This window comes from Perognathus longimembris, chromosome 13 (genome assembly GCF_023159225.1).
Source record: "Perognathus longimembris pacificus isolate PPM17 chromosome 13, ASM2315922v1, whole genome shotgun sequence".
Taxonomy (NCBI): Eukaryota; Metazoa; Chordata; class Mammalia; order Rodentia; family Heteromyidae; genus Perognathus; species Perognathus longimembris.
The window spans coordinates 13221281-13293036 of record NC_063173.1 but is presented as its reverse complement, the minus strand read 5'-3'; the positions used below and the strand labels follow the sequence as shown (position 1 = coordinate 13293036).

Here is a 71756-nt window from a genome sequence, read left to right as displayed (position 1 = left end):
TGGTTATTCCTGCCTGGGCTAACTTTGAACCACCATCCTCTGATCTCAGATCTCTGCCTTCTGTGTATCTAGGATTACAGGCATGAGCCATCATGCCTGTAATCACCAGCACCAGGCCATCACTTTTTTCTTATTGCAGGTAATATCTAGGGCTTTAACTCCTGGGCCTTAAAGTAGAAAACCATAACGGGATGCCCATTTGGGGTGGGTAATAGAATGAATAAACGAGTCTGTCGCAGACCTTTTGCTGTTTTAGTTTGTTTATCAGATAGGTTTGGGTTGGAAGCTAACTTTGTGTGGGCTGGCCTCCAGTGATTTCTCTGTCTCCATCTCCTGAGTGACTGGAAAGACAGGCGTGCCTCACTAGGTCCTGCCAATGCAATGTATACAACTTGATGTGCTTGGTACAAATCCACACTCTTAAACTTTCATCACGGTTAATGCAATAAATGTATCCATTTCCTCCTGATCCTTTTGTGTTTTCCTTTTACATCTCTTGACAAATTATTGTTAATCATCTGACCAGTGGCATTTAAAGAGTTGTCCATTCCCCTACTATCTAATTCCCCTACTATCTTAGAGAAGGCTCTGGGAGACTCTGGGGAGAGACAGGGGAGCTTAGTCTGTCCTAGAACCCCCTGTGAAAGGAAAGGACAGAGCCGCAGGATGGGATTGAGGCATTCGGAACTGAATTCTTTTGCTGTAAATAGGGAGTGACTTTCTCAATTCACATCATCTCTTGGGACTCACATGGCAATTGCATCAGATAATTTCTAAATTCTTGTGACATTCCAAATGTTCTCTGGACACTGTGCCTACACTCTGAGGCTGACCGGGCTGGGATCCCTCTGGCCACCGCCCTCAGGCCCGTAGGAGAGCCAGCCCCTTGCCCTGGAGCCACACCTGCTGTTTGCCCAAACATAGCATTTCTCAACCTGATCTCCCATCCCCTGTGCCTGCCAAGTATAGCTCTTTCCACAGCTCTTGGCTCCCAGACACTGGGAATTTTCCACCATAGGAGATATTCACAGGCCCAATAGAAAGAGCAGCTGTCCTATGACTCATTCAGTCCATTCTCTCTCTGTGGGGCTGGTTTCCCTTATCTGTTTTCTAGGGATGGTTATCGCATCTACTTTCCAGTGCTTTTGTGAGAATCATGCTCAACGATCCCTGGATACATTATCACAGCACTTAGTAAAGAGTGTGAAGTCAGGAAACACGTGTCAGATCACAGGCTAAGTAAACATCTCGGCCTCACAAGGTCCAGCAAGGGGCCAGGAGTGTATATGAAGCAAGCCACACAGATCTTTTGTTTTCTTTTTTCTTTAATTCTCTTTTCTCTTTCTTTTCCTTGAGACAGAAGCCACCTATCACTAGAGGCACAAGGCTAGCCCTGAATTCTCAATCTTCTGACTCAGCCTTGAGGCCAGTATGTGCTCCCTCTTACTTTCTCTCTCTCTCTCTCTCTCTCTCTCTGTCTCTCTTTTTTTTTTTTTTTTTTTTTTTGGCCAGTCCTGGGCCTTGGACTCAGGGCCTGAGCACTGTCCCTGGCTTCTTCCCGCTCAAGGCTAGCACTCTGCCACTTGAGCCACAGCGCCGCTTCTGGCCGTTTTCTGTATATGTGGTGCTGGGGAATCGAACCCAGGGCCTCGTGTATTGTATCCGAGGCAGGCACTCTTGCCACTAGGCTATATCCCCAGCCCTCTCTCTGTCTCTTGCGTGCGCACACACACACACACACACACACACACACACACACACACACACACACAGATCATTACAAGGACTAAATTTAGGGAACAAGAAAAGCAAGATAAATCCAGTAGATGATGCAAATAAGATTCCAGTGAGACTGAAATGGTACAGAAATAACTAACACAACTGCACATCGAAGGCAGAAGGATAAAAGAGGACCAGTACCTAAAATCATCTCAATAAAATGTGCATTTCAGAAGGTGGTAAACACAGGAGCCATGGTAACTGCTAGTTCTTCACACAAGCAGACCGGAGTCCTGGGAGAGTCTTTGTTTTTCTGTCCAGTTATCTGGAAGGGCTTTCTGGACGAGTCTTTCTGGGTGCTCCAGGAGCTGAGTCACCTCACAGAGGTGGCCCCAGGCAGCTGTGAGAGGCCTCTGAAATGGAGATTCTCAGGCAAGTGGCACTGTACGACAAGTATCTTTCCCAGTGAAACAAGTCTCCAGGGACTGAGGACCATAAAAACACTGCCCTGTTCCCAGCCATGTTTATATTGGCCTGAACAGTGGAGGGCACTCGTTTAGGTAGCCAATTCCCCTCGAAAGCTCCAGTCCAAGGTTGCCTGTTGAATAGGACAGCTCCCCTCCCCCCCCACAACCTCATCTATAACACCCTCATCTCTGAGCTGTGCATCATTGACCAATCCAAGTCTGGATTGGTAACAAATAAGACAGGAGCACAAATGTGCTTGTTTCTGTTTGTAGAAATTTCCCTGGGCTTCTGTGATCCTTTGCTGTTTCTGTGATTCATTTTCCCTTCTGAAGATCAGATAAACTTATATACAAGATAAAAGGTCCAGAAAACGAAAACAAAAAAATAAAAACTAGAAATAACTGCAAATGGTACATAATAAAAACCTTTTGTTTCCAATTCTTGGGGTTCATTGTGATGTGCTTCATTATATATGGTCTTATGCATAGCAGGACAAAGGATGAACTAATATAACAATGATACTCACTAGACACCATGTTAGAAATAAACTTTACAACCTGGAGGACAGGGGAGTGCTGAGGGGAAAGGTAGAGAAAATGAGGGTGGGGGTGTAACACTGTTCAAAAAGAAATGTAATCATTATCTTACTTAGGTAACAGTAATCCCCCTGTTCATCACCTTTACAATAAATAATTTACATAAAAGAAATTTCCCTGGGCTTTCTTTATTATTGGAAGAAAAGATTTACACCCAATATATACTTATAGTTGTATTTTACCAGTATCACATCCTTGGGATTCTTTCTAACAATAATCATTGATCCTCTAAGCTGATGCTAAACTCCATGCCCAGGATCCACTGTTTAATGGTATTCAGTAATAAATAGTCAAAAATCAATATTTCACACCCTGAAATACAAAGTAAACAATAATGGACTCTATAGCTGATAGTAGATATTAAATTTAATGATATTCAGCTCTCTGTGACCCATAGATCTGCGGGGTATAGAAGTCACACAGGAGAGAGAAAGCAGTTCTGTGTTGAGGTGAAGGAATGATTCATGGCAGGTAATACTGAAGCCAGACGCAGACAGACAACTCAGACAGATTATGCTGAAGCCAGAGCAGAGGGGGAAGCCAACAGAAAATGCAGAGGGATGCATTGAGGCATGAAACTTTTGGCTTTTGGCTGATTCATTGGAGATACAAATCTCAGGGGAAAAGAGAAGTAATATTTCCTCCTGTACTGTATTCATTAAGGCTTTTCCCATAGGGACTTAGCTCCCAACACTTTCAGGTGGCTTATTCAGTGGGTTCCCATGAGATCCCAATATCATGCATCGAAAGAGAAATCACAGGTGGAAAGGTGCAAGGTGCAGAAGACAGGGTCACAGTGAGACTCTCTCCACTTGTGCCTACTTACGACAACCAGAACCGACAGAACTATTAAATGCAGTAATGACTGAAATGAGAAATGTTGCAGGGATTTTAAGTGGTTTACAATCCTATTAAGAGCTAAGGCTGAAAAGAAACATCATTTTTCTAGCTACGGAATTTTAATTGGCAAAAATTATATGTCTTATTGGTGTAAACCTTGATGTTGAGATATGAATTGATTGCCAAAATTAAACTAATTAACATATCTATCATGTCACACAGTTGCCATTTGGGGAGTGAAAATATTCAAGACCTACTGTCTTCACAAATTTCAAGTATACAGTACACTATAACTATTGTCATCATACTGTATGTAAGCTCTGCAGAATTTATTATTCCACACAAGTGAAACGTTACACTCTTTGAACAGCTTTCCTGTTCTCACAACTTCTGGTCCCTGGCAATGATGGCTCTGCTCTCAGTGTTACTGAGCAAGGGCTGACTGCACAATATGCATAAAAGCAATACAGTGGAACTGTATTTTACAAAAGGAAAGAACTTTATTATAGAAGAAGACAGGGGGTGTGCTCAAATTCATCTTCCCTTAAGCCAGTAGCAAAAGGATTTAAGCAATCCTCAGTTTAGGGAAACAAGGGATGGCTGATTGGGAGTCTTCATGGAACAGTTTGTACACAGCACAGCCGTCTGCGCAATACTTGTGGAAAATGCTGATCCATCCACCAGCATTCCTAACATCTTCTGGTACCAGTCCTAGGGCTTGAACTCAGGGTCTGGGCACTACCACTGAGCTTCTTTTGCCGAAAGCTAGAACTCTACCACTTGAGCCACAGCCCCACTTTCAGCTTTTTGTGAGATAAATGTCTCACAGACATTCATGCCCAGGCTGGCTTTGAACCATGATCCTCAGATCTCAGACCCCTGCTTGCTCATCCCTCTAATTCAGATCCACAAGGTTCTATTCTTGTCTCTATTCTTTTGGTTCTACCAAAACCTTGGTGAGGTAGCAGGGTGCTGTACCTCAGTCCTAAAAAAAACAGTTTTAATCACTTTTCTTTTGTCAGTCACCTTGCTTGAACTCTGGGCCTGGGTGCTGTCCCTGAGCTCTTCAGCTCAAGGCTAGCACTCTACCACTGGAGCCACAGCACCACTTCTGGTCTTCTGGTGGTTAATTGGAGATAAGAGTCTCACAGACTTTCCTGCCCCAGCTGGCTTTGCCCTTGATCCTCAGATCTCAGCCTCCATAGTAGCTAGGATTACAGGCATGAGCCACCAGCACCCAGCTGAACCACCTTTACAAACAAGGAAGTTACCATTCTATGGTTTCATTTTATCTGCTAAGAATATTCACTATTTGTCTTTCTATGTCTGGTTCACTTCACTTACAGTAATATTCTCTGTTTATGCACATACATGATACATTTCTCTTACCCATTTATCTGTTGATGGGCACCTAGGTTGGTACTATCTCTTGGCTCCTGTGAATAATTATGCAGAGAATATTTGTATACAGGTAACTCCACAGATAACTCTGCAGATGTTGATTTTAATTCTTTCGGAATTAGGACCATGTGGTCATTCTATTTTTAACTTTTTGAGGAAACTCCATGCTGTTTACAGCAATGACGGTACTGTCTCACCAACACATGCTATATTTTTGTAACACAATTCCAACAAACATGAAGGATTGTGTCATTGTAATTTGTTTTGCATTTCTCTATTCATTAAAGATATTGAGCATCTTTTCCTGCACCTGTTGACTATTTGTATATCTTATCGAACATCATTTTTCTCCTACTTTCCCACCCTCCCCCACCCAGCATCAATGTCTTTTATTTTTTCTATATAATTGCTCTGGCTGTACTTCCAGTATTCTGAGTAGCAGAAATGTTGAGATATGTTCTTGTCTTTTCTATTGTAACAAGGGAAATACGTTCGGCTTTTCTCCATTGAGCACAACACTAATATGGGCTTATCCTGAGTGGTCTACATTATGCAGGTGTACCTCCCATCTACACCTTCAGTGTCCTTATTTGAATATTGTGTTGTCAGATTTGCGAGGTGCTACCACAAAGGGTACTAAGTGAAGAGCACAGAAATCTCTTGAATTAGAGATGTATGAGGACCCAAACCATCTCAATAGAATAAACTTTATTTTACAGTAAAATTGAAGACTTTCAGATACCACAATATGACACTGAGATTATTTTTTGTTTTTGCTGTGATTGGCAGAATAGTAAAACTGGTGGAAATGACGTTGGAAATGGAGTTGATAATGAAGCTAGACACATGGTCACAATCTGTCTGGAAGGGTATGGACATCGGAATAGAAATGGTTAAGATAGCAGGTGTTTGGGCAGGAGCTAGAGAATGCCCACTTGAGGACCTCCATTTTCAGTGTGATGTCAAAAGAAACACCAAATTCATTACTGAGCATAAAGGGAAAAGTTGCTCAAAATGGAATGGTTATCTAAAAAACTGGAAAAAAATTGTGAAGTCACGCTAAGGTCTCAAATCCTCAATATAAATTTTAACGTTTCATTGAATTTTCTCTAAGTTTATTTATCTTCTCAAAAAAGACCATCAAAAAAAAAACCAAAGTGAAAATGTGTCTCATGTGCCCACAGGAAGTAGTCTTAGATGAATAACCATTGCCCCCATTTGATTTCAGAAAGACCTATTTCTGAGGTTCTCAAAGACATTAGATAGAATGGAGAGAGAGCTGATACATGGAGAAAAACAGAGAGAATAATATGAATCCAGGTCTGACTGCCTTATAAAACATGGATTGTACGTGAACATTTATTTCCATTGCCCAAATCCTCTGTTTTGATCCTGCTTGACCTGACAGTCCTAGGCTAGGTATGTGAGAGGAATCAGTTCTAGCCACAGTCTAGGAATTCAATCTTCCAGGTCTGTATCTATCCCAGAATGAGAATGGAACACTCAGCACAGTGAGTAAAACGATGTAGAATTCACTGTGCATGAGTACCGAAGATACATTTTTATATGATTAGGTTGACTGTAATTTCAAAACTTATCTAAAGGGTTTTGTTTTCTAAAAATCAAGATTAAGTGATGGGTTGTATGCTGTTCATGCCAACCTTTTGACCACCTAACAAACTACATCTTAGCTGGAGACTGATGGCTCACACCTGTAATCTTACCTACTTAGGAAGCTGAAATCAGAGGATTGCAATTCAAAGCCTGCTGAGGCAGAAAGTCTCCATGGGACTCATATCTCCAATTAACCACTCAAAAAGTGGAAGTGGCACTATGGCTTACATGGTGAAGTGCTAGCCTTGAGCAAAAAGAGCTCAGGGACAGCACTTAGGCCCTGAGTTCAAGCCCCATAACTGACCAAACAAAAAAGGGGGAAAAAAGGCCTAATCTTTACAAAGTCAAAATTCATTTATCAACCAAATTATATGAAACCAAATTATAGGCATTCAAAAATTAATTGACTGTGCAAGAAAAAAAGAGGCATTGATTTTGAACTGAAATGGAAACCAAGGTCTGGAAATGTGGTTGTCTATAATGTATGTGTGGTTATTGTTGCATATAAAAACAGTTTGGGATAGCTTTTACTTACAGAGAGTATTTTTTAAATTACCTTTACATAGTGTACAAAGGAACTGCCATTTAACAAAGAAACCATTTATGAATATAATGCATCTGGATCAATTTAACCCCTTTCAACATTCTCACCTATCCTTCCCCTACCCATTCCTTCCCTTACTCTTCTTAATTTTGTATGATACACATTGGATTCTTGACTACAATCTCCCCCCACTCTTCATTCACCTACTCCTTTCCCCTTGACCCCACAAATGCTTTTAGATAAAAACACAGGCACAACTGCCAAGTCTGTCCAGCAGATATGACACCAACAGAAAAATAATTACTCAAGACAAATCAAGTCAAGATAGCCCAGAATGAGACAGGAAAGGCTCTGCCACTCTTGAACCAGCCTCTGCCTCTATTTATTAAGTAGGCATTGGTTTTATGATGTACATATAGCTAAATAAGACAGGCAAGTATTTGAGCCACTTAACCATTACTCATGGTTAGCTGATGAACTAAATATCAATGTCCTATTTCTCCCCTTGGGTCTGTTCTTTATCTACATGATGCAAACAGAGCATTTAGCACTCAAATATTCATCACATTCATATTCCCCAGACCTTTGCCTGGGTTACAGACATCCCACAGGTACATAGCAGCTTCCTGCTGATGGTTTACATTCACAACTCTTTGCATTCACATTCCCTCAGGCGGGCTCCTCTACTGTGGAGAAGGAGGGAATGGTAGTGGAAGGGGCATTGCAAATGGAAGAATCAGTATTCTACTTACCTGGGAGACCAGGTATTTAAGTATGACTGGAGTATGAATCATACAGGGTGAAACAGGAGTAGAGGGTGGAAATCACAGAATTAAAGAAAGGCATGAGACTGATACATTATGCAATCTATGACAAGCAGCAGAGTTTACTTCAAAGGTCAATAAACATTTGATTTCTGTAGATTGACAATTGTTTTCCCAGTGTCTTCATATGCATAAATAAGGAAATCTACCTCACTATGTTGTGTCAGAGCTAAGGGAAGTGTATTTAAGCAATTATTACAGTATGTACTACCTACAAGATATGAACACTTGAAATAAAATCATTGTTCATAGAAACCTGACCGAAGCCAAGTGCTGGTGGTATGCCTGTAATTCTAGCTACTCAATAGGCTGAGATCTAAGGACTGCAATTCAAACTAGTCTGAGCAGGAATATCTATGAGACTCTTATCTCCAATTAACAAGCAAAAAAGTCAGAAGTGAAGATGTAGCTCAAATGCTCAAGCACTACTCTTGAGCAAAAAGCTCAGGGACAGTGCCCAGGCACTGAGTTCAAGCCTTAGGACCAGAACCAGAAAAAGAAAGAAAAAGGAAAACGACTGAATTACTAGTATATATCATATATAGATTATAAATACAAATGTCATATACAATATAATAGAATGCCATGATATCACAACAGAATCAGAAACCTCTTATCTACCTTTCAACATTAGAAAAAAAGAAAGTTGAAATTCACTTTCTCTGCCTCATGCTGTTAGTGTTACTTCCAAGTTTATGAGATGTAGGAAGAAAACCTAAGGGTTTCCTCAGGTGAAGGTATCCCAGAACCTCCAGTCCCAGAGCCAGAAACAAAGTGCATTCAAATGGCATACTGAGCTCCAGCTCCAGGCACTGAGGGACCACAACAGGAATGGGCCAATGTTAAATGGTGTTGTAGGAAGATTAAGATGACTGAGATATCTTGAGAAGCCTGTAGTGGATCGAAAGAGAAGAGAGGTGGTAGTATGAGTTGACAGCAAGGGTAACACACAACTGGCTTCCTCAAGAAACTGAAAGAAATGATTAGCCAGACCCCAATGGTACAAGCCTGTCATCACAGCTATAGGAGGGGCTGAGATCAGCAGGAGCACAGTTCCAAGGTAACCCAAGCAAAAAAGTGTGCAAACTGCTATCACCACAGAAAAAAAGGCTAGGTGTAGTGATGTGCAACTGTCATTTCAGCTCTGGGGAGAAGCATAAATAGCGGGAGCAGTCCCAGCTGGCCTAGGCAAAGAAAGGAGAGCCTAGCCCAAAAACGACCAGAGCAAAAGGGCTGGAGGCATGGCTCAACCGGTAGAGTGCGGGCCAGTAGAGATCTGAAGCCCTGAGTTCAAACTCCAGTACTCTTCCCATCAAAAGAAAGAAAGAGGGGCTGGGGATATGGCCTAGTGGCAAGAGTGCCTGCCTCATATACATGAGGCCCTGGGTTCGATTCCCCAGCACCACATATACAGAAAATGGCCAGAAGTGGCGCTGTGGCTCAAGTGGCAGAGTGCTAGCCTTGAGCAAAAGGAAGCCAGGGATAGTGCTCAGGCCCTGAGTCCAAGGCCCAAGACTGGCCAAAAAAAAAAGAAAGAAAGAAAGAAAATGATGAGATTGTGGGCCACTTTATTTAGGGATTGGAGGATGGGAAGGAGAGTGCACAGGGAAGGCACATGGCTTGGGGAAAGTGAATGAATCAGAAGAGATCCAGCAGCCTTCCCCCTACATATATCATCACAAGAACCTATAAGGGTTTCTGGGTGTCCTCAACAGATTTCTTTTAAGTTGGATAAGGTTAAATTAAATACTTGAATTTTCTTGTCGACATGGTAAAAAAAAATACATTCTTTAGAAATTTAGTCAAACCTTTCTGGGAAATGTCTTCTGTGATAGAGCAATGGCCCATAAAGCAAATCTGTATCAAATCACCCCAAGTGTATAATTCATTACTGTCTGGGTTAAAGCCTCCTTCCTTGCCCCTCCAAACCAGCTCTCTATCCTACTATTTGAAGGCTAGAGAATATAACTCTTTTACTTCCTTTTCCTTCATGTGTTTATAGACTTGGCTATTCCTTCTCTTCTTTATTCATTAAAACAAGCAAATATTGACCGAGAATTTGCTCTATGCCAAACATTGCACTATGTAAGAGTTCTGTGTTAGCAAACAAAACCATATGTGCTTCCAGATTCATGGATCTTGTGGTCTAATGAGAGAAAGAGAAAGTTACCAAGGGAAGGAAGTTACCATAAAATTTTTAAAAATCAATTGAGCAGTATAGAAACTACAAATGTGTGATGGAGAATAATGGACGGGATGTGTGGCTTGGACATCTATTTGGTAAGGGTCATCCAAATGATCATTAGGCATCTTATCATTAAATAACATCACTATATCAGGGTGCTGGTGTCTCACTCCTATAATCCTAGCCTCTCAGGAGGCTGAAATACAAAGACTGTGGTTCAAAGCCAGGCAGGAAAATCCATGGGATTCATCTCCAATTAGCCACCAGAAAACCAGAAGTGGAGCTATGGCTCAAATTGGTAGACTGCTAGCTAGCCTTAAGCAGAAAAGTTCAGGAACAGCACCCAGACTCTGAGTTCAAACACTATGATAGACAAATAAAATCACTGAAATCATTAAAAATTCTCTAAAAGATGATTAAGATCTAAAAGGATGAGAAGCTATCCATGTGAAAAGCAATTGGACAAAGCAGAGAACCCTCAAACTGAAGGAGGGACTTGATCTACTGAAGAAGTTGAAGTCACATCAGCATGGGCAAAGAATCCTGAGCAAGAGAAAACTCGGGGTACAATAAGAATAGAGAACTAGGCAGGTGCTCCATCACTGGAGTACATAAGCCTTATCACAAAGATTTTAAGATAACACACACCGCTGAAGGATCATAGAAGAGACAAAATGTAAATAAGTCATTTCCCCTGATCCTGTTTCATCCTCCTCAAAGCAAGGACTCCAAGGCAGGAATAGCAATTTTCCAGGTCTACATTTTAGAATACCTATGAGAATTACTGTATCATATGTGGTGAAAGATTTTGAGGAATACAGTGCATTCGACAACAATAGTAGCAAGACTGGTATTTGCGACACTTTGCAATTCAGACTTACTTTTCATACATTTTGCTCATGGTAAGAGAGGAGTGGGGTTATAATCAGACAAACTCCAGGACTACAATATATTAGCTGCTCAGCAGAGGCTGGCCACTTGTTCTTAACTCTTGACATTCAGTTTCCTATCTGTGCAATGACAGGGATAACGCAGCCTTGCCCGTGATTGTGAATATGAAGAAATGTAACCCAATATTCTACAGCATAAATCACAGAACTTACCACTTAACAAAAGTATGCCATAGAAAAGAATCAAAGATAACCAGATGACCTGAGGATTCATTGACTTCAGAAAGGGCAAAGCCATGATGGAGGCACACCGCGACTGCGCACTCTGACTCTTCAGAGGGCTGGGTGAACAGGCTTATCATTCCTTGTTTCTGTCTGCTTATCTGATTCAATTGTCCTCACCTGTTTCCCTCTAGACACATGGAAATTCCATATCCTCAATTTGGGCAAAAAAGCAGACATTGGCTAGAGGAAATTTGAAATACAATAGATGCTGAGTAAAAATAAGACACTGTTGTAACCTCATAGGATTCTGTTAGACACAACAAACACTGAAAGTCCTTGTCCTATGCTAATTCACTGAGAAGACCATCAGGCTTATTAAAAAGGTACAGCACGTATTTGTAAGTATATGAAACCCACTAACACATTAAGTATATGTCCGAAATTAATGTATAAATATATGTTACATACATTTTCTGAAATTAAGTTGCAGTTTTATTGAGGGAAGAAAATGTTTCTTTTGTTCCAGAAGCTCACACTCTTATGCCAGGAATAAAGTATATAAAAACACAACCAGAGGGGCTGGGGATATAGCCTAGTGGCAAGAGTGCCTGCCTCAGATACACGAGGCCCTAGGTTCGATTCCCCAGCACCACATATACAGAAAACGGCCAGAAGCGGCGCTGTGACTCAAGTGGCAGAGTGCTAGCCTTGAGCGGGAAGAAGGCAGGGACAGTGCTCAGGCCCTGAGTCCAAGGCCCACGACTGGCCAAAAAAAAAAAAAAAACACAACCAGAATATAACATAATAAAAAACATAATAAATCTCTGTGCAGAGATTTCTAGAAAGTGAAAAATCAGTAGTTGATAGAACTTGGATGGGAAGATTGGAAACCTCCACAAAGGAAAGGGTAATTTTTGGTTCATCTTGAGAAACTTAAGCAGTTTCCTAGGTTAAGTAGAAGTTGGACAAGAAGATTATAGAAATATGCAACTACCTGAAAAGAAGGTTCCACATTGTAAAGAAGTAAGTGTGTTTCATGCTCCCCTTTACAATGATAGGTCCAGAACACAGCCTGTCTTTCCAAAGTTTTCTCCTAAAAGAAATAGCCACATCGTTCCTTCATCCCAGTCCTTACTCCTGACCCCTTCAGCGAATCCCAATAAGTCTTCATGAGGTAAATCACCAGAAATCTGCTCTAGAGGTCTGGAGATACTTGCTATAGCTTTGTCACTCTTTCATCTCTGATATTTAGTACCTGTTGAGAAACATAAGGAAGGAGTAAGAGGAGGTGGTGACAGTCTGTGTATTTACTTCCACACAATGGTTCAGTGATTTGGGATCCAAGCCATTCTCACTGTCATAGACTTGGAGTCCCTTCATAAGCGGCATGCTCATGCATGAAAGGCCACAGTGAAACCCCTTTGAACCATCAACATATACTATAGGCGAATGAATGCCAGGAACATAAAATAGATCATTCAGGCCGGGGGTATATATGGGAGAGGATGAATAGACAGGCTGAAAGAAGAGTGAGCATGGTCAAAACACTTGGTGTACATGTACAAAAGTGGGACGATGAAGCTTGGGGAGATGTAATTGGGGTCGGGCTGAGGATGAGGGAGAGTGGTGGAGGGGGTGAGTCTGATCAAAGCTCATTGCATGCATATATGCACCCATCAAAAGGACACTCTCTTGTACAACTAGTTTATGCTAGTAAAAATATAGGAAGAAAAACTATTTAAGGGCTAAGAAAAATAACAAAGAAAGCGTAGGATAATGGCTGAATCCCTAAGCGGGGTAGGGAGATGGTTAAATGGGTCAGTTTGATTCATCTGTTTATTATCCATCTATGTATGCCTCCAAGATTATTCCAAATACAGGGTAGACACAAACACTTTTCATTTGTCCATACAGAAGCATGCACACTCTGGTGAATAAATTCCAAATGCTAACAATGTTTTCTTGACTCTTTTCAGGTGACCTTTTCACTGGAGATTTTGTATCTTTATGTCTTGTGTGTTTTCAGCATGCCTGAGTTTTTGTGATCATATATTACTTGCTAATAAGAAAAAATTTTGTCTTCTCCCTCTCATTCTCTTTCAGTCCCAATTATCAAGGCACTTCCGGACAACGAAATGACTGTCCCTATATTCAAAGTGACCATAGCCTGCACTAATCCCAGTTCATGCTCCTACTTCTTTTGGTCACTTACTCACCTGGGCCTAGCCAGTTGTTCAGATCATTCATTTTCCTGGAGTACAGTTCAAATTTGAATGTGCTGCCTCAGTACTATCTCTTCCAGGTCTGTCTCTGTGCCATTAGTTCTGGCCAGAAAACTCTGCTTGGCTACATGTCATGTGCTGTTTGCTGTGCTGTTCACCTCTTATACTCCCTCATCTGCCTCACTTTGGGTCTATTAGGACCTTTGTCATTAGTGATCTCAGTCTCTGCCCAGTCTGTTTCTCCTGTATTCCTACAGTATCCAACCCACATCTAGAAGTGTGGTTGATACCTGGCCTGTAAGTCTCCCTCATGGGCCTTTGGGCCATCTCTAGGCTAAACATAGCTATAAAGGATGCATGCAGACATTATGACTCTGCCCGTGGTGTTGTGACACAATCATCAATATTACAAGCTTCCCCACTTACGTGTGGGGAATGTGTGGTATCTGTTATGTGCTGTGTACTTTCTTGCATCATCTTTCTTTTAGCCTTGCTTCTTGGCCAGCTACCTAGGCTAACTTAGCCTTATGCTTCCTCTTGCTCTTGGCTCTCTGGTCTGTGATAACAAGTATTGCTTTCATGCCACAGACGTTCTTAGCTGCTTTTCTTCCTTTAGTGTTTCCTGTATCCCAGGGACCCCATTGCTAATCACCCACAAACAAGCCTGTTTGGGAACTCTTCACATGTCTTTCTGGACCAGGATAATAAACATGGCTATTGGCATTAAAGCCACACACATTATTAATGGGAAATTCTCTGATACAACACAAGTTGACTAGAAGGACAGGATTAAATACTTCATTTAGAAAAGTCAAGACTCTGAAAATTACTATACTATTGGTATCGCTAGCTATCCTTCCCCACAATACAGAATTAAATGTGAGATGTCCTACTTTTTTATTTTTGACCTTATGTGAATCTTTCCCCAGAGAACATCAGTTTCCCCATTGGAACAATGAGAATACTACAAATATCTTGCCGAAGTCAAGAGTTGATAAGAAAATTAAATAAAGGGAATAAAGGGGAGGGGAAATCCATGGACTGTGAAAATTCTCATAACAAGGTATGTCATTTTTTTATTACTGTAAGCAAATTTAGCCTTTTCAAAGCTTAACTTTCAATATTTTCTGTTAAGGCAAAACAATTATTTCTTCTTTATAAAAGTTGTCTTGAGGAAGAAAATTTGGGTATAACTTCTTTCCTTAGATCCAAGAGTGATTTGGAAGTTTGAAGCAGAAGTCATAGTTTTAAACCAGATTATCTGATTTTATTGTATCCTTGTGCTTATTTTCCTTTGATCACACAAAACCTTTGTCTTAAAATGCTATGTACTGTCAGTGAAAATAACTTAGATTTAGATTTGATGATCAAATGCAAAATTATAGCCCTCTGTGAACAAGTAACTTAGGGTCTTCATAATCATAGAGAGAAAAATATATGGATGAAAATAATATTGCAAAATGGAGGGTTGAGGTATATGGTCCTGCAATGCCTTTTCATGAGGAAATTTCCCAACCAGTTTCATCTTTGAAGGATCTGAGTTGTGTTTTAGTGAAGGAAGATTTGTTTTCTTAACACTGTCTTCCAAAATGTCCATATCGAAATCTGAATTGGAGGATTTTGAATGAAAAAGAAGTGATTGCCAATTCCTAGGGATCTGAAGTACGTGTGGGCACATGGAAAAGACGAAGGATGCGCTGCCGAATCTCCCTGGTCTTCACTCCATACACGATGGGGTTGAGCACTGGAGGCACCAACAGGTAGATGTTGGCCATAATGACAGGCAGGAGAGAGTCACGTCTCTTGCTGAAACGGTGCACCATCGACAACCCGATGAAAGGCACGTAGAAGATGAACACAGCACATACGTGAGAGACACATGTGCTAAATGCCTTTGCCTGGGCCTCACGTGTCAAGCCCAGCACAGTCTTAAGGATAAGCAGATAGGAGAAGGAGATGAGAAGGGAGTCCAGGCCAATCGCAGAGATAATGACAATGAGGCCATAGATGACGTTGACGCGGATATCAGCACAGGCAAGTTTCATGACATCTTGGTGTAGGCAATAGGAATGAGACAGGATAGTAGAGTGGCAGAAGGGCAGCCGCTTGATGAAGACAGGCAGGGGTGCCATTAAGGCAGCACCCCGGACCACCGCAGCCATGCCAATCTTGGCAACACGAGGCAACGTGAGCACAGTGGCATGGCGTAGAGGATGGCAGATGGCCACATAGCGATCAAAGGCCATGGCCAGCAGCACTGTGGACTCCATGCCAGACAGGGAATGGATGGCAAACATCTGTACCAGACAAGCATCAAACTGGATAGCAGTAGAGTTGAACCAGAAGATGGCCATCATTTTGGGCATGGATGAGGTGGAGATGAGGATGTCGAGGCCAGAGAGCATGCAAAGAAAGATATACATGGGCTCATGTAGGCTGTGCTCTGTCCGTACAACGTATATGATGGTCAAATTACCTAGCACAGCAATAACATAGAGGGAGCACAGCGGAAAGGCCAACCAAAACTGAGCCTCCTCCAAGCCCGGCAGGCCTATGAGAGTGAAATACGTTGCACTGGATTCATTGCCATTGGGGCCCCCCATACTGAAGGAGCTTCTCTGTGGGCAGGGTTAGGCAGGCAGAGGCTGAAATACAAACATGAGCCATTGTCAGATTGTCCAGAATCCCAATGCCATACCACCCTTTTCCCAATGTCCTACTGTCTAACTCATACTCTCATTCCATTACCTATCCACACTTCCATTCTGTTCTAAACCCAGTCTAACCATAAGACAAGTACAAGATGGAAATTTTCTTGATATCCTGATGACAAGCAAAATCTAAAATGAAATTCTGATCGTACTTTAAGTCATTCGGTTCTCCAAGGAAAGCTACCCACTGCACATACACAGTCTTATATAATTAAAAACTCCCATCATTTCCTCTACCCCATCCTACACGTACACTTCTCTACACTTAATATGGACTATAAATCTAGTCATCTCATTAGACCACTTCAAGCTGAATTCCAGCCCAAATGAAAAATACTAGCAATACTAGTTGTAACAAAGATTCACATTGGAACCTAACTTCATTACTAGTGTAATGTTCTTTGCAATTCTAGTCTTAAACCCAATGTTAATGTTAATACAATACTACAATATTTAATAGATATTTCAATCTTAATCTAAAATTAATAACATCTTTAGCATCTTTAATTATGGTAAATCTTCTCCCAAAAAAACCTGATGCTAACTCCACTCTCATGTCAACCTTACTCAAATGTCCAAAGTTTCATCTTTGTTTACTATAATGGATGCCATTTTTGTGTCATCCAGACCCTACGTGTAACACCAAGGCACCTGTGTCCATCTACATTAGTTAGTAAGTACTAAGAGCTCTCCACCTCTCTTTTTTCTTTTTGCCAATTGTCAGATTGGAAAGTACTTCTCCCAGAGTTTGAATTCAGGGCCTCACACATATTATGCAGGTACTCTACCCCCATGAGCCACACTGCCAGTCCCTTTTACATGGGCTATTTTCCTTAAAGGATCCTGCTTTAAGCCCAGGCCAACTGGACTGTAACTCTCCTACTTGTGCCTTCCTTTGTTGCTTGGATGATAAGCAAACGTCAATGGAATGACGCATCACTGTACCCATCCATTGTGCTTCTCCTATAACTTGAGATAAGTGCATGCAAAGTTTTAGCCCCAAGTTGACCTGGAGCCATTATCTCTCAAGAATCTAGATTTACAGGACTCATCCACCAGGTAGGCTGACTCTGAAATATATATTTACATAAAAATGTTCTCCAGAGAGGCACCAGTGGCTCACGCCTGTGATCCTAACTACTTAGGAGGCTGAGATCTGAGGATTACAGCTCAAAGCCAACCTGGACAGGAAAGTACATGAGACTCTTATCTCCAATCAACCACCAGAAAACCGAAAGTGTCCCTGTGGCTCAAAGAGGTAGAAGGCTAGTCTTGAGCACAAAAGCTCAGGGACAGCACCCAGGCCCTAAGTTTAAACCCCACAATTGACCAAAACAAAATTTATTAATGTTCTCCAAATTTTATCATTGGTGTTCTTGTACTCTTTTCCCAGTCTGTTGATCCCTATGAATAAATCCATTTTTCTATATGTAAACTTGATTCACAACTCTATGGTGCCTGAATTATCTTTTCTGATCCATATTCATAATTCTCAAGTCTTACTAAAAGGGTCTACCTGGCTATCCCTAGCCACACCAAACTTACCCAATGCCAAAACACAACCTCCTAGAGCCAGTCTTGTGTAGCTGTTAGAATCATGGGCTTTGGAATCCATCCTGCGTTCAAATCCTAGCCCTGTGCTGTGTGATGTGTGTTGAATCACTGCATATTTCTTAACCTCGGTTTCCTGGTTTTAGGATCATAATAGCTCCTGCCTAAAAGGGTCAATTTGAAGGTTAAATTAGGTACTAAATACAACAAAACATTTAATACAAAGTCTCATACAGAATAAGTACAGCTGGTGTGGTTAACCATTTTCTTCTATCATTTTCTTCTTCCGGGCTGGTAATCACTAGCCACACAAGCTAGATCTCCAATCCTAATGGCCACACCTCTGGGGGAATCCTAGAAAACCAGTGCTCATCAACACAGTCCTACTAGATGAAACCAGCTCCTTGCTTCTTGCTTCTTGAAAACTCCATGGGCATGAAAGCTCATTCCTATAATCCCAACTACTCAGGAGGCGAAGATAGGATCATAGTTCAAGGCCAGTCTAAGGGGAGAAATGTTTTAAGTCAGCAAGACTGTTTCAAAAACAAGCTATAATCCCAGGCACTCAGGAATGAAGTTCAAGGTTAACCCAGATACACGTTCGAAAGACCCAATTTAAAAAAAAAAAACTGAGATTATGGCTCAAACATAGGACATTTTCCTTACAAGTAGGATGTCCTGTATTTAAGGAAGGAAGAAAGGAGAGAGACAGAGGATAAAGTAGGGAGAGAGAGAAGAAAGGAAAGAGAAAGGAAGGATGGGAAGAGAGAGAAAAGGAAAGAAAGGAAGGAAGGAAGGAAGGAAGGAAGGAAGGAAGGAAGGAAGGAAGGAAGGAAGGAAGGAAGGAAAGAAGGAAGGAAGGAAAGAAGGAAAGATGGAAGGAAGGGAATAAGGAAGAGGGGGGAGAGACAGAGGGAAGAAGGGAAAGAAGGAAAAAGAAAAAGAGAAGGATTTTTTAAAAGAATTTAAAAATTAAAAATCAAGCTTCTGGGCTGGGAATGTGTCTTAGTGGTGGAGTGCTTGACTAACATTCATGAAGCCCTGGGTTCAATTCCTCATACCTCATACCACATACACAGAAAAAGCCAGAAGTGGCACTGTGGCTCAAGTCATAGAGTACTAGCCTTGAGCAAAAAGGAAGCCAGGGACAGTGCTCAGGCCCTGAGTTCAAGCCCCAGGACTGGCAAAAAGAAATCAAACTTCTTGCCCAGGCACCAGTGGCTCATGCCTGTAATCCTAGCTACTCGGGAAGCTGAAATCTGAGGATCAAGGTTCAAAGTCAGCCTGGGCAGAAAAGTCCTCAGGAGACTCTTATCTCCAATTAACCACTCAAAAACCAGAAGTGGTGCTGTGGCTCAAATGGTAGAGCATTAGCCTTGAGCAAAAAGAGGGTCAGGGACAGTGCCTAGGCTCTGAGTTCAAGCCCCACAACTGCCAAAAAAGAACCAAAAAACCCTCAAACTTCTTAAGGCCATGGCTTTTTCCTCTCTGTCCCCTGTGTGGCAAGGAGATACATGCAGCTTCACAAATTCAAAGCCAGTTCCCATGACTCTGCTCTTCTTGTCTATTTTGTTTTTTAGTTCTCATTCTTCTATCAAGAAAATCTGCTTTTCCCAGCACTCTCTCTTGACTTCCAACATTCATTTTTCTCATCCTGGCTTACTTTCTCTCTCAGTGCTACTTTTCCTAAGCTTCTTTCCCCTGGGTGTGATTAAATGTTTCCTGTTCTGTGCTCCTAAATAACTCTATTTAGGTCTTGTTTCATGTATTTACCCTCCTGGTAAGAAATATTTATTTTTACCTGACTTATAAACTCCTTAATGCCAGAACCTCTACTATAACTAGTATTTAGTTAATGTTTGTTGAAAATGAAATGAGTTCTATCAATAGAAGAATTGATTAGTGAGCAGCTAGTGGGGATCACACAACCGAGGGCTATGATGCTGCCAGATGTCTGAACCTCACAGATGCTTGTTTGCAGTCAGTGCATGGTGGTCTTGAGGTCAGAGCAAGAAACTTTAGGGCAAAAGAAATGAGCCGTGTAATCCTAGCTTCTCAGGAGATTGAGACGTGAGGATCACAGTTCAAAGCCAGTCTGGGCAGGAAAGTCTGTGAGACTCATCTCCAATTGACCACCAAAAAGCCAGAAGCAGAGCTATACAGCTCAAGTGGTGGAATGCCATCCTTGAGTGGAAACTTAGGGACAGCATCCAGACCCTGAGTTCAGGCCCCAGAACCTTCACACACACACACACACACACACACACACACACACACACACACACACACACTCCCTTTCTTGCCCAGAGGGCTTGAGCATACCCACCACAATCCATTGGCTCTGACCTACATATACAAAAAGGATATGCAGGGCTGGGGATATGGCCTAGTGGCAAGAGTGCTTGCCTCCTATACATGAGGCCCTGGGTTCAATTCCCCAGCACCACATATACAGAAAATGGCCAGAAGTGGCGCTGTGGCTCAAGTGGCAGAGTGCTAGCCTTGAGCAAAAAAGAAGCCAGGGACAGTGCTCAGGCCCTGAGTCCAAGGCCCAGGACTGGCAAAAAAAAAAAAAAAAAAAAAAAAAGAATATGCAGTATGGTTTGTGCCTGAAAGCAGGAATAACTTAGGATACTTTTACTAGAGACATCAGCATGAAAGTTCTAGCTCTCCAGTGGGCCAGATATCTATGCCATTCATTAATTCCCATGACCAGGCATGAGAGAGACACAGATCCCCAGGAAAAAAGAAAAATGTGTTGTATTAAGAACCTTGAAGCCAGGCGCTGATGGCTCACGTCTGTAATCCTAGCTACTCAGGAGGCTAAGAGCTGAGGAGTGCGGTTCAAAGCCAGCCAAGGCAGAAAAATTAACAGCTAGAAAGAGGGCCAGTCGGAGGCTTAGCATCGCCCATCAGAGAACCCAGAACCCCAGCCAAAAACAGCAGAGCAGGAAGGAAAAAAAAAAAAAAAAACCCTTGAGCATCTGTAAGTAATTAGGACTATTTGCATGACCTCAAGAGATGGTTTAGAGTTTAAGAGGAAGTTGAAACTAAGTCATTCTGTTTTGAAAACAAAGCACAATCAAAACTAATGATAAAATGAGAAGTACATTTTTTTCCTTTTTTTGTTTGCTTTTTTTAGAAAGCCCACACAATATCAATCCCCAAGGAGTAACCTGTACTTGATATTGTCTTTATTTTATTTTTATTTTTTGTGATGGTATTGAGGCTTGAACTCAGTACCTGGGTACTAGCCACTTAACTTTTTCATTCAAGGTTAGGACTTCAACACTTGAGCCACAGCTCCACTTCTAGCTTCTTGCTTGTTAATAGAAGAGAAGAGTCTCATGGACTTTCCTGTCTTTACTGGTTTCAAACTGTGATCCTCAGCTCTCAGCCTCCTGAGTAGCTAGGATTACAGGTGTGAGCCACTGGCTACCAGCTCTTACAGTCTCTTAACATGAGTCTATCTCTGGAAGTCCCACAAATGTTTCTTGGCGAGCTATGAAGGACATCTTAACACAAAGGAGCAGAAACTCACAGTCTTCTTCCTTCCTCTGGTCCAGTCTTCAGGACTCTGCCCTCTGCTGCAAGCTCAGTACCTATAATCAGCACATCCCACACTCCTCCCCAGAACGGAATCCCTTCCCCCTGATAGACCTGAAGAGCAGATAGAGAAGACTGGAGGTTATTCGCCTTCTCTTCTGACTAAAGAGAACGAGGAAGACACACCCAATGTGATTCTGGAAGTTATACATGGGTAGTGATCATAGAGTTTTTACAAAATGCCAGGCATTATAAGGTACCAAATGTGTAGCTATTATCTCTGCATGATGAAATTCTAGGCATCCTCTCTACAGTATACATGAGAAAAACTCAAATATGTTAAACCATATCCCCAGGGCTTAACAATGGTTAATAAAGCAGAAACAATATGGACTAGCTCCAAGGACTGTTTACTTCCTATAGGCTAGCTTTAATTATCTTGTACATATTGGCAGCTGAGGCATTCTGCCCAAGGCGGAGGGAGAAGGGATCAGTAAGTGGGACACCAGACCCAGGTAAAAATTCAGAAGAGAAAGTAATAGGACAGTACAGAGAACACTTCTGCCTGGAGACGTAGAGCAGGCTCCTCTTCCAGCCCCAACTCCCCTGGCTATGACATGGGCAGACCCCAAAACAGAGATTTAAAAACTTACTTCTCTACCAACCACCTCCTTGTCTGTCTCCTTAGAATCTCTCAACAACCTCCATGTAAATAGTTTAGTCCCATGTGGCAGAATATTAGGTAGACCCCTGACTGCCAAATCCATACACTTACCAATATGCCAGGCTATTGCCTGTCTCCCTTCTCTTTAGGATTAGATGGATGGGCCAGACACCACTGGTTCACGGCCTGTGTTCCTAGATACTCAGGAGGCTGAGATCTGAGAATTGCAGTTTGAAACCAGCCTGAGAGGAAAATCTGTGAGACTGTTATCTGCAATTAATCCTCAAAACGCTGGAAGTGTCTCAAGGACAGTTTCCAGGCCCTGAGTTCAAGTCCAGGACTGGCACCAAAAACAGAATAGAATAGAATAGAATAGATAGTTTGTAACAAGCATTCCATTCATCTCTTAGAAATGCAAAATTGAGAAGCTAGAGGTCTAGGGATCTCTCTCCAGCTCAGGACATTGAGCGGCTCTTCCACATTGGTGAAAGAAAACAAGGAATGGAAGATGGAATGGGCAGTTTCCAACACTACTGGGGGCCAGAAATACAGACTGCTCCGGAGCAATAGTTTGGGGGCCTCTGGTACTACTTCCAGCCTCTGTAGGACTATTCGGAAGAGAACATAATGCAAGGGAACTTCAGATACCCCTGAGAGCATCTGGATCATGCTGCCAGGCCCAAGGAGAGAAAGCAGACCTAAGAGGAGATGCAGTGGCTGCCAAGGACTATAGGAGATTGTCATTTAATTGTTGAAGGTATTTTGCTAACACTTGGAGAGGATAGAATACCCAGAATCACATCCCCCCAAATTGTCTGAACCCACTTGTGCCTCAGAACTTGCTTGGGCTTCATAAAGCTGGTGAGCCTTGAAGGATATTGTGGCTCTTTCTTAAATGATCAAGATGGGCCAGGCACTGGTGGCTCATACCTGTAATCCTACTATTCAGGATTGCAGGACAAAATCAGTCTGGTCAAGAACGTCTACGAGACTCGTACCTCCAATTAACCACCAAAAAGCAGGAAGTAGAGCAGAGGCTCAAGTGGTAGATGCCAGCCTTGAGCAAAAAAAGCTCCAGGACAGCACCTAAGCTCTGAGTTCAAGTTCTAGTAACAATATACACAATCATGTGCTCGTGCATGCACACACATTCACACACACAAATGGTCAAGATGCTAATGGAAAGATAACAGAGTAGAATTTCTGACTTCCAAAAGACAGAATAGAGCTTTCACCCCCACCTTATTCATTCACATCAGACTTGTCCCTAAAGTCATCCCCAAACAGTTTCTAGGATTGGAGATTCTATAGACTATCAAAGATCGACCTGGTCACTAGTACCCTTTGAAAGCTGGTCCGTTGTAGGCCTGCCAATGTAGGCAAGAGAAAAGCCAGGTGTTATATTTTTTTATCCAGCACATTCATTTTATTTCAACAAAATGACTGAGTCCCATGTGCCCCCAACTCTACACCCAGTACTGGAGGCAAAGATACAAGACACAGCTCTGCCCTTCTAGAGGTAGGGAGAGATGGAGACAAAGTCTCTGTTACATCAGTACACTGTGGCAAATGCTAAAACAAGGGTACGCACCAGCAACTGGGAACCAGAGCTCACCAAGTATTGTAGGCTCACAGGGCTCCTCGGAAGAGGTGATGCTGGCTATGGCTTGTCTGACAGCGGCGGTGCAGGGGATGTGGAGACAAACGGTCCAAAGTGGAGATCAAGCGCTATCTACACAGAAGCACTGCTCTCCCGCAGCTTACATGTCAGAATCATAAAGATAGAAGCAAGCAATTTTCAGGTAACGATAAGGACACCAAAGACAAAATGAAGTAATAGGACAGAGCAAGATGAAGTCCAAACAGGTCTCAGAGAAAGCCTCTCTGAGGAAATGCGAAGGGAAACAGCATTTTTCAGGCATGGGAGACCCAAGGAAAGGAAGGAAGGCAAGAATGAGTTTGGGAGTTCATGGAACAGAAAGAAGGTCCAAGTGGCTAGACCATTGACAGCACTGGAGATCTTAGGATGAGGCCTGAGGTATGCAGTGGTAAAGTCGTGCCACAGTGGTTTGCAAAATATGGCTGGCCAGGAGCTTTAGCTTAACTCTGAGCAGCAAAGACAAACTGAAGCAACAGACCTGATCTAATTTGTTCTTGAAAATACCCTCTGGCGAAAGCAAAGACTGAAAGCAAGTGAGAACAGACCATGTTTGGGAAAGTACGTGCACTTCCGTGTGTCTGGGGTAAAGAGCACCAGGCAGGGGAAGTTGGCAGTACCCAAAGCCACATTTTAAATGGACTGAAATCTGAATTCTGCTTCTAGGCACAGATTGATCCAGGATGATAAAATTAACCCTGCCACAGCCTGCAGGACTCCTGATACAAAGTAGAGATGGAGCTCTGACCAGACACCCATCCCCAGACACAACACAACCTATAGCCTGACATCCAGGCATAAACTGAGCTACAAACACTCAGCCAACCTAAGTTAGGTGTGTCCACACACTGAAACTTCATCTCCAGTCCAAACCCAGTGTAACCCCAACTTCCTCTGTTCTGTTTCCAAATATATCTATTCGTGTCTTGAAATGAGTTGTCCTTGTAAACTGATTGCTACAAGATGGCTTGAAAACTATCCCTAGACAATATTTAACACCTACACACACAATCTGCTTCATCCCAGGAACATAGTATCACTAACATTGTCAGTCAGTCCTTCAAATGTCAGTCCTCCACATTGTCTAGCCCCACCCCTGTACGTCTGGATCTTCACAGCCTGGCTACTCATTCAGCAGGTAAAATTGAAGATCTTTAGTTGCAAGGAACTCCCACACCCGGCACTGGCCCTGGTCTCGTGCACTCACCTCCTGAAGGACTGGGTGCCCTTCTCTCCAGCACTCTTCTGAAGAGGTCTGACAGGCTGCACCGAAGCCCAGCCCTTCTGTCTCCACCTCCTCCTTTGGACCTCTCTGGTCAGGGTTATTTATTCTCTGTCTTCCCGCCTCCCTCCTTCTGCTCCTTCCTGCTGAGGGTACACAGGCTTGTCCAATGGATCCATCAGCAGATGCCCTTCATGAGCCAATGGAGGGTTTGCTTTCCTTCTCAGCTTCTATTTCAGAAGCTGTGCCTCCTGGTGGAAGGAAGAGCAGTGGGCACATGGGTCTCTAGCGTTGATCCCAAATGGGTCTTTGCCAGCCGGGATATGTATATCAGCTCCCAATAGGTAGAGTAACAAGAGACTAGAAGAAACTCAATTTCCTGTTCGTGGTCTTTTAAGAATCTTTCTCGAAGTTTCTTTGCAGGCTTAACAAACTGAGCTGGGAGAAAGGCAAAGTAAAATCGCAAGGAGACCCCATGATTAAGTGCTAGTCTATTTTTATCCTTTCTTCTCTCTTGTCATTCCTCTAGCGGACACTGATTTTGTCCTTGTTAAGCCTAGAATCCAATGAGTCCATATTCCCTTAACCCAGGCCCAAAAGTCTTCTTTGTCTCTCAGGCTCTCACTCCTATGTGTGTTTAATCCATAATAGGGATCCCCAGGGACAATGTCTCTGCTTTCCATTCCTTGGCCTTGGTTTGCTGAAATTCTGAGTGAACAAGGAAAATGCGATTTCTTTGGCCCTATCTTACCACCACCACCCCCCAACACCAGCCATTTAAGACCAATGCCACCTGGTGTCTCTATTAGGAGCAAAATAGTGAACATTCTAGACAGAATAATATTAAAGTGAAAATAAACACTCTAATTTTGAAATAAGGTACATACTATGACTATAAATAAAATAACATGAGTTCATTTCTCATTTTTTTTATTGATCAGTGTCGTTAAGCTCTAATTCACAAAACAGTTTGCACAAACTATGCAAAACCAGAGGATGTCAAGACAGACCATTATAATTTAAGACCACATCCGAATTACTGACTATAAGATCCTCTGGTGTCACAGGAGTTGCAGACCAAACCTCCCTGTCATGGTCCTAGAGCTGCCTCTAGTACTCCATTCACACCCCCTCAAGATGCTCCGTGAACACAAAAACTTCTTAAAATATACCATGAGAGCTTCTGCTTCTATCCAAGATGTAGTGGCAGAAAGTAAGAACCACATTAAGAAATAAAAAAACGCAAGCAATGTACCTAACATAATAACTTGCAAGACAGTAGCTATCAGATAATGAGAAACAGAAAATCAAGAGACAACATCAACAATGAAAGCAAATTCTCCAGCTGCACAGGAAAGAGAGACTCAAATAGAGTTTAGAGCATTTCCTTAGTCTGGGATATAGGTTGAGTGTTCACAAACACCAAGCCAGCTAGAATTTGAAGGTAGAATATCATAAATGAGTGGTGTACATAGAAGAAAAAGACTAGAGTATTGAATAGCTGAGCTAGGCATGGTGTGGTTCATACTTACAAACCCAGCTACTACTCAGGAGGCTGAGGACACGGTTCAAAGCAAGCCCAGACAGGCAACTCTTGTCCCATTAAGCACCATGAAAGCATGAAGTGGAGCTGTGGCTCAAGTGGTAGAGTGGTAGACTTAAACACAAAAGCTCAGAGACATACCCAATCCCTCAATTCAAGCCCCAAGACTGGCAGGCAGATACACACACACACACACACACACACACACACACACACACACGCACACACACACACACACATACACACATATTCAGTTGAGTCCCAGTCAGTAAAAGCATAAAAACAATCTATCTAAAGATAGGGAGTCATTTAATCATATTTGAGGTAACATTGTCCAATGTTCACACAAGGCCAAGGACCATCAAGAACCATAAGGCTAAATACAAGAGAAAGTGATATAATTACAAAAATAAATAAATTCAAAATTATAGTCAAAGATTTCAAGAAATGATAGAGCACACATAATAATGAAAGACTAAATGTACTTCCATTAATACCACAAATAACATAGGAAATTCATATAACAATTAGATTAAAAGACTTCAGGCTGGGGATATAGCCTAGTGGCAAGAGTGCCTGCCTCGGATACACGAGGCCCTAGGTTCGATTCCCCAGCACCACATATACAGAAAACGGCCAGAAGCAGCGCTGTGGCTCAAGTGGCAGAGTGCTAGCCTTGAGCGGGAAGAAGCCAGGGACAGTGCTCAGGCCCTGAGTCCAAGGCCCAGGACTGGCCAAAAAAAAAAGACTTCAGAATTCAGAGATTATCCTTCTGTATTGAAAATACAAAGGAATCATTGTTCAGTGTAGGCAAGTTCTTCCTAACAAATCTTCAAAGAAAGATTCAAAATGATCAAATTCAATCCAAGAAAAAAATTAGTCCCAGAAAAAAAAATCACAAGGTCATTAATAGTGATGCAAAAAAAAAAATGTCCTAAGGAAAATCTATAACTGGTAGAAGATAATCAAATTACTAGGCATGCAAAAGAACAAATGAACAAAAATTACTCAATCTACACAAGAGTTTAGCTTCTGGCCACGGCATAGAAGTTGGTTATAAAAACTGAGGACTACTATTCTTAGAATACTATGCCCTTGGATAAAGTTAACACATCTCATGTTGTCATGTTATTTATTTACTTACTTATTTATATTGTGCCAGTCCTGGGGCTCGAACTCAAAGCCTCTACACTGTCTCTGGTTGTTTTTTTTTTAATTCATGGCTAGCACTCTATCACTTGAGCCGTAGCTCCACTTCTACCTTTGTGGTTGTTAATTGAAGATATGAGTCTCATAGACTTTCCTGGCTGAGCTGACTTTGAACTGTGTTCCTCAGATCTCAGTCTCCTGAGTAGCTAGGATTACAAGCGTGAGCCATGGGCACCCAGCTGGTATACTATTTATTGTTGCTAACATTTATTGATCATTATTTTCTATGTGTATTCACACCAAATATCTTATTTAGCCACCACACTTGTCCAACAGGATCTACATTACCTTTCTATTTTATAGTGTGTGGACTTTCTAAAATCACTGAAGCTTATTAGGTTAAGTAACTGGCCCCCAAATCAAAAGCCATTAACCCTCATCACTATCCCATCTAATTCCTGCCTCACAATCTCTCTTTCCCAGATGAAGATCTAGGAAGTAGTCTCTTTTCAGGCTGTAGCCTTCTTTAAATTTTATTTAGAAACTGGAACCCAACACAGGGGAAATAAATGTCAACTCCTTTGAAATTTTGTGAAAATAATTTATTAGGAGACAAAGAATTTTTTCTTTTATGTGAATATTTTTATCACCGTTAAGTAGTTGTACAAAGGAGTTGCCAGTCAACAAAGCAGTTTCTGACTACAGTGACCCATGCCATAACAACAAATCAGGAGAGCCTCTAGTGCCACACTGTGAGGCCTACACCATTCACACTGTGGTTTCTGTCAGTACAAGACACGTCCCCTAGGAGGCCAGATCCTTTGCACGCTCACATTCATCTTCCTCTAGTCTTTGCTTTCCCCAAAGGGATTACCAAAAACCCCTATCATCAAGGCTTTTCAAACATGTTTGGCAAACCAGCTGTAACCGGCTGTGGGGGCAGGAGGATGAGGCCTTCGGAAGGGCAATGCCAGGCAGAGGAGGCAGGGAAGATAAGAAAAGGTGATGGAAGCACCCGAAATCCTTGGGTTCCAGATGTGGTCTGGGCTTGGAGTAGATGTAAAGACGAAGTGTCATGTTTCTTCTCAATCCCAAAGCCACAACCTCAGTCCAAGCTCTGATGGAGAATCCATGTCTCTTATCGTCTTAGATCTCAACATTGGAAGACTTCTTCAACTTCCAGCCTCTACCCCCATCTCCACATAGAAACCACACGTGTCAGGGCCCCAGAACACAAAGATTTACTCAATCTTGTGCCAAACCACCCAGAACCAATACACAAAAGAAGTGTGCCTGTAACATGACACAAACATTTTCCATAAAGTACAAACATCACCCCATTATGTTCAAAGCAAAATACTGTGCACACCTGACAAAGGTAAACACCACACATACGGAAAGCTACAGCTACCCTAATTCTATAGATCCCATACATCGGTACACTCTATCCCATATGTAACAAATGTGAGGGAAAGATGGGGGAAACATTTATAGAAGACTGTCTACCATACAGCCTTCTCACATAGACATATAGCACTCACCGACTGACTAATAGATACCACAAGAACACAGGAAAGTTACAGGAAATACACACATTCTTGCCAAAGAACAATTACAAAACTCACCACAGACGCAGCAGATTCATTTTATCCCTTCCCTCCACCACCTCTTCCCTCTTTCCTCTCACACACATCACATTCCATACATCTATGTAAACACATCAACAACCAGAATTCATAATGTCCTTATAGCCACATAGATGCTGGCAGCTTCCACCTAAATACACAAAAGGGTTTAAATATCTTACGTCAACTCCCTCCTCTCCTATCAGTCCTCCAAAACATTTCATTAATGCTTAATTATGACTATATCACTCTTCTGGGGTGTGAGAAATAAGGATTTTCTAAATTTTATTGATATTGTAATGGTGATGTATGGAGGAGTGACAGTCCTATCAGTCAGGTAATGAGTACATTTCTTTTTGAAAAATGTCACCTCTTCCCTTGCTCTCCTCCAGGTTTTCCCTCCCACCCCCTCCCACAAGTTGCATAGTTCATTTTCAACCTAGTGTCTAGGGAAGACCACTGCTGCCTTAGTTCACGTTCTGTCTTGCCAATTCTGTGCCACCCTTTACCCTCCCAGAGACAGATAAACGATTAAACATGACAGACAGCAAAGAAAACGAAAACAGCAACAAAGACAAAGCCTCTTGTTTCCATGTCCTGGAGTTCATTTCGATTAATATTACTTCATATGACCAGAGGCACAGAGGCCTTTGTGAGCCCAGAGTCCAGTGGGTTGGAACACCTTCTCACCTCTCGCCTCGGGAGAACATCCGGGTCATCCTTGAGCGGATTTCCTGGGTCTTGGCTCCATAGACAATGGGGTTGACTACAGGTGGCAACAGGAGATAAATATTCGCCATGACCACATGGACCAGGGAGGTGGGGCCACCCAACCTGTGCACCACTGAGAGCCCGATGAGGGGCACATAGAACACCAGGACAGCACAGAGATGGGAGATGCAGGTGTTAAATGCCTTGAGCGCTGCCCCCCGGGATGACAACGCCAGCACAGCCCGCAGGATGAGCACGTAGGAGAAGCCAATGAAGAGGGAGTCCACACCCATGACTGACAGGATGATGAAGAGTCCATAAACCACATTGACCGTGGTGTCGGTACAGGACAGCTTCATAATGTCTTGGTGCAGACAGAAGGAATGTGTGACCGTATGTGCTCGGCAGTACGACAGCCGCTTCAGGATGAAAGGCAGAGGGAAGAAGAACACGAATCCCCTGATCAAGGCAGCTAGCCCGATCTTGGCCACCGTTGGCCCCGTGAGTACCGAAGCGTGGCGTAAGGGATGACAGATGGCCACAAAGCGGTCAAACGCCATGGCCAGAAGAACAGCTGACTCCATGGCAGACAGGGCATGGATAAGGAACATCTGGGTTAGGCAAATATTGAACTCGATCTCCTGGACACCAGTCAAGAAAAGGCTGGCCATCTTTGGCATGGTGACAGAGGAGAGGATGAGGTCAGTGGTGGAAAGCATGGCCAGGAAGAGGTACATAGGCTCATGCAAGCGCCTCTCCACGCGAATGATAAGAACGATGGCCAGGTTGCCCAGAGTGGCCAGGGCATACATAAAGCACAGTGGGAGAGCCAGCCAAAAGTGTGTGGTCGGCCCCAGCCCGGGGATACCCACCAGCAGGAAATAGGCTGGGTGAATCAGAGTTCTATTTGGAGTGCCCATGACCAGGGCCAAGAGCTGTCACTTCTCTATCCCAAATCCAGAGTCTATGAAAGAGAAGAGGAGAAAGAACAACTCATCTTGGCTCAGAGAACAGTGAAAACTTCTAAGGAAAAGGGCACAAAGGTAGCAACAGTGAAAAGTAACTGAGCATTTCTGGTCATTCAGGGTCTCCCCTGCATCTCACTACTCTGATTCTCTTTAGACAACCTCCCTGAACACCCCAAGTTTTATCTTGTCCTTCAGTGCCCCAGCATGACCCAAGAAAACATTAATCATACTGAGGGGACGCCTACTCACAAAACAGTTCTTCAGTTTCAAGGCTGCTGCTGCTAAACAGGCCGCTGATCTTAGCAAACACCAGTCTTTTCCAAACAGAAGGCAAGTTCGCACAGACTTTCCATCTAACCTAGCTCTTCTGGATAATTTAGGTCCGGACTTTGAGATTCAGTGTTCATTAGCCTCTAAGATTTACTATAGTCTGATCTAGGGCAGGAAGCAAGTTCTTACTCTGGAACAGGATTTCAAGACAGATGTTGATGTTTATAAACCTTTGTAACATGGCTAAAACTTCCCTAATGGACCCATCTGAAGTAATTAAAAACATCATCACCCAGGAAATATATCAAGCTCAGGGGGTGGCCCAGGAATCTGCTTTAAAAATATAATTCCTTTCCCCTATGTGATTAAAAAGAAAACAAGAGAAAATTGTGGAAGGCAGTTTTGGTCCTCCAGAAATCTGAGAGATGGGGGTGAAGAGGACTATGATTTCCAGTCCCCACAAAAAGTAGAACCGAATCTGCCCTCAGATCTCACAAGACCCACGGGCATGGAGAGCAGACGCAGCTGAGCCACGGAAAACCAGTGAGTCCCCCTGCTGTCATTACAATCTGCTGACCACAGGCATAGCCCCTTCTCCACCTGTTCTCCTGGGTGGATATTTCATGCCAGGCTCTACTTCTTTCTCCACACAGGACACTCTGTTCTGAAACTCTGGCTTGAGGGCCAGCCATACAACTTACCACCTGTTTGATATTTCTGCAGGGTAGTTTCCAGGCCTCATGTTCATCTCACCCCAAATAAGATCCATTCCAACCGTGTGCTTTGTCTCTCATTCACCTTCCACACCACTGTCTCTGAAAGGCAGGACTGGAAGTCTCAGGCTCTGCTAAGCAGGTTACAAGGTGATTCCCCCCAGCCTCTAAGACAAACAGCTCCACAGTCTACAAAGACCTTTCCAGCCCAACTTAACATTCCAGCTCAGCTTCTTGATTTCCTTATTATCAATCTTTCTCTCTCTCTCTCTCTCTCTCTCTCTCACACACACACACACACACACACACACACACACACACACACACAGAGAGAGAGAGTTTACATTTTCCTGTGTAACTTAACACCCCATGCCTTGCTTCTTAAATGCCAGGTAGGAGGCTGAAGTTGTAGGCAAAGGTTGGAACAGCGTCTCAGAGGCTTGCCGAAATCTCTCTGAGGTTCAGAACTAGGCTGCTATCATCTTGAGAGGCTGTCAGATCTCCCCGGGCAGCACCCAGTTTCTGAAGATTTCCAAAAGCCGAGACAACTTCTGTCTGCCTCCTGTTCCTGTTCTGAACTTGGTACATCCACCATCAATGCCCCTACCTTAGGCCACTATCCATATATAGCTTTTCTGAGGACCCTAGGGAATAAGAGGAGAGATGAGTGAACTGGGACTTATGGTCCCAGACGCTCAAAGGAAGCTGAGGCTTGACTCCTACTCAATTCTTCTGAGATCATTTTAGGAAACTAAGTGGAGCTGGATGTGATGTGGGGTGGAAGGGAGGAGAAAATGGCTTGATTGAAAGATAGAAGTTACTGGAATGGAGGCGAAGACACACACTAGAAAGCATGTAGACATGGGTACTAGTGTTAATTCTGCTCATTTACTGCCTCTGACTTCTTGATACTGCCCTCTTGTGGTCACTTCTGAACACTTCAGTCTTGATGCCTACTGTGGCCAAAGGCTAAGAGGGTGAAACATAAAGCACCTAGAATCTGAGTCCGAAATCTGAGCTCTTCCCCCTAGGCTACACTTCCTGTCATTTTTCCTTCCCTCTTCCCCTCTCGAGACAACACTTTCCTCCATACATGGACAATCCTAGCTCTCCTATCCCTCCCTAAAATGAGACAGTGTGGATTGGTAGTTTACTGTGGTCCTCTGTCAGGAAACAGACTTGAACTCAATCACCCACTACTGGTTTGCCTAAGCATTTTGCTTTGAAAAAGAAGACACTGACAATTCTCCAGTGAATGTCTGTACTTGCTATTATTAGTCAAAAACAACTGGAAAAACCAATGAGGTCGTAGCACACCCCCACTGAAATAGTTCCACAGCTGTCAAAGGAATGAAGAGCATGGATTATTTTGAGAACTACTGTGGTGGTTTAGTGGGGACAAAAATCTTGAATGCAATAGAGTGAAGGGGGTCGAGAAGCAGATGCAGATGACCTTTTTTAAAGAACAGGAGTGAAATGGGTAATACAGATAGTTCCAAGGAAAGATTGTAAATGTGTGTTTCACAACTAGAAGTACTTGAACGTATGTAAATGTCAACAGGCTGGAATCAATGGAGAGAGCCTTTCCAAGACTCTTAACATTATTGGCAGAGTTCTTCAAGGCAACAGGCCAAGTAGACTTTCTATCTTCTCCCTTTTTACAGTAACCCAAGCTATCATGCTTGCTCCCGTGCCTCCATCACTCAAACAGACCAGAAAACTCTCCTAAACTTAAGGCATGCTATTGTTTATTGAACATAAGTTTCTTCTGGTACTTCAAACTCAATACTTAATGTGTTCATTTCATTATCAACACCATTCATTGTCTCAGCTTCTCCCAATATGATCCTTATTCATGATCTGTTTTCTGTTCTGTCAGATAAATAAATTACTGTTGCCCATGGTAGACTCTTCCTCTTCCTCTCCTTCTCCTCTCCTCTCCCCTCTCCTACCTACCTCTTCTTTCCCACTCTCTCTCTCTCACACACACTCACACCCCTCATTCAGTATTACCAAATCCTCTTTATTTTGCCTAGAAATCATGTGACATATGGTCTAGATTCTTTTTCTCTGTCTCCTCTAACTTTTTGCCAAGCAAAGTCGGGATAATCTCTTACCCAGATCATGGAAAATCTACTTGGGCCATTGCCTGGACAAACTGCCAATAATGTTAAGAGTCTTCAGTGTTCACTGATCTGGGTAAGAGAGTCACTGATCTTCACACTGCTCACTGGTCAGTTTCGCCAGAGAACTTTCCTGAAAATGCACTGTCAGCTATGGCCAGCATAATCTCCCAAACAGTTCCAGAGTACTGAGTACTCCAATGCCTTTTAGAATGAAAGGTGGAAGTTCACATCCATAACCCAGATCACAACGGCTCCACGAGCCCCCTCAGCGTGACTTTCTAATCACTCTACCTCTCTTTTCATGAACCACATCCCAGATCTACGAAAATTGCCCACCACATAATGTAGCATGCCACGTCTCACTTTCCATCTTCACATGTAGGTTCTTCATGATGAAAGCACGTACTCCTTCCCCTGCCTTGGCCTTCAGCTGTCTGTTTAAACATCCTTCCTTAGAAAGACTTTCTTATTCCTTACTTTCATGGACTCACTTTACTCTTCTTCCTTCTTTTTCTTTCTGAGGTTAGGTCTTTTAAACACTTTTCTTTTTCTTTTTTTATTGCAAGAGCAAGACTCAAACGCAATCCCTGATGCTGTGCTCATTGGCTGGCACTCTATGTACTGAGCTATGCTACCAATCCCTCTTTTAAATGCTTTTTTCATTTTTTTGGTATGGTACGGATTATCGAACCCTGGTGCTCATACTTTGCTGGGCAACTACTATTCCACTGAGCTAAATCTCAGCCCCCTTTTTTTATAGTTCAATGTATTTGAATAACAAACCTACAGGAACAGTACAGAAGACAGACAACATTAAAAACACACAGTTGCTGGGCACTGGCAGCTCATGCCTATTATCCTAATTACTAAGCTCTGAGGATCATGGTTTGAAGCCAGCCCCAGCAGAAAAATCCCCCTGAGACTCTTATCTCCAATTAACCACCCCCAAATCAGAAGTGGCGCTGTGGCTCAAGTGGTGGAGGCTGGCCTTGTGCAAAAAGAACTCATAGACAGTGCCTAGGCCCTGAGTTCAAGCCCCACGACCAAAAATAACAAACAAAAAAAGCACAGACTTGCATGTAGGACAACTCTAAAAAATAGAGTGAAGGGATGGAATCTACTGCATAATAAAAATGCTACAAACACCATTTAGTTGCCATCAATAAAAAATTTATTTACTTGTAAAAAAATACAAATGCTTACATTGTCCAGAAAAATTGAACATTGTTTATTTATAATGATTAGCAAGTTGAACTGTTGAAATTTGTTTCAATGAAACATTTTGACTTGCATTAGTGCTTTACATCCCTGCAGTTATATTAAAAAATTTCCACACAAATAAAAATGGGAAAATTACCAAGACCTGATTTCTATCTACTTGTTTTCCACTTAGGTACCTTTTGGCCTCCATGGGGAGAAAGAAAAATCTAACATTCAGAACTATCTATAACAAGAAGAGTGGGAAACCCCTTTTTGAGAATGAAGCGCAGTGTTCGTGTATGTGGCATGCTAGCTGGGCATCTTTTGGCACAATTGTTACACATTGGGCATGGATAGCACGCAGATTGGTGAAGGAGCTTGTGGATCAGAAGCTGAGTGGACTTCTGGAAGTCGTGTCTAATTGCACAAAATGCATAGCACCAGGCCAGGAGCAACAAGGTTTCCCCACTCCTCTAATAGAGAGTGCACTCTTCTAAGAGGCTTTGGTGGCCAGTAACAACTAGGTGCTTTAGCACCAGTAGGTCTGTGAGCAGATGGCTTGGTATGGGCCACGGGAGAGAGAGGCTTGACTCATTCCCCTCCCCCCCTCTCCTCCCCCTGGAGCTCAGAGAACAAGAGGCAAACCTGGCTTCGGAGAGTAGCTGCCTGGTCATTTTATTCTCTTCTTGTCTTTGCAGGGAGGAACAATGCAGGACAATGCCTGCATGTGTTTAAAAGGGACAGGATACATAGTCCTGCTTTACTTGCTCCTAAGATAGAAATTCTTCTTCTTGATGTTCAATCATAACCTACAAATCACAGATCTATGGTTTCACTTGAGGCATGTTTCATGGGTTGGTACTGTTAATGTTTTGGAAGGTACAGCTAGCACCAAACAGGAATCTCACTGCATAACACGGACCAAGATATGACTTTAAAAATAATAGTTACAGGCACTGGTAGCTCATGCCTGTAATCCTAGCTACTCAGAAGGATGAGATCTGAGAGAATCATGGTTCAAAGCCACCTGTGCAGGAATGTCCGTAAAACTCTTGTTTCCAATTAAGCACCAAAAAGCTGGAAATGGAGCTGTGGCTCAAGTGCTAGAGTGTTAGTCTTGAGGGGGGAGGGGGGAAGCTCAGGGACAGCACCCAGGCCCTAAGTTCAAGCACGAGGACTGTCATAAAAATAAGATAGATAGATAGATAGATAGATAGATAGATAGATAGATAGATAGATAGATAGATAGATAGATAGAAGATAGATCGATAATAGATAGATAATAGAAGATAGATCGATAATAGATAATAGAAGATAGATAGATACCCCTATATATTTTTCACAGGAGTGAAATGATTCCATATACCGGCATGTAGTGAAATGCTTGGACTCTCAAGGGCACCCATCCCACAATGCCCTGCTCTCCCTCACCATAGATCTCAGCGGCATTATTTCAGTTCCTCAAAAGGCAAATCTCTTTCCTCACCACCTACTTCTGAATACTTGCCCAAACTCTTGTTTTGTCTGAAATGGACAACCCTCGGTGTCCTTCCTCTAAGTTCTAACACATCTTTAAGATTGTGTTTTGGGTGTTGCTTGTACAAGAAAGTGTCTCCTGGAGGAAGATGTTCTCCTGTTTCTATGAGCATCCAATTTCATGTGCAGATGCCTAATGCCAGTTTTTTTCATCAGGAAATACCAATATATGTGGCAGTAGAATAAATGTTGAGAAAGTAGATATACTACTGAAAGCAATCTATAGATTCAATGCAATTCCCATCCAATTTTCAATTTTCACAGAAATAGAAAAATCAATCCTAAAACTCATTTCAAGCACAAAAGACCTTGAATAGTCAATCTTGAAAAAAAACATGAGCATGCTGGAGGTATCACAGTACTAGCTTCAAATTATATTACAGGGCCATAGTAACAAAAACAGCATGGGACTGGCAAATACACACACACACACACACACACACACACACACACGCACACACACAGTGCATGTAAGCCAACTGCCAATAGTTCACACCTATAATTCTCTTTACTCAGGAGGCTGAAACCTAAAGGATTGAAGTTCAAAGCCAGTTAGGGCAGAAAATTCTTCAAGATGCTACCTCCAATTAAACAGTAAAATGCTAGATTAGAAGTATGGTGTAAGTGGTAGAGTGACACCGGTGAGGGGGAAAAAAGATGAGTTCAAGCCCCAGTACAAGTACAAACACACACACACACACACACACACACACACACACACACACACACCCCTATACCATCTAGGCATGTAGGTAGATAAGTAGAAGAGAATTTTAAAACTCCAAACATAAGCCCAAACAGCTATATTCATCTGATTTTTGACACAGGAGCCCAAAACGCATGCTGTTGACAGTTTCTTCAACAAATGATATCAGGAAAACCAGATATCTATATGTAGAGCATTAAATGTCAGCCCCTACCTCTGATCTTGTACAACAATTCAAAACAGATCCAAAATCTTCATGTGAGATCCGAAACCTGAAATTGCAGGAGGAAACCAAAGGGGAAACCTTTGAAGACATACCGAGGTAAAGTGACTGGGTCTAAGCAATATGCCTTGTCCTGACAGCCATCCTGGTGTAGAGGGGGATCCATCCAGCACTGAAAAGCCTAGACACGAGAGAGGCCATCCATTGAATTGCAGGTGTGCTCCTCAGCGTTAGGAGAGCTTTGGCTACAGGGAATGCTTGACTACCTCCCTCCATGGTTTGATTCTCCCTTCTGAGGCTATCTCCCCTAAATGGAAAGTTCTGCTGGTACCTGAGCTACTTTGCTTTTGTTGGGCTTGAGTATTCCGCACAAATGTGTAGTTTTTGTCTTTCAAAGCGTTGTGCTAGCTCTGTTCTGGGCTGCAGGTCTTTGTGACAGGAGTCCACCTGAAGACACCTGCTCCCCAATACTCCCAGTTCACAAAATGCGTCTTCTGTTTCCCACCAATCGAACTCCCTTACACCAACACAGAAATAGGTAATACATATCTGAACAGAACTCCAATTCTTATTTCCTGAAAATAAGAATTGCAAACTAGGATTGTATGAAACTAAAAAACTATGCCAACTACAAAGGAAATAATTACCAGGATCAAAAGGAAACCTCCAGAATAGGGGAAATCTCTACCAGCTATTCATCACATGAAGAATTAATATCCAGGATCTATAAAAAATCTCCAAAATTTAAACACCAAAAGAATATGCAATCCAGTTAATAAACAGATTGAGCAATATTCAAAAGGAGTACAAGCCTACACAAATGTGAAGAAATGTTCAACATCCTTACCCACGGAGGAAATTCACAGCAAAATGACACTGAGATTCCAACTAACACCACAAGCCACTATGGGAATCAGTATGGAGGTTCTGCAAGAAAGTGCAAACAGACCTATTATATTATCTGCCCACTTCCAGGCCTACATATGGGGGAAAGCAGGTCAATAAGCAATCGAGGTACCTACACGTCCCTGTTTATAGCAGCACTGTTCACAATAGCCAGAGTATACAGTCAACCTAAGTTCTTATCAACTGACAAATGGATTTTAAAAAACAGTGGAATTTACACAATGGGAGATATTATTCAACCACAGAAAATGAAATTATGTCATTGGCAGGAAAATGAATAAAAATAGAGATTTTCATGTTATTAATTAAGCAAAATAAGCCAGAAAGGGGATTACCAAACGGTGTGTGTCTTTCTCAGATGCAAAATCAAGTCCTTAAAAAAATCAAAGGCAGGGCTGGGGATATAGCCTAGTGGCAAGAGTGCCTGCCTCGGATACACGAGGCCCTAGGTTCGATTCCCCAGCACCACATATACAGAAAACGGCCAGAAGCGGCGCTGTGGCTCAAGTGGCAGAGTGCTAGCCTTGAGCGGGAAGAAGCCAGGGACAGTGCTCAGGCCCTGAGTCCAAGGCCCAGGACTGGCCAAAAAAAAAAAAAAAAAAAATCAAAGGCAGGAATGTAAAACAGGTCCTCTTTGGGGCTGTGTTACCAGATGGAGTAGAGAGAAGGAAAGAAGACTACGTGAATATGAAGGGGATTGAATACAGTCCAAGCACTCTATACACATGTATGAAAATAGTTAATGGAACTTGTCAAAATTATTTTAAAAGAGGGACAATATACTCTTAATCATAAAAACATCAGTGCCTTTAGAAAGATAATTTACGGAGAGATTTAAAGCTTAAGGTATAATTCACTGAGAGATTTAAAGTTTAAACAAATCTAATAACACATTAATATGATGAGCTTTTCATTTTAATTTAGCATAACACTGATACTAAAACCAGCAATCATGCTTCTCTCGCTTGCAGCCAACCATCCAAACAGTTTGATATTAGTTATATACAACATTAATACTTGCTATTATAGTATGATTATATTGTAATGTATATTTGTTTTCACATCTCATATACAGCATAATACATATATGCTACTCTGCTCCTATTTGTTTGATCTTACACTGCCATTTACCCACCACATTCTTGTTAGGTTGTTTTATTTTTGTTTTTGTTTTCCCCCTTTTTATTCCAACCGATCTGTTCTTGGGACCCTTGAACCTAATACAATTTTTTTTTTCTTGGTCAATCATAGGACTTGAACTCCAGGTCTGGGTGCTGTCCCTGAGCTTTTGTGCTCAAAGCTAGTGCTCTACCACTTGTGCCACAGCGCCCGTTCTGGTTTTCTAGTGGCTAATTGTAGATGAGAGTCTCAGGGACTTTCCCACCCAGGCTGGCTTTGAACCAAGATCCTCAGATCTCCACCTCAAGTCGCTCGTATTCCATGCATGAACCAGCAGTGCTTGGCTTCTAATACAAATTTGTAGTGCCACCTTACCCCCAAGGCCAGGAGCACTTTCAAAACGGCCCTTCACCTCTTCTAGACCAAATTCTAGGTCTTAGATCTAGACTCCACCCTCTTCCATCTCTTACTCCCTCCCCCTGTCATGAGACTCAAACAAAGTCTAGAAGTTTTGCTAGTCTGGAATGGGATTTGCTCTCTCTTGGCTGGGCCAGCACTGACTAAATAGGAAAGAAGGGTACCCTAACTTCTCCTGCTTGGACCCCTGAAAAGTGTCAGACTTGCCTTTTGGACATTGAAGACTATTCGGTGAAGAAGAGTAAGTATTAAGATGATGATGAGAGATGGAGATCTGGAAAATACTTTCAAGGTGGAGAGAGCTAGCTGCTACTGTCCTCAACTTCTCATAGTCACCTCACTCCACCTCTAGCAATTTCTGCAGATCACCTTTAAAAATGAATGTCTAAGATTCCATGAAGTTCAGGCTGTGGCTCACACTTCTTCACAAGGTGTGACAGAAGAAAATAAATTGGAAGTCTCTTGAGCAGGCCAGTTGTACGGCACATAATGGGGTTACTATTATGGGGTTTCATTAGCTCTCTACTTTTCTTAATTCTTTTCACTTTATAGAAACTTCAAAGAAGTACAAACAACTTTATCTTGAGTTCTTTAAAAGCACAGTTTATATGAACTATAGTTATAATTCCAGTATCCCCTGTACTAATGCTCAACACATGTTTAATGTGTCTGGTTCTACTAAATCATTAACTAGAGATTGGGGGATGATGGGGGACCCTTCTACAGAAGTAAATTTCACCTTGCTGAGACAATTCCTTGACTTTTGTGTCTATTGTTGTGACCCCTATAGTTGGAGAACATATTTGCGACAGTATGGGAAATGATTGAACCCAGACTCCAGTTGATGTCTACCCACCTCCAGCATGATAGCAGAGAGGAAGTGACCCAAGTAGACATCCAAAGACAGATGGGGGAGAAAAATGAGATGCCCACATGTAATGAAACACTATTCAGCCTTGCAAAAGAAAGGGAATTGTGATCCACACATATACATAATTTGAGGACATGATGTTAATTGACAAAAGCCAGTCACCAAATAATAAATATTGTATGATTTCTTCCATAGGTGGTAACTAGAGTAGGCTAAGTCACAGAGGTAGAAATAGAAATGCTGACTGTTGGGGGGTAAGGGAGTAATTAATTGTTCTAAGGGTAGAGGTCATTTTGCAAGATGGTGAGAGGGCTGGGATGGGTGGTCATGATGACAAATTCACCATCACATAAGATAAATTAATTTAGGGCCACCTAATAGAACCCTGGAAAATGTTTTCTTTAAGCTGTTTTACGTGATGTCTTTTTTTTTTTTTTTTTTTTGCCAATCCTGGGGTTTGAACTCAGGGCCTGAGCACTGACCCTGGCTTCTTTTTGCTCAAGGCTAGCACTCTACCACTTGAGCCACAGCGCCACTTCTGGCTTTTTGTTTATGTAGTACTGAGGAATCGAACACAGGAATTCATGTATGCTGGCAAGCACTCTACCATTAAGCCACATTCCCAGCCCCTGCCCTTCAGAATTTTAACCCTGACCTTGAAATCTGATATTGGCATGAGGATCTAAAGTGTCAGCTCTAACAATGAAAATACTACTTGAAACTTGGTTTCAATTAGAAGATTCTTGGCTGCTTTCCATGAGAATAATCTATGCCTTCACTTACTTGACAAGTCTAAATAAGGGGGGGAGGGGAGGAGAGACAAAGCCCTGTCTCAGATAACATGTGTATGGTGTGTAAGTTTGTGTGTTATATGTGCATGTATGTGTGTGTGATGTGTGTCTATATTTGGATAAGGGTGTATATGTGTTCAAAAGAAAATAAGAGGTCTTTTTTAATGGAAGCAGAGCTGTGGCCCAAGTGGTTGAGTGAGTACTACTCTGAGTACAAAAGCTCAGGGACAGCACCCAGACCCAAACAAATAAATAAATAATAAAATGATTTATGACCAATGATTCTACTTCTCCATCATATCTCTATATCTACATCTAACTCCAAAATTGGTTCATCACGACAGCGATGGGAAGATGCCTGGATGAGTTTGCCAAGAGGCCTAGGGCGGTTTTTCAACAAGAACCCAGAACCTAATAATGTCTAGATGGGGAGATGCCTGAGAAATAATCTACTGCTGCAGGGCGCCAGTGGCTTACTTGTAATCTCAGGAGGCTGGGATCTCAGGATTGCAGTTCGCAGCCAGCCCAGGCAGGAAAGCTTGTGAAGCTCTTATCTCCAGTTATCCACCAAAAAGCCAGAAGGGGAACTGTGACTTAGGTGGTACAACTATATCCTTGAGCAAAAAATAAAGCTAAGGAATAGTACCTAAGCCCTGATTTCAAGCCCCAGTCTTGGCAACAAATAATTCAAAAAAATAAAGGATCTGTGGGGGCTCAGCCTTTCACTAAGGTCAAAGAACCAAGTTTTGCCACTAAATTCAACAGGGAAACGCAAACGAACCAACAACTGAAATTTTATTGGGGAAGGCTTTGGGGGTTGTTTTCCAGCACTGTACCGCCTGAGCCACAGCTCCACTTTCAGCTTTTCTTTTGGTGGTTACGTGGAGATGAGAGTCCCAAGGACTTTCCTGTCCTCCGATCCCAGCTTCCCGAGTAGCTAGAATTACAGGCATGAGCGCCAAGGGCGACGGCTAACGGAGCCTCGGACTGCAAGGCCAGCGCCTCTGGAGGGGACAGATGCCTATCCTCCATTAAACGACTCCCAGCCAAGCAGACAAAATAACTTAGACACGCCCTAGAGGCGAGCAGCGCGCCCGTCTCGATCTCTGATAGGCTAGGGCAATCCCGATCCCTGCCTGTGATTGGTTGCTCCGTCCGTACGTCACCAGCGAGGCGGGGCCGGCAGCTGGAAGTTGCCTCCGCTCATTGACTCCGGCGCTGTAGGCGGGACTTACGGCGGAGCCTGGCGCGCGGAGGGGCATCGCCGCCACCGCGGAGCCCTCGACTTCCTAGGCCTTCCTCGCGGGATTGGGTCCGCAGGCCTCGGGCGCCGGGCGGCCGGGTAAGTGCTACGCCGGCCTTGTGCCGTGGGGACTCCGCGTCGCTTCTGACGCGCGGGCCTCGGCCGCCAGGCGTCTGGGCTGCGGGTTTCCGCCGCGCCGCGCCGCCCTCCTCCCCTCGGGCCTCCCCGTGCCCCAGGCCCCCACGTCCTCCGCAGCCCCGCGGTCACCGCTCGCTCCGCTCCCGCCTTCCCCCCCCCTTCCCCCCAGGTGCGCCCCAAGGACTTCACAAGGCGCCATCGGGTCCCCCTCAAAAGCCTTTTCCAGTCTGCCTCCCCAATCTTCCCCCCTCTCTGCCTTCTCCCTCCTCCTTCGCCCCTCGGGTGCGCGAGGGGCCCCCCAACAGGTGCCCAGCCCGGCCTAGCCCCTCGAAAGTCTTTTCCAGACTGAGTCCCTACTCCTCGGGCCCCCACCCCTCCCTCCTCCCTTCCCCCCTCCTCCCTCCTCTAGATCGCCCTCTCTAGCCCCTCCCCTTCCGTCCCCCTCCTCCTTTTCCCCTCCCTCCCCTCTGCCTTTCCCCTGCCCTTCCCCCTCAGGTGCACCCTGGGTCTCTTACAGGCACCACCCTGTCCCCTCAAAAGTCTTTCCCAGATTGGCCCCCCCGCTTCTGTCAGAAGTAACATTCATAGCCTCTGAATGTTTAATAATCCAAGTTTTCTCCAAGTCACTTTATGTATAAATAGAACGTGAAAACGGGTCTTCTGTTGAAAGAGCAATAGCTATCCATCCCCAGATCATCTTCTGAGACCACCACCACTTCTAACTTAATGTTTCGGGAAGTTTATGGCCCTGTATCAAAATGATGTGCTTCCACCCTGTTTTTAGAGTTTTTGTATTTAGTTGTACAAAGGGGCTTCAACATGTCCATTTATGCATACACTGTGTCTTGATTAGTGTCAACTCATCCATCATTCTCCCCCCCCCCCATTTATCTCACCCCCACCTATCCACCTCATTATTATATAGGTTGTAGGGAGCTTAAACTAGGTGCTGGGGAGCCAAAATAGATTCTTGAGTGCTTTAGCAAAATTGAGTTTGGGATACTGGATCCCACAGTTTGGCAGGGATCGTGTGAAAAGGAAAAACAGAAGGCCTGACCTGCAGATGGCCTGTTAACAAAACACTTGTAGTATTAAGCTCTCTGCTTCCTCTACAAAACCATTCTGGGCAACCCAAATCACAGTAATTTCTTCCCTTTCCTTGAATGTGTGTTATATTTTAAAGCTGAACAGCGTAGGCATTTTGCCTAAAATAGAATGGTGGAACCCCATCTGTAGACCAAGAATTGAGAATTATGAAATAAGCCAGAAAAAAAAAGAAGCCGAGTTCATTCATGTAAAGTGTACAGAAATGGTATACACATTATAAGTGCTCAAGGAGTATTTGCTATTATTATTACTAGTTTATGCTGTCAATTAGCTAACAAAATTTTTAAACATTTTGAGTTTAGAAACTTTCCTGTACCTTCTGTTTTATTCCTGTAAACAGATTTATTCAGGCAATATCTACATGGCAGGTACTGTAGGTAACAGTACTAAACCAACAGGGCTTTTCCCTTGACAGACTCTATCTAGAAACACAGACCTGCAAAGTGAATAAGTAAATGCTGCCAAGTGAGCCAGAGCCTGGTATTGACTATTCAAGCTCAATACCCAAAGCCCTGGCAAAAGTCTCAACTGTTTCTTTCTAGAATAACGAATTCATCATTATGGGTTTGGTCATCAGCACATTATCTTCCAAGGTTTCTCAGTTGGTATATCTACTTCTCATACATCACTACAGTCTGAGTCGAGGGTCTTGGCAAGCTGAGTAAATATTAAAGCTAGAGAAGTAGCCAGGGGTTTACATGGCACAAGAGAAGGCAAGGGGACTGCTGTTTCTCTTACATTTTACACTTCAGTTTGCAGCATACGAAAACAAATTGAGCGTTTTTAAGCAGTGGGTTTCTGGCACATGACTTTTCGTACTCTCTTGTACCAGAGTGAGGCTAGAGGTATTTATGGTTTTACTCCAGGTGTTGAAACACCTCATTTTACGTGACTTCCACTCATTCAAGGTGGGGGGGGGGGAAACTGTGCTGATTATAGATTATAATAAAAAAAAATGAGGATGGTCTGATAGAGCAAACCCGGAGGAGAATCAGAGTTGATTAAATGAGTAAGAGAACTGAGAACATCCCATACGTATTCATTTAGGCCAAACCACTCACAATCTGATACGTCCCTTCTGTGGCAGAAGTGATGTGGCCAGTCAGAATGTTTAATAATAGTTGAGAAGGCTTAATACTAATGCTTTATTAAGCTTAAACAAGTTCAATAAAAGATCCAGTAGGAATGTTTCTTGTTTTTCAGTCACTATTTATTGATCTCTCTGTTCCATTACATTTTTCTCTTGTTTCTTCTACTCTTTGCAGCCTTCAGTACTTCTTTGTGGTTTTATCTTACATGAGAAGAAAGCATGGATCCTAAAGCTTTGGTGGAAGCCATTGTGGAAGAAGTGGCCTGCCCCATCTGCATGACCTTCCTGAAGGATCCCATGAGCATCGACTGTGGCCACACTTTCTGCCACAGCTGTCTCTCTGGCCTCTGGAAGGTCCCAGGAGAATCCCAGAACTGGGGTTACACCTGTCCTCTTTGCAGAGCTCCTGTGCAGCCAAAGAATCTGAGGCCTAATTGGCAGCTAGCCAATGTTGTAGAAAAAGTCCGACAGCTAGGGCCATGTCCAGAAATGGGACTGATGAAGAGTGATATGTGTGAGCACCACGGGGAACAGCTAAATATGTTCTGCCAAGAGGATGGCACGATGATGTGTAAGAGTTGCAGCCAATCCCCAGAGCATGAGGCCCACACTGTCCTGCCCATGGAAGATGTTGCTTGGGAGTATAAGGTGGGAGATAGAGCCCAGCCATTTGGGTCTTTCCTCTGCCCTTCACTTGGCCATCTGTAGATTAAGGTCCTGACTACCTGTACCAGAGACTGAGATGATTCCTTTGGTTCCTAACACCCACAGATTCTGAGATCTAATGCACTGTTCTATACTTTTGCTTTTACTCATGACCTATAATTTCTTTCTCTTTTGAGTTCCTCCAAATCCCAACATACCTAAAAAGAGGTGACTTCAATTTTGAGACTAGGAAGGAGACCAGGTTTGTTTTAGAGGCATAAATGGCTCAGATGAATTTAAATATATATGAGAGTATAATTTAGCAGTCACCACTGCATCTATCAGAACCTCTGAACCGTAGGTGAGTCGCTTTAACTCCTTCATTTTCTAGATAAAACCGTGCTTATAATTTGGATATCACAATCATTGGAAAGGACCATGTGTGCGTCACTTGGGAATAATTGGCCAAGGACCAGGATGTGTTTAAACACTAAACACATGCATTATATGTATCAGCATTCTTGTTTTGATTAAACCAGTTAAAAGAAGATGAGGGCTTTGACTTGGTTCTTGATCTTTGGCCAGGGCTGTTGTTTTTTCTCCTCTTAGTCCCCTGCCCTTTAGGATGCGCCATCTCTGTTGTACCTGCAGCTCCTTTCCCATAGACACCCTGTCTGCTCCCAACCTTCAGGCCTCTTCTAGCTCCTCATCAGCTCCATTATCCTAGTGATTTGGCAATTAATCCTTTCCTGGTCTTAATTTTTTTTCTTGGTATCGAGATTAAAAGGTAAGAATGTAAGTACTGTGAATTAACTTTTCCTGTATATGATTCATTTCTAAAACATTAAATGTATATACTTGCACATTTTGTTTTGAGACTATTCGAATAAGGAAGTGTAGGGCTGGGAATATGGCCTAATGGCAAGACCGCTTGCCTCATATACATGAAGCCCTGGGTTCGATTCCCCAGCACCACATATATAGAAAACAGCCAGAAGGGGTGCTGTGGCTCAAGTGGCAGAGTGCTAGCTAGCCTTGAGCAAAGAGAAGCCAGGGACAGTGCTCAGGCCCTGAGTTCAAGGCCCAGGACTGGCAAAAAAACAAAAAAACCAAACAAACACCCGAATAAGGAAGTATAGTGTAACATAATATAGGAGTGATGAGCTGGGTTAAATTCTAACCGCTTACTAGCCAGGTCACTTTGAGTGTTCTCTCTGCCAATATCCAGAGACTGAAAGTATTAGTGTGTGTTTAGTGCCCTTGATAAATCTTTAATGAATAGGATCATCAGAATTAAAAGTGTACTATGCTTCCCAGTGGAAATTGATTGTATTACTCACCTAGGAAAGTACTTCTTTCCTTTAATGAATATATGAGCCACTCAGGGATGTTGATCAAAATCAAGTTGTCATTTCATAGGTCTGGAGTGAGGCACAAGATTCTGCCTAACAAGCTTTCTGACAGTACTGATGCTGCTGATCCTGAGCCACACTCTTACTAGAAGGTTCTGGGAGACCCTAGAGAGAACAAAATAGAAAGAAAAAAATAGGCATAGTTAGGAAAGTTTGTTGGTTTGGTTTTTGTTTTTAATTTATTAGAAAGCTTGGAAGTAGACCTTTTGTTTGTTTTAGAAAACTTGGAAGTAGACCTTTTCTTCTACTTTATAAACACTTAGGTACTGTAGGAGTTAAAATTGATTTTCAGCCCAAAGAGCTACCTAGAGTATCATCTAGGTAGAGCCTGCTTCCTCTGCGGTAGTCCTAGCATCAATTGTGGCCTGCTGCCTGAAAGCCACTGGTTTTCCTAGCATCTGCTAAGGTCAAGAGACCTGTCTGTATTTACCAACCTGGAGTGCCAAAGGTGGTTTTTATCTCTCTTGCAGTGGAAACTCCATGAGGCTCTAGAACATCTGAGAAAAGAACAAGAAGAAGCCTGGAAGCTGGAAGTTAGTGAGAGGAAACGAACTGCCAACTGGAAGGCAAGTTGCCACTTAGAAAAAGGAGTTTGTGTGGCCTCTGTGCTGTTTTGGAACTGATGCTGGTATTTTCCTTCCCTCTGCCAGGCAGTATTGGGGTCAAGGGGCTCTGAGATCCTAATACCAGCTGTGGCTTTACCTCTACCTATCTCAGGCCCCAAACTTCTCCATGCCAACTTGCCTTGTTTTTGGTGGCATACAGAAAAAACTGGAGCTTGGACTCAGGGCCTTCTATTTGCCAGGGATGTGCTCTACCACTAGAGGCTTGGCCCCGGGCCCTTTTCACTTTAGTTATTTTTTTTAATAGAATCTAGCACTTTTTATCAGGATCAGCTTGGCTTCCAATCTTCCTATTTAAACCTTCTACACAATTGGAATAATAGACCCAGTTTAGAGGTTGAAACGGGCAACTCATTAACTTTTTGCTCAAAATGACCTAAAACCACCATCTGCCCAATCTCCACCTCCCAAGTAGCTGGGTGACAGGTTGGAGCCACTATACCTAGTGCCATTGCAACATCGTGATTGTGATGGGGGGATTGGAGGTATGGCTCAAGCAGTAAAATACCTGCCTGGTGAGTGTGAACCCCTGAGTGCAAATCCCAGTACTGCCAAAAAAAGAAAAAAAGGTTGTGATATAGCCATCTTCTCTGACCAGTGTCCTCATGTATGAAGAGGAGAAGTGTATGCCCTGCATCCACAATCACTTAGTGCAACTTGTAGAATGCTAGTAAAAAGCATAATTTCTGTTGCTTTCCTAAGTTCAAGTACAGTTGCTAAGAGTTCTATTATTAAAATATTACAAAGTCACCTCCAAAGTATTTTGGATAAGGGAATACTCAGCCTGTGAAAGAGTCCCAAGATAATACACTGGAGAAGTCAGAAAGAATAGAAAAAAGAATATCCCTTCTCTTTGCCTCTATAGCACCTAGTAACTGGTTACATCAAAACATTGCCCAGTATCAAAACACTTACAGAATGTGTGTGTGTGTGTGCGCGCGCGCGCCAGTGTCCTCAATCTGGAGTGCTCTTCATACTAACAATATCAGTACTGACTCCAATCTTTACAGATTCAAGTGGAAACTCGAAAGCAGAGTATCATATGGGAATTTGAGAAATGCCAGCAATTGCTAGAGAAAAACAACCTACCTGTTCAATACATAGAGGTGGAGGCAGTGGCAGCTCTGGCCAGCCTAGAGCTAGAGAAGGAGGAGACGGAGCATAAACTGGAGTTGAATCACCTGAAGCTCATCCAGCAGAGCCAAACCCTGTGGAGGATGATTGTGGAGCTAGAAGAGCGGTCCCAGAGGCCTGCCCGCTGGATGCTGCAGGTGAGTGGCAGCCTGTCCTGGGAAGCCTGAGTGAAAGCTGAAGTTAGAATGCCTGAGGTTGCAGACAAGACAGTCAGTCTTCTTATCGGCACTCTGCCCTCCAGCTCCAGTGATTGCTGTGCTCCTCCCCCAGCTGAGTGAATGACCTGGCCTGTGTTTGCCTATAGGGTAGGTCGTTCACTTAGCTAGGAACTGCACAGCAGGTACACAGGCAGTGTACCCCTTCCAGCCCCTTCCTTCCCTCCTGGGAGTCGGGAGTACAGTTGATTGCACTCTGCTGCCCTCACAAGCGTCTCTCTCTGGGGTCCTGCACAGCTTGTCTCCCGCCGTGGTGTTTCTCTCCACTTCGAGAAACCCCTCCCAAGGTCATTGTCCAATTCTTCTGGGGAACAGCACGCACTCATATGCTGTTTTTTTTTTTTTTCTTCTTCCAGGATATTCACGAAGTCTTAAACAGGTATGTTCCAGTCCTTGGAGCTTCTGGGCTCCCCTATAGATGGTAGAGGGGCCCAGCCAGAGGCGGGGAAAGAACATAGCCTGCCACCCACAGGAAGAAGGTGCTCTTCTACAGACTCCTGCCTCTTACGTCATACTGGCCAAAGAAGCCATCTTCCTCCTTCCTTTTTCTTCTGTTACTGAATCACATTCCTTTTTTTGTGTTACCAATAAGAATGTGGTTTCAAGTAGACAGTCATAAGAGGGGAGAAGATTGTCCGGCTATGCCTGCTCTGAGTATTTAGCCTTTCTCCCTTGCAGCATCTCCCTTGCACATTGCTTCCTCTCCCAGATGCACACTTAACTCTTCCCACAGTGTGGGGATGTGTGCAACACAGTTTGAGGCTGAGCCAAACTGCCATTGTCAGTGCTGGCAGCGATGGCAGGAGCACCCCACCAATGGTCTCTGGCCAAGCCCCTTCTTCCCTGTACTCTGCCCATGGGCAAAGTCAGCACTCCTCTCTCCTCCGCCAGGAGCAAGTCTTGGAGCCTACAGCGGCCAGAACCAGTCTCTCTGGAGCTGAGGACCAATTGCTGTGTGCTGGGGCTAAGAAAGATCCTGAAGACCTATGCAGGTAATTGATCCTGGGAGAGATTGTGGTGGGCAGCAGGAGGGACTGCCCGCTGAAATGAAACAGCTCGTTGCCCTCTGGATGCCTCACTAGCCCCACCCCACCCTCACCCGTGGCTGACACATTTGTGGCTGTATTTCCCAAAGAGAATTCCCCCAGCCCCCTTGCTCTTTACTGGTGTTACCAACCAGGATCTTTTTCTCTAGCTGATGTGCGCCTAGATCCAGATACAGCTTACTCCCGCCTCATCGTGTCAGAGGATAGAAAATGTGTGCACTATGGAGACATTCAGCAGAAACTGCCTGATAATCCTGAGAGATTTTACCGTTACAATATTGTCCTGGGAAGCGAGTGCATCTCCTCAGGCCGCCACTACTGGGAAGTAGAGGTGGGAAACAGGTCTGAGTGGGGTCTGGGAGTGTGTAAGGAGAATGTAGACCGGAAGGAGGTGGTCTATTTGTCCCCCGACTATGGGTTCTGGGTGATAAGGCTGAGAAAGGGAACTGAGTACAGGGCAGGCACCAATGAGTACCCACTCCTGTCCTTGCCAGTGGCTCCACGCCGAGTGGGAATCTTCCTAGATTATGAGGCCCATGATATCTCCTTCTACAATGTGACTGACAATTGTTCCCATATCTTCACTTTCCCCCGCCAACCCTTCTCTGGGCGCCTCCTACCCTACTTTAGTCCTTGCTACAGCATTGGTGCTAACAACACTGCTCCTCTCACCATCTGCTCATTGGATGGGGAGGACTAGCAATGCCACCAGCCCAACCAGAACTGGAAATTGAGTCTTGCACATAAGAACAAGAGGACCTGCCACTGTCATGGACCCTTGAACCAAGCTTAGAATCCAGGGAGGGTTTTTTTGTTTTTGTTTTTGTTTTTGTTTTTTTCTGCCTGACCCCATGGTTTCTTGTTACAAGGCCAAATCTGTGACTAAGCTACTCATAAGAAAGCAAAGCCCCAGAGCTAGTTGTCGTTCCTATTGGCAGACGCTTTAATTCAGGTTTGCTGGTACAAGCGAACTGTAGTTGACTCTGTCCTTTTTCCTGACCAGAGGAATGCCAGGCAGCAAAGAAAACAGGACTTGCGCAGAATGCCCACTACATCTCCTGCCTGGCACAAGTGGGACAAAGCTCTGTCCCTTAGGTTCTAAGGAGACCTGTGTTCTAGACCTGCCCAAAATTTTGCTCATTGGGATGGTCAGGAAACTTGTGAGCCTTAGTTCTTATTTTCACTTTATGAGTAAGGAACACTAAATGGCCTTAAGGAAGCAAGTCCTTTGTTACAAAGCTCTGGAAGATAAGAATATTAAAAAAAAATTGTAAAATGATTTTCACTTTCAACTCAAACAGTAGTGACAAACTCCTCAGATGTATCTCACACATATCTACATATCATGCATTACATTTGCATCAGAAGCACCTCACATGTTTGAGAAGAATGAAGTGCCCTCATTGGAAAAGAAAATGGGTGCAATTGCTCTTAAAAGGATGTATTCTTCTATCTCCCAGAGTTGTTATAAAAATCCAAGATCCATCTCACACCTTAGTTCCTTTCTGAAGGATAGAGGAAGGAGAACCACAGAATCTTCACGTGCCATCTACCCTGTACAGCCAGACTCCTTCAAGGCAGTAACCTTGTTCTTTCGGGCCTCTCCAGACAGCCTAGAGCCCGTAAGATAAGTGCCCATGCCATTGGCATATAGTAGTATACTGTGCATTGGATATTACGTTTGTTTCTGAGCTTGATTGGCAAGTGTGGCCTCAAGTCAGGAAGTAAGTATAATAAAATAGGTAAAAACAAGTGACTAGGAAGAAAGGCTTATCCACCACTTAGGTAGGCAAAATTTAGATTTTTTTATTTTTTTTATGTCACCAAGAAAACCTTTGTGGTTCTTGTAACTACATAATATTCTCCCTACCTATAGGAGAAGGAAATATGGGCAGAAATAATAGGATTAGACATCGAAAATGAGATTGGGAGTCATATTGCAATGGAAGGAAATTAAGATTCATATTGGTCTGTTGACCTTAAAGTAATTGCTGTGCATGTCAGGGATGATTGTATAAAGTAATTCACTGTAACCCATAAGATTACCATGTGGGAGTGATTGAGACTAGAAACAAACATGAGAACAAGTGGCTCTCCCTATTGCTGAGAGCAAACTGCTTGTTGTTCCATGATGCCATATAACACAATCTCTGGTGCGATTTATGTTTGAAGGTAGTGATTATTAGTTAGAGATGATCAACAAAATAGATTCTAGGTTATTTATACACAAATGCAAAGTGCCTTCCAATTGGCTGTAATAAGGACTACTAAAAATTGTCCTAGCCAGGCGCCAGTGGCTCATGCCTATAATCCTAGCTACTCAGAAGGCTGAGATCTGAGGATCACAGTTCAAGGCCAGCTCAGGCAGGACAGTCCATAAGACTGTCCTCCAATTAGCCACCAAAAAGCTAGAAGTAGAACTGTAGCTCAAGTGGTACAGTGCTAGCCTTAAGCAGTGTGCTCAGGCACACTGCCTAGGCCCTGAGTTCAAGCCCTAGTACCGGCACACACACACAAAAAATGTTTTTTCTTATGTTTTAATTGTTTCTGCTGTTTATATATGATGGTGGTAAAACAAGCCAAAATAGAGAGATAAACATTCTTCCCAACATGCCTCCAAAATGCTTCGTGAAAATTAGCAGTAGGAGAGACATTTCTATCAGCAGCTCGGAGGGGAATGAGCTGGTAAGTCAAAGCGCTATCCTAGCAAATGATTTACATTAGAGAAACTGTTTGTCTTTGTATGTTTGGATTTCCTGGGAAATAAGAGTTGAGAAGTAGATCCTTAGGAAGCACTTCCTGTTATATCCTTGGACACTTAGTAGAGGAGGATGGGAGCAAATTGATGTTGCTATTTTACTATGATCTTTTTATTAAACCAAGCAAATATTAGAATGTTCCTAAAGAAGATTATTGGATGATAAATACATTCAAACTCGGAATGCATTAAGTAGTTAAATAGCCTCAAATGTAATGTACTGTTTGGGGTTTGTTTACAATTTATTTGCTGATTTGAGTGTAATAATTATTTGAAGAAATAAATAACGTCATTATTTGATTGCTGTTTCCTATTGTCTAATTTTAACAGCAAAGATTGAGTTTACACATGTATTAAAGCCCTTCTCTATGAAATAATTGCTTATGCTTCCTCTCCAAAAGCTCTATGAAGCCAAAAGTTTATTTGATTCATTGTTGTAGCTTAGTCTAATTGTGTGTGTGTTCATTGTTTGAGTCTAAGTAAGCTACTTATTTAGATGTCAAGAATCAATACAATTTTTCTGCCTTAGAGAGTTAAAACTATATAGAACTGAATTATACTCCTGATCAAGAACTATCTTGAAGGATAATTTCTTTCATTGTGACTTCCGTACTGATCCATAGCGAGAGGAGGGAAGTAGTCATCTTGAAGGGAAGCTTCCTTCAGTGATGCATGTAACACCTGGGGTGACTTCTCCAGTTGCTGTGATCAGTGCTGCAAGTCGAGAGCCGGGCTCTGCCCAGCCTGACTTCACTAATAAGAGGCCTGAAGGAGTACTTAGTAACAGTGCAAAATGATTGGATCCTGCAAAAGAAGGAGAGAGAGGAGCCAGTCCTGGGCATTAGAACTCACCCAGAAATTAATAGTCCCACCTTTTTCAAGCAAGATTGGTTGTGATCTCTTAGAATTCATTCTTAGTCCCATGCACAGATTAAATGAACTTGGTATGACAGGAGAGGTACCATATCTGCACAAAATGTAAAAGAGCTAGGATTTTTTTCAGTTTGGCATAGTCATGACAAGGAAGCAATATACTTTGAAATACGTGTAATTCAATAAAGAATCTACAATTTTAAGCATTGCTCATGCGAATGAAGGTATGAAGGAAATCGTCCTGATGAAACTACGAGGAAGAAATTCCTATTTTTGCTGCAGGCTAGACTAATCCTTGGTTACTTTATATTAGATTATTTAATATATTCTTCTATTTAATGATAATATTTAATTCTTCAGGTTGTTTTGCAGAAACCGTAGTGGAATTTTTCAAAGTGAAAGTCATATAAATAGTTTAACTATTGTGTAATCCTGGTTTTAACTGTTTGGGGGACCTTCCTGCATCCTTGTGAGAATTTTGAGAGGCTGATTCCTATATTACTAGTATTCAGAAATAGAAAACGTTCCTGATAAGTAAACAAACATAACATTACCAAAAAGTATGGATGATGAATTATTAAGCAGCCAAACAATTTGGCAACGATACATTAGTGCTAATTTACACAGGACTACAGTTTAAATACTACCTAGAATGAATATAGAATTAGAAATGTGGAGGTATATTTTTTACTACAACATGTCAGATGAGTTATGTGTTTTTCCGCTCATTATTTCGTTGGCTTTTCATTATCCTATACTATTTAACATTATTTCTACCATCAGTAGAAAGCAACTGTTAAGACTTAAAATATAACAATGTCATCATGATCACTGCGTGCATTTTGAATTTGAAATAATTTTATTAAGATTGCAAAATGGGTCAGAATCAAATGTATACCTTTTACATTAGGTTCTTTCCTTACAACATCATACATTAATTACTCCATTTAATACATTCTAATGGAGGTATAGAATTCCATTGTGTGTACGTACCACATTTTCCTGGTCCACTCGTCTACTGAGGAGCCTCCCGGTTGGTTCCATATTTTTGCAATGACAAATTACGCTGCGATGAACATAGTTGTGCTGGTGGCTTTAGTGCGGTCTTGCTTGTAACCTTTTGGGTAGATGCCCAGAAGTGGGGCTGCTGGGTCATAGGGGCACTCTATGTTTAGCCTTCTTAGGAACCTTCACACTGCTTTCCAGAGGGGTTGAACAAGTTTGTATTCCCACCAACAACGTAGTAGGGTTCCTTTCTGGCCACATCCTCTCCAGCATTTGTTATTATTGGATTTCCTGATAATGGACAGTCTTACTGGGGTGAAGTGGAATCTCAATGTTGTTTTGATTTGCATTTCTTTTATGGCCCCATTCGTAAGGAAATGGAAGGACTTGGAAAAAAAATCATACTAAGTGAAGTGACTCAGACCCAAAGAAACATAAACCCTATGATGTCCCTTATAGGGCATAGATTAGGCTAGTCATGGTAGAAAATCAAAATACCCCAATAGCTACACCCATATGATCACATAAGATGATGCCAAGTGAAATGAACTACACGTTATGGAAACAAGTTATACCACTGTTGTAATTATTTTCAACATGCCATGTGAACTCGTACTTTTTTTTTCTCTTTTTCCTTGTCTGTTTGTTTGTTTGATTGGTTTGTTTAGCTTTGTTTCTCTTGTATTCCCTTCCTGTGGTTGTACCCCCGCTACCACTGTATCTCATCTGAGTACCCCGGATACTGTTTATACAGGTATTAGAACTGGGGAAGGGAGAAGGAATACCAAAATTGAGGACAAACCATTCAAAAAGCAACACTTACAAAACCATTTGGTGTAAACCAACTGCACAACTCTTAGGGGGAGGAGGGGAATGAGGGAGGAGATAACAAGTAGAACAAGAAATGTACTCATTGCCTTTCATATGAATGTGTAACCACTCTGTACCACACTTTGACAATAAAAAAATTTTAAGACATTCTAAAAGGAGGGTAAATTTAAAACCAGAGAAGCTAGAGTTTCATTTCAACTTCCATACACCTTGAGTGGTTTTACAAGAAGAGTCTGTGTTGACTGGAGATAGTCTTCACGGTATAGTATTTTCTCAGTAATTATACCACTCAATAGGCACACCACTACATAGGATGCTATGAAACATTGCTCATGATTTTTTTTTTTTTTTTTTTGCCAGTCCTGGGGATTGAATTCAGGGCCTGAGCACTGTCCCTGGCTTCTTTTTGCTCAAGGCTAGCACTCTACCATGTGAGCCACAGCGCCACTTCTGGCCTTTTCTATATATGTGGTGCTGAGGAATCAAACCTATGGCTTCGCATATATGAGGCAAGCACTCTTGCCACTAGGCCATATTCCCAGCCCTGCTCATGATTTTTAGCTGGGCAAATGAGTAGATGGACTTTTGAGGTCGGTCACTTTTTAGAAGCTCTTAAGACATTATTTACATTAACACCACAGCCTGCCATCAGTAATAGATCTAAAATAGTTTTCTGGACCAGAAAAACTATTTTGCAAATACAAATAAGTATTATTACTAATATTCTGAGTCAAAAATCCTTTTTTTTTTTCAGTATTTACAGTAGTCTGATAAACATTTAGAAGTCAGGCATTGAGAAAACTGTGCCTGACTCGTATCTTCATTTTTTTAATTCTGTTTATTTAAATTCTTTTACATTTATCCACAGGATTTATATTTCATTCCTTTTACCTCACTGAAAAGTGTCTGCAGCCCTTTCGGTTTGCACTAGATATGTGAAGTATTGCCTCTCGTCAAAAACCTCGGATTACTTGGTTGTTTTTTTCTTCAAAGTAGTGCATTTGTGCTTATTTGGTGACCAGTTTAAAAACTCTCTGTACTGCCTCTGATAAGATTTTATGTAGAACATAAGGAGGCTAGCTCTAACTATATTTTCCTAGGAATAAAGATCTATTTTTCTAGTGTGGAAAAAAAATGTGTTAAGTCTCTCTTTTATGTGCCTTTGTATTTTGTTTTAGGATTGAGCTCCAGAGTATAGAGTATAGATAAAGCAAAATAAGGACTTCCAACACTGAACTCATGTTGACTTAGCTCCTATTGCTTGAACACAGGTGATCATCTTTACACTAAGTATAACTAGCGTAACAATGAAGGAGGAGCCATGTGCCAGTGGTCCAGGCCTATAATCCTTGCAATTCAAGGAGGCCAAGATTGAGGAGCCTGATTTTGAGCCAGCTCAAGACTCCTGGAGATTAAATAGCCAGCAAAAAGCAGGAAATGGAGCTATGTCTCGGGTGATAGAACTTCAGCCATAGTGAAAAATTGAGCTGGAGCATGAGGTCCTGAGTTGAAGCAAAATCAGGCAGGGGAGTGGGGAGCCTAAGTTAAAGAACTGCCTTACAGAACTAAACAACATGGATGTGACTTGGTGTCCAAAGTGAATTAGAACCACAGGATGGAGGAAACAGTCTCTTAGACCATCTAGATAAAAGGCTCACTAGTAATCTAGCTTTCTGTCTTCGTGTTCCTCTTAATAAGCTTTGTATCTTAATGGGTAAACTAGAAGCCATTTTTTTCTGGAGAAAGGCATCTAGTCCCAGTGGAATCATGTCTCAAGTGGAGTGGATTCACTCGTGAGCCAGAGAAGCAGGGTCGTATACTGACAGTTTCTATTAAATCTCATGACAAGAAAACTCCACCGGAAATCAGGCAAATAATACTGAGCACAATAGTTCAAGTCTATAATCCTGGCTAGTTGGGAGGTGGAGATTAAGGGGGTCATAGTTTGAAGTCAACCCAGGTGAAAAATTCAAGAGACTCCATCTCAACCAATAGCTGGGTACAGAGGCACATACCTGTTACCTTAGCAACGTGGCTAGGGACAATCATGTCCCTATGTGATGCCCAGCAACACATAGGATTGCAGCCCAGCCTAGTCATAAGGACCCTACCTCAAAAATCCCTTATGCAAAGAGAAGCTGGAGGTATGTCTCAAATGATGAGTACCTGCCTAGAAGCACTGAACAATGAATTCAGTCCTTAGTACTACCCCTCCCCCAAAGTCAGGAGAGATTGCAGTGGGGGAGAAGATAGTTAAAGCACAGGGCATGCAGGATATCAGTGTTAGAAATGTGGGTCAGAAGATAACATAATCCCAAGTGTATACTCGCAACCCAGATTCTTACACAAAATAAAACCATTATAAATGTCAGAACATCCAGATCATCCTATATACACTTACATTTCTGCAGAAAATTCATTCAAGGATACTCTTACAACTTCACTTAAGAGGTCCTTCACTCCTAGGGAAGCAATTCCACCTCCATAGGCCTGTGTACTTGTTTTGCAGTTGGCTGGAAAGCTAAAATAATAGGGACAGGTCTGTTGTGTTCATGAACGCTGACTGGAGAGATTAAAGAACAAGTACAACATCAATCTCCATATTCTCTCCTGTATCTTTTTGGTTCTAATACCATAAATGATGGGGTTTAAGGTGGGTGGGATGACCAGGTACAAATCTGCTAACAAAACATGTATGTGCAAAGGCACTGTGTCTTGCCCTAGCCAGGCAACATAGACAGATGACATGCCAGGGAGATAAAACAGGGCCATCACCCCTACATGGGAACTACATGTGCTTAATGCCTTCCACTGAGCATGTGAAGAAAGACCAAATACTGCCCTGAGAATTAAGGCATAGGAAACAGCAATGAAGACCAAATCAGAACCTGCGATAAGAAAAGAAGCAACCAAACTGTAGAGACTGCTGGGCATGGTGTCGGCACACGCCAGCTTAGCCACAGCCATGTGTTCACAGTAGGAGTGGGGAACCACATTGGAGCCACAGAAAGGAAGATGGGTCAGCATCCAGGTCAATGGAGTCATAGTTATGATAGCTCTGATGATGATGGTCACACACATTCCCAGCATCACGTTAGGGGTGAGAATCCTACTGTAGTGTAGGGGTTTGCAGATGGCCACATAGCGGTCAAAAGCCATGGCCAGCAGCAGTCCTGTCTCCACAGCTGTGGCTGCATGGACAAAAAACAACTGAGTGAAACAAGCATGGAAGCCGATGGAGCTGTCTCCAGAGCAGAAGATGCTCACCATCTTGGGTACCACAGAGGAGGCCATCACAAGGTCCACAGCAGCCAGAACACACAGGAAGCAATACATGGGCTCCTGGAGAGCAGAATCCATGCAGATCACAGTCATGATGAGGGTGTTTCCTATCAGGGCTATGGTGTACATAGCACTCAGGAAGATAGCCAGACACAGATAGGAAGACTGCAAACCTGGAATGCCCACAAGCATGAAGGTGGCAGGAGACTCCATTGTGTGGTTGTAGGTTGGCCCAAGTATCACTGGTAGCATTGTTTTCCTAAATTAAGTACAAAACGAGTAAAGAAAATCAGGAATCCTCTTAAACACACACACACACACACACACACACACACACACACACACACACACACACACACATGTTCCCATCTGTCATGTTGGTAAATCCTGATATAAATCCCAGCTTGGTTGATTTCTTTGGTCAAAAAATGATATCTGTTAGGCTATCCTGCTTCATTTTCCATCCTCAAGATTCATTGCTTTACTAATTTCTAGTCATGCACCAAAGATCAGTTCTTGTGTTTCCTCCTTTAGAAAGTCTCTGTTCTGTCTTGCCTCTCCCATGTTCAGGTGAAGCTAGGTACCTCTCTTTTGAGTTTTCATCAAAGCTCTCATGTTGATCATTCTAATACTGTAGTTCGGATTTTGTTGTGTGCACCCAAGTATGTATCACTTGTTTGTGGCCGTATCTTAAGTGGCTGTGTAGAGCAGCCCACTAAAAAGTTATGTGCTTGCATTCGACTAAATAGTTATCACAGAATCAAGGACCAATTGGAGGAAAGATTTGTCTTTTATCTCTTTGTTTACTCTAGTAAGTGTTGGATTAAATAATGAAATTCTTGAGTTTGAACATAACACGTTTTGTGTCTTCAGTATGCCAGAGAAACCATGAAGAAGCATCTTTATGGTTAAAGAAATTTAATAATGGGTTTAGGAAAATGAGTTTTCTCTCATTCCATAGGAGATAATAAACAACCTAAAAATATTTATAATCTCTACCTTTTCTGTGTTTTGGCTTATATTTTTTATAATGTAAGTACTAGGTTTAATGAACAAACATGGATACATGAAACTTAGCACCCATCATAAGTTTTGATGGTTCCTTCGTATAATTAATGTCTTCTACCAAGACATTTCAGAACATCAGGAAGTGATGAACATTTCTTTTGTGTGTGAACACATATGTACTTTGTAAAGACCTTTATAATGAACACAGTATGTACCAGCACTGTGGTGAACAAAGTAACATTTGCCTTTTTTCATTCACTGAAGTTCACAAATTTACTGACTGGTAAGGTAGATCAAACCTCTACACAAGACAGATTGATAAAATTTAAATGAGATCATCATGTGGCGGGCTTATAAGACATGTGAGGTATAAAAACAGCTTTTTCCAGGTATGACTCCCAAGAGCTGAAACACCTAAAATCAATCCTTGAGAAATAACTATCAGGGCTGGAAATGTGGCTTAGCGGTAGAGTGCTTGCCTAGTATACATAAAGCCCTGGGTTCTATTCCTCAGCACCACATACATAGAAAAAGCCAGAAGTGGCGCTGTGGCTCACGTGGTAGAGTGCTACCCTTGAGCAAAAAGAAGCCAGGGACAGTGCTCAGGCCCTGAGTTCAAGCCGCAGGACTGGCAAAAAAAAAAAGAGGTAAAAAATGGAGAAATAACTATAAATAGCTACAATAAAGCTATTTTTACTTCACTTGTCCAGTTTTAACAGGACAAAGAAGTGTGCTTCATTGCTTGACAACTGTTTATAATTGCCTTTGCAATACATTTCCCTAATTCAGCTGTTGCCATGTCATAGAATGTGTAATCAAATGACTTTATGGGGGGTAACCTAAAAGAAGGCATCAGCAATAATAGCTCATGTTAATCCTGTGCCCTCTTTCTCTCATCCTTTTCCCTTTAGATAAAGTGCTTCGTTTTCAGGATTCACTCTGTGATTGGGCATATGTACATTCCTCAGCTTTCTGAGAACACTCTTTACAGGAAGCGCTTCTACACTGGATAATATCAATCTTCTTTTTGGGACCCTGAATTTCTCTTCGAATACAGCACAAGCCAGGCACTAACTACTCAGGAGTCTGAGGTCTGAGAATCACAGTTCAAAGCCAGCCTGGGCAGGAAAGTTCATGAGACTCTTATCTCCAATGACCCACTAAAAAGCTAGGAGTGGAATTAAGACAGGGTAGAGCACTAGCCTTGTGGGGGGAAAAAAAATCTTAGGGACAGTACCCAGGCCCTGAGTTTAAGCCCTAAGACTGGGCACAAAAAAAAGAAGAAAGAGGGATATGTATGCATGAAAGTCCTACAAACTTTTATTGCTCCACTGAAGATGTTTGTTTCAGCAACACAAATGAATGTGCTAAAAGTCATTTTTATTAATGCATACTCCCTAGGCTGAACGCCTTCTTCTTGTCACTTGGCCTTTTTGCATTAGTCCAGTTGTCTAAATTCTCCTAACCCACTTGATACATTAGTAAGATGAAGATAATAGCTCTATGTTAGATGTTTTGAAATTTAAATGAGAAGGCATGTATGATTGTGTAGATCTCAAATAAATGTAGCAAATAAATAAGGCTAATTTTCCTATTTCCATCTAGTTCCATATTGCATCAAATAGCATACTTGAATAAGTAAATGTGATTAGAAGCCAAATTGAAAATTAAAGACCAACACAGGCTGCATTTCATGAAATTGTCATTTTGTTTTTTCCACAATCTACCCTGGGAGTTGTCTCTCCCTGTGGCTAGACACAACAAGGTTCTAGTTATACTGTGATGAAGACCTTATTCTCCATTCCTTTATGGGAAACTTCTCAAGTTTTCTTTCTTTCTTTGCTCTTTTATCTTCTTCTGTTTGCATTGTTCCCTTTTGAAAAGGTCTCTTTTCCCTCAACCTGCAACTCATCTCTAGTAAAAATGTCTAAGAGAGATTCACATCTGTACTGCCATGTAAAACCAGCCATTGCCAAAGTGAAATTGGACTAAGGATGGAGTGGAGGTAAATAGGAAAGTCCTTTATCATCGAGGCTACATTGGTGCTTCTTCCTACGATCAGATCATTCCACTCCCTAGGGAAATACACATAGAGCTTGGTCCCAGACCTGGACACTGGTGTGAGCCAGACCTTAGTAAGTTTCCTTATCTTCTTCCTCAACCCTCATATGGCAACTCTCAAGGTCTCACACTAATGGATCACCACATCAAATGTATGACTTTGGCTCTCTTAACAGGAGTAATATATAACCCAAGAACTATTCTCTGTGTTTTCAGGCAGCATGTATGGAACAGTATGTATTTGTCGAACCTCAAGACTAGCCTGACTCCAGCTATCATTTTCTGTGCCTCCCCTCAAGAAAGGGCTTCCAGCTGAGTTGTCATAAACCTCCCCTGAGTACTACCTTTACTCACCCTTCTTTAATTTTTTTCATGGGCCTGGAACATCCCAGAACACTGAGATGGATCAGATTAATAGAATTCAGGATTCCATATGCTACAGTAAACATTTTCTCTGTTAGACAAGCACTAGTCAACATTTGCCCATTCTCAATCCTCACCATACATATTTGCCTTTTAAGTTTGCCTCCTGAATAGCTGAAAACAGGCCATCTAGGTATCTGTGTTGCCCTCAAGAGAATCTCAGGAGTTTTCTGAAAAGCCAAATGGCTTCAATCTAATTACAAACCCTGAACGCCACTGAAGTGAAGAAACATACAAACAGAAGCCCACAAACCTTAATAAGTGCTACATTATGATGTAGGCTGGATGAAGTAGTGAGGTCTACATCTTAGGTCATATGAACCGTGCTATGGGTAGCCATAGGCTGGGACAATTTCAGTAATAGATTAGGAGAACCTGGAAAAGCTTTCAAAGTAAACAGAGGTGAAGAGTTTCAAGGCTCAGGATATCTCTAAGACTGTATCGAGCATCATTTTCTGAGGCAGAGGAAAGCCCAAAGATCCAGAATGCTTTCTGCCACCCTCCCCTCTGATTCAGGATCTTCACCTGACTGCAGTGCACACACCCACCTTGGGAGGGAAATCTCAGCTGATGTCCTAGCCTACGTGGTCATTCCTCTAGCCAACCCTACCAGCCTCACCTCATCCTACGTTCATGATCTTCACAATGTCTCTTTTCTTTCCTTTCATTTATTTTTCTTCTTGATCAGTACAGCTCAGGATTTCTATGCGTTTATTCTTTTCAAAGAACAGCATATTTTATATACTCACTTGTTTCTTTAAGAATTTATTTCACCCAGCATTGCTCTGAAATTTTCTTGCTCAGAGCAACAATGAACTCCATCAAAGATGTGCGGCCAGTCTGGTGACTTACTTTAATTTTACTGCCTGTTCCCTCCTTTATTTTTGTTAACTCTTCAATTAACATATGACACACATACTGTAAGATGCAGAAATCTATCATACACATAATAATTGCCACTCTGTGGATACACCAACACTCCCATACTACCTCACTGACTTGCTCAAAATTCAGATATGATAGCTTCCTGGGTGATGAAGTTCACTTTTTTCAGAAGGGTCTGACCCAGCTCTCCTAAGATACATCTCAATCCCTGACCCTGCCTTTGGTTTCAATCCTGAAAACTCACATGACTCCTACAGTATCAGTCAATAGAAACTGGCACTAGACAAACCACCTAATATCTGTACTAAACCATAGGACTTGTGAGGACTTTTCATTCGTTAACAAGAAGAACTAGGTAATTTTAAGTCATCTTCAAAGTGAAAGTGCTACTGTATAGCTTATTTGAATGGAACCTTTCTGCTTATGATAACCCTGTATCCCTACCTAAGTGCTTCCCCTCTCCAAACAATCAGTCCCATTGCCTAGTCTTGTCTTGAAACTCCTCATGGTCCCTATAAAGTGTTTTTCCCACTATGTCAAGGTTGGACTTACCCCTTTTGGATGCTTCCAAGTGAAGTAGTCCCATGATTCTGTGCCCTGTCCCACCTCCTCCAACCCCCCATCATTTCCAGAAGAACCTCTTGGTATTAGCAGTATACTTCAGAATTGGACAAACTTCTATAATTAGATGGAGGACTTGAGCCCTCTTTTCTCGGAAAATCTTAGCCTAAAAACTCCCATCAGCCTAACCCCTAACCTCTAGGCCAGTTCCCCATATCCTTGGAGTTTTCTCTGATTATCTTGTGCCTGGTAAACCACATTTTTCCCACTCAAAATAAGAAAAGTATATAGAGAACTTTTAGGAAAAATAGTAAGAGCCCCAGGAAAGAAAACAAAAGAACAATGTAGAGTTCTCCTGAATCGTGTTCTTTTCAAAGACCTCCCAGTGGGAGCTGTCCTTACCCCACTAGACACTGAATCATTCTATCTTTTCCCTAGAGACAACACTTCCCTTGTCTTCTTCCCATCATCCAAACACTGCAACTCCTCTAGAGACTAGTTTTTCTTTGTGCTCTGTCCCTGGGACTTTCCGGATTGCAGGAGGAGGCAGAAGCCTAGTGCCTAAAATAGTTTTTGTTTCTACAAGTCCCAAGAGGATACCTAAATGTTATAATACACAGTATATCCTGAAAAGAAAATTTAAAAGCCCCCAAACAATATATTTGTAAATATCTGGTCTATTCCAGATAGATGTTTTTCAAAGATTTTTCTCATTCAATTTTCACAGTCTTCTGAAGAGCTGCAATCATCATAGCTGCACTGTCTAGACAGGTGGGATACACATAAGGGCAAAAAGCTTGTAAGCCAAAATCAAGATTCAAATTCTAGAAACTCTAGTACATTTTTTTCTTTTTTGTACATCCAATAGTGTAGTTAGGTGCTTCTGTGACAGTGAGGGTCGATGAACATTGCTTTGAGACCTTGATTTCAATTCTTTAGGATTGCTGCATGGTAAGCTCATCCTACTAGAACAGACCAGAGGGGCCCAACCTTCTCTAAGGGTATTTAGCTAAAGTTTAGATATGTATTATAGAGGTTTGCTAATGAAGAACATTAAGTTCATTTTAAATCTTTGTCACAAGCATCCCTTGAGGCTTATTCTTTTCCTTTCAAATGGCTGAAACTTTTATGTACTTTGTACATAAAAAACGTTTATGTACTTTTCTTATGTACTTTGGCTGTTTGATTGAGAGCTGTCAGATCCTTCCCTCATGACTGAATCGAGTGACATCTGCCTGAAAGATGAACCTGTCCACAGCCCCAAGAATGGAAACTCAACAGAAATGGTTATCTTCCAAGTTCCCAAATCTGATAGAACTGCAAACAACCTTGTTGTCACTTCTTTATCTCCAGAAATTCCCACTGTGCATAGATGGGGTTTCTTGACTGTATCCCATAAGCCTCATAGGTTTTCTTTATTCTTTTAAAGTATTTTGTTATTTGTTGGGTTTCTTTGTTTAGCTGTGTTAATATTTTTGGAGTCTTGGTCAAGTAACAATTGCTTCCATTTTGGAAGCTTTTTACTTTATTTCTTCATTTCATTGATTTTTTTAATAATTACATGATCTTTATTGTTTCTTATGATTTCTATTTCTTTGAAGAATTTCTTTAATCTTAGGTTGTTTTATTTATTCCTATTGTTTATCTGCATTTTCTTGCATTTTACTAAATCATCATTATTTTTTAGCCATTTCATAGGTCTCTTTCTGAGATCTATTTTGGAAGAATTAGTGTAGGTCTTTGGAGTTTCTGATGCCTTTGCTGTTTCTTTTGCACTCCCATTGACATCTGGGCATCTGTGATGATACGTGTTCTGTCCAATCTTATGAAGTGAAATTGTGAAGTTGAAGGACACAATGAAGCCTTGCTTTGGTCCTCTGGGACAATATTAAATACTGCTCACAACTTCTTACAGTCACAAGATTGTAAGTTGGTTAGAAGACCCCATAGATCCCACTAGTGATATACATTGCTAATGAAAATAAATTGGAGCCAGAGAAATATTCTCTTCAAACAACCTAGATAAATGGGTTTTCTAGGCATGTGTCTGGTTTCCTCGTCCAAGTTCTATATGAGAAAGTAGCAAGCAAATTAGTTTTAGGTGTCTCAAACTTGAAACCCTAGTTATTCAGAAAGATGAGATCAGAGGATTATAGTTCAAAACCAGACTGTACAAAAAAGTGTGATGGGCTCCAACTCCAATTAAGCAGCAAAAATCTACAGTGGAGGTATGGCTCTAGTAGTAAAGTGTGTTAGCCATGAGCAAGCAAGCCTAGACTGTACAAAGAAGAAAAGGAATTCCCTTTCACTTTCCTAGTTCTAATACCAGTAAACACGGTTTCCAATGTACTCAGACAAGATACAGTGATAGTGCAAGTACAACCACAGAAAGGGGATACAAGACGATCATCAACAAAAGAAGCTACAGTTTCACATGCCATGTTGAAAGTAATTACAACAGTGATATATCACTCATTTCCATACATGGAGTTCATTTCACTTAGCATTATCTTATGCACTCATAGGGGTATAGCTATTAGGCTCTTGTGATCCTCTGCTGTGACTAGCCTAAACCTGTGCTAATTATTCCCTATGAGGGAGACCATAGAGTTCGTGTTTCTTTGGGTCTGGCTCACTTCACTGTATCTTATCAGAGTACATTGGAAACTGTATATACTGGGAACTAGGAAAGTGAAAGGGAATACCAAAATCGAGAGACACAGGATAAAAAGACAAACAACTCCAAAAGCAACACTTGCAAAACTGTTTGGTGTAAATCAACTGAACAACTCATGGGGGGAGAGGGAAAGGGGGAGAGGGGAGGGCGGAATGAGGGAGGAGGTAACAAACACTACAAGAAATGTATCCAATGACCAATGTATGAAACTGTAACCTTTCTGTACATCAGTTTGACAATAAAAAAAAAAGGAAATGGAGGAAAGAAAAGAAAGGAGAAAGAAGAAAGAAAGGGAGGACAGAAGGAAGGAAGGGAGGGAGGGAGGGAGGGAGGGAGGGAAAGAAAGGAGGAAAGGAAGGGAGGGAGGGAGGGAGGGAGAGAAGGAGGGAGGGAGGGAGGGAGGGAGGGAGGGAGGGAGGGAGGGAGGGAGGAAAGCCAGGCAGGTGAGTGTGAACTGGAGGACTAACAAAGCACCAAAGGACTGGTCTCTAAAACAAAGGGTCTACAAAGGAGGATAGTCTTAGGACAGGTTCACAAAGGCTCAACATGTGCATATGATCTTATAGAATAATGTTTGTCCACATGAACTCCAAGAAATAGAAACAAGAGGTTTTTGTTATTTTGTCTTTTGTTTTGTTCCCCTCCTTTGTCGCTGTTTTTGTTTTCTGTGTCTTTTGTCTTATATGTAAGTTTATCAGTTTGTGGAAAGGTCAGGGAGAGCACAGAAATGATGGGACAATGAGTGAACAAACGCAGCAGTGATACTCCCTAGACACGAGGTTGATAATTGAACAACTTGTGGAAGGTCAGGGTTACGGGGTTCGAGGGAGGGGATTCCCAGTCCCTCCAAGAGTCTACCACTCAGAGACAGTCTCAAGCAAAGAGACGGGTTTATTGGGGAAGCAAAAAGCAAACTAACTGGCCAGGGATGCAGCACAGACTCAGGAGCTGAAACTGTGACAGTGAAAAGCAGGCTGACTGGCCAGGAACAGGGGAACTGCCACCGTGACCCCCAGCAGTCCTCAAGTTGGGGTTTATAACGGTAAAATTGTAGCACAGATGTAGGGGCTTGACACAGAGGGAAGGACAAGTAACAAACACGTTAAGCAAGCGTGGCACAGATGTAGGAAGTTGACACAGGGGGTAGAGCAAGAAACCAACAAGTTAAGCAAGCCATTTACAGACCTAATCTACTCCCCGCAACATTTCCTACCATGTTTCCCTAATCAAGATGGCGTCAGCTTCACTCCCTACAACAGTCAGGAAGGAAAACTGGGAGAAAACAAGGGAAGAGAGGACACTGCTCACAAAGGAATGTGCTTATTGCCTGAATTATGTAACTGTGACACCTCTGTATATCACCTGTATAATAACAATAAAATTAAAGACAGAGAGAAAGAGACTATACATGTTCCAGTAGTGAAAAAGTGCAGCTTATCTTGGAAAACAGTTCTCCATACAACATAAAATTACAAGTTCCAATAGCAACAGCTCACAATTCCTGTGCCTAATCATCATGTTTTCCAAGGATAATCACAGCATGCCAAAACTGTAAACCTGACCTGTGAGTAAGGTATCCTGATGTGACAATATCCAAGATTATACAAGTGGCCTTAACCTCACTGTATCAGTCCTTCCAAAAAACTCACAAGGAGAAATGTGAGCCCAGGAAGAGGGTCTAATGACTGTTAATTAACTGGTAGACAAAGGAAATCCAAAGCAAAGGAAAGTGACAGCTCTAAGAAGTTGGAAGAGGATGAATAACAGATTCTTACGAAGAAGCTCCGGGAAGAAATGCAGCCTGTCCATAATTAGCTTGGATCCCAATGAGGTACCTATTGCATTTCTGACTCCTAAAACAGTAGGAGAATAAATTTGACTTGTGCTAAGCCACAAACAATAATTTATATAGGGAGGGTCTGGTAGAATATTAGCATTGCAAACATGCATCCAGAATGAAGAAAACAAAAATTCCAAAACTACATTAGGTGCTCCTACATATTTATATTGAATGACACCATTAAAACATTTTCATTAAATGATTTAATAAAACCAGAATAATCCCATTCATATTCTTGCTAGGAATTGAAAAATTACACAAGAACAAACATTACACTTCTATCTTAGAATTTTCATAGTTCTAGGTAAACAAATCCACCAATGTAGACTATAAAAGCACCATTGCAATAGCTGGCAAACTAAACAGCTGAACATTTTAGGCTCATAATACTTGATTAGAGTGGTCAAAGAGACAGGGCAGTACCAAAGTCAATATTCTTTCCCTTATTTGTTTGGTCCTGATACCATAAATGATGGGATTTAAGGTGGGTGGGATGATCAGGTACAAATCAGCTAACAACACTTGGGTATGCAAGGGCACGATGCCCTGCCCTAACCAGGCCACATAAATGGACGCCATTCCAGGCAGATAGTACAGGGCCATGACCCCCACATGGGACCCACAAGTGCTTAATGCCTTCCGCTGAGCTTTCTTTGAGGAAAGACCAAATACTGCCCTGAGAATCAAGACATAAGAGGTAGTAATGAAGGTCACATCAGAACCCACAATAATGGAGGGGCAAATCAAACTGTAGAGATTGCTGGGCGTGGTGTCGGCACACGCCAGCTTAGCCACAGCCATGTGTTCACAGTAGGAGTGGGGAACCACAGTGGAGCCACAGAAAGGAAGATGAGTCAGCATCCAGGTCAATGGGCTCAAGGCTATGGTAGCTCTGATGAAGATGGTCACACACATTCCCAGCATCACGTTAGGGGTGAGAATCCTACTGTAGTGTAGGGGTTTGCAGATGGCCACATAGCGATCAAAAGCCATGGCCAGCAGCAGTCCTGTCTCCACAGCTGTGGATGCATGGACAAAATACATCTGAGCGAAACAAGCATGGAAGCCGATGGAGCTGTCTCCAGAGCAGAAGATGCTCAGCATCTTGGGTACCACAGAGGAGGCCATCACGATGTCCACAGCAGCCAGAACACACAGGAAGCAATACATGGGCTCCTGGAGTGTGGAATCCATGCAGATCACAGTCATGATGAGGGTGTTTCCTATCAGGGCTATGGTGTACATAGCACTCAGGAAGATAGTCAGACACAGATAGGAAGACTGCAAACCTGGAATGCCCACAAGCATGAAGGTGGCAGGAGACTCCATTGTGTGGTTGTAAGCTGCCCCCAGCATCATCAGCGATATTGCTTTCTTACTACTGTACAAAGCACTGAAAGAATAGGATACAGTTCAATCAGATATGTTCACCTTTCGTTGTAGTAAATCCTAAGAGTGTTCTCAGTTTGGCGTTCTTTCAACCCAGCAAAATAAATATGATTTAGTTATCTTGTTGCATCTTCTGCCTCATTATCTTAATAATTCCTACTCATAATTCAAGGCTTCTTGTAACTTGTCTTTCCTTCCCTCATCCTTCTCTCCCGCCCTCCCTCCTCTCTCTCCTGTTGCTCCTGCCTCTCTCTCTCTTTCTGTGTTACACACACACACACACACACACACACACACACACACACACACACACACCATCCTCTCCAGTCAAGTTATATCTCCATATTCTGATTTTTCATGAAATCTTCCACATCGTTCTACAAGAGACTTATGTGGACAATTCCAGTTCTCTATCCATAACTTTATTGTGTGCACTAAACTGTGAACTTTCCTCAAGGCCTTATACAGAGTATTCCTTAGCTGTAGAGCCCAAGTTCATTAAAAGAAAATACATATCAGGTGCAAGTGGCTCATGCCTTCAGCTCCATGTATTCTTAACACCCTGTTTCTAGTTAGCCATGAAAAAAGCTGGGATGGAGGTGTGGCTCAAAAGAAAGAGCTCTGGTCTTAAGCAAAACAGCCAAGTGAGAGCACAATGCGTGAGTTCAAGCCTGGGTAAAAAAAAAAAAAAAACACACATGTAACTTCATTATAATAAAGAGTTTCATCCAAATCAGTAATAATCTGTGGAGACAATTTTCATTTTATATCTATTCTTATCTATTAAGAGTCAAAAACTGTTGAGTGAGCAATGAATTTCTAGTCAAGTGTCATATTATGTATCCGTGGGATGGTGCCTAGACAAAACATTAATGAAGCACTGTAAGTTTTGTTAATGAGTTAAAAATAAGATGAGAAAACAACATATGGTAGAATGGAGGGGAAGAGTGTCAGTCATTACAATGTATTATACTTATTATTCTTTTTATTGTGCCTTTTTCCCCCCACAGAGCTGAGGATTGAACTCAGGACTTTGCACATTCCGGGCAAGTGCTCCTCCACTGAGCTAAATGTGAAACCCCTGAAATATTTTTGTGCAACTAGTTACGGATAATAAAAATGGGAGGAAAAATAGGAAAAGGAAGAAGGGAGATAGAGGGAGGGAGGGAGGAAGGAAGGAAGTGTAGAAACGAGGGAAGAGGGTAGGAATGAAATGGGGAGGAGAGAGAGAGAACAGATAATAAACTGCCCATTTTTCATATTCTCTAACTATCAACCAGATTTTCCTATTGAACCTGATTCAGTGATAGAATATACATGAAACTCTGAGGCTATAGTATAGATCAACCCTGCTGTAAGCTTATGATTCCTCATTATAGATAATCTTATCTACATATTTCTTAGAAAGGAACTCTAAAACTTGTGTGGGGAGAGGGAGTTGAGGCGGATGAAAAATGGAGGAAAAACAAAGGAGGGGTAATGGAACTGTAACCCTCTGTACATCACCTTTATAACAAAATTAAACTTTAAAAAGAAAGAAAAGGTGAGAGATAAATTCCAAAAATAGTGTCCTTTCTGGAAACAAATAGACTAAATAACTAGATGATAAATCCTAATAGACTGGCGCACATTGATTGAAGGAATAAGCACCATCAATAATTCCTAAGAACCCTGCTGGGAAGATGCATTCAGTGCGACACCTTGAGTGATCAGGAGAGGATCGGCAGAGCTTTCATACAGAAGAGGAAACAATTTTC

The 71756-nt window shown here is 42.3% G+C and overlaps 5 protein-coding genes across 5 annotated transcripts; 1 reads left to right on the top strand and 4 right to left on the bottom strand.

Annotated features, from left to right (window-relative positions):
- Window positions 1–14630: 14630 nt before the first annotated feature.
- Window positions 14631–16169, bottom strand: LOC125361755 (olfactory receptor 51E1). Its single transcript, XM_048360359.1, has one exon. It carries the CDS (start codon window positions 16129–16131, stop codon window positions 15178–15180), a length of 954 nt encoding a protein of 317 aa, XP_048216316.1. The 5' UTR covers window positions 16132–16169; the 3' UTR covers window positions 14631–15177.
- A 13713-nt stretch (window positions 16170–29882) lies between these two features.
- Window positions 29883–43015, bottom strand: LOC125362031 (olfactory receptor 51D1-like). The gene is given in 5 exon segments (XM_048360685.1): window positions 29883–30930; window positions 32751–32827; window positions 35342–35428; window positions 37641–37698; window positions 42915–43015. Coding segments are annotated over 5 exon segments (1371 nt in total).
- Trim68 (tripartite motif containing 68) lies at window positions 42973–52155 on the top strand. Its single transcript, XM_048360051.1, has 7 exons — window positions 42973–43095; window positions 45507–45979; window positions 47859–47954; window positions 49022–49282; window positions 49717–49739; window positions 50252–50352; window positions 50556–52155. Exons 2-7 carry the CDS (start codon window positions 45551–45553, stop codon window positions 51104–51106), a joined length of 1461 nt encoding a protein of 486 aa, XP_048216008.1. The 5' UTR covers window positions 42973–43095; window positions 45507–45550; the 3' UTR covers window positions 51107–52155.
- A 5941-nt stretch (window positions 52156–58096) lies between these two features.
- Window positions 58097–59463, bottom strand: LOC125361909 (olfactory receptor 52I2-like). The gene has a single exon (XM_048360524.1). It carries the CDS (start codon window positions 59405–59407, stop codon window positions 58424–58426), a length of 984 nt encoding a protein of 327 aa, XP_048216481.1. The 5' UTR covers window positions 59408–59463; the 3' UTR covers window positions 58097–58423.
- Window positions 59464–68907: 9444 nt separating this feature from the next.
- LOC125362210 (olfactory receptor 52I2-like) lies at window positions 68908–69984 on the bottom strand. The gene has a single exon (XM_048360920.1). It carries the CDS (start codon window positions 69967–69969, stop codon window positions 68992–68994), a length of 978 nt encoding a protein of 325 aa, XP_048216877.1. The 5' UTR covers window positions 69970–69984; the 3' UTR covers window positions 68908–68991.
- Between the last annotated feature and the right edge of the window lie 1772 nt (window positions 69985–71756).

Bases quoted from the DNA above. Each gene is read 5' to 3' on its own strand.
- LOC125361755 (XM_048360359.1), bottom strand. From the start codon at position 16,131: ATGGGGGGCCCCAATGGCAATGAATCCAGTGCAACGTATTTCACTCTC.
- LOC125362210 (XM_048360920.1), bottom strand. From the start codon at position 69,969: ATGATGCTGGGGGCAGCTTACAACCACACAATGGAGTCTCCTGCCACC.
- LOC125361909 (XM_048360524.1), bottom strand. From the start codon at position 59,407: ATGCTACCAGTGATACTTGGGCCAACCTACAACCACACAATGGAGTCT.
- Trim68 (XM_048360051.1), top strand. From the start codon at position 45,551: ATGGATCCTAAAGCTTTGGTGGAAGCCATTGTGGAAGAAGTGGCCTGC. The intron at 47,955-49,021 runs GCAAGTTGCCAC...CAATCTTTACAG, and splicing joins AACGAACTGCCAACTGGAAG to ATTCAAGTGGAAACTCGAAA. The intron at 49,740-50,251 runs GTATGTTCCAGT...CTCCTCCGCCAG, and splicing joins ATTCACGAAGTCTTAAACAG to GAGCAAGTCTTGGAGCCTAC.